The sequence below is a fragment of the Canis aureus genome, chromosome 12 (assembly GCF_053574225.1).
Source record: "Canis aureus isolate CA01 chromosome 12, VMU_Caureus_v.1.0, whole genome shotgun sequence".
Taxonomy (NCBI): Eukaryota; Metazoa; Chordata; class Mammalia; order Carnivora; family Canidae; genus Canis; species Canis aureus.
This window is the reverse complement of record NC_135622.1, coordinates 34,811,520-34,883,608: the sequence shown is the minus strand read 5'-3', so window position 1 is coordinate 34,883,608 and position 72,089 is coordinate 34,811,520. Positions and strand designations below refer to the sequence as shown.

The window sequence follows — 72,089 nt, the reverse complement described above, 5'->3', positions numbered from 1 at the left end:
AGATTCTTGAATGAATGGTTTCATCCTGAAAGAGGGCTCTGCGGTCAAGTTTGAAATGTGCTGGATTCTTATGAAGAAAGGAAATGCCATGATTAGAGGATTCATCTTTAAGATCTTTTCTTGTTTTTGGATTTGGGAAGATTCCGAATAGAAACTAATAGTTGTTTAAACAACCCCCCTGGGCCCTCTCTTTTTCCCTCCAATCTAATCAGCAGGAAGTGAGCAGCAAAACTCTGACACTGCCAGCAAAGTCTGAACTACCTCTTTCTGCTACAAATGTTGCTTGAGTACAGAAAAGATATAGATTACCATTCTTTAAAAAAAAAAAAAAAAAAAGGAAAATCTGAGAGACCTAAAATACAGCTTATGTGGAAGACTTGTTGGCAGTTTGAATTTAACAGCCTCCAAAATAAAGTTCTTTGATGGAAAACATTTAATTTTCACCAGTGAACTCCTGGAACTCACATTACAAGGAAGTAAGACCATTTTATTTTCAGAAACAAATGCTGTGATGACCCTTGTCTCGCGTTTCTCGTGAGGTGCACCATTGCTGTTAGGCTAAGGAAAAAGGTAGCATCAAGCTTTGAAAGAAACAGCTTTGTTTTTTGCTTTGAGGAAGCAATTTTGTAATTCTACAGAGGATATGCTAGCGCTAAGGAATTAACCACTTTCTGTTAGCCCTCTGCTAGTTGGCCAGGATGCATGCCAACATTGGAGTATCCTAGCGTGAACAAGAATGCTATTTTGGTCTGTTGTAAAGAACTGTGGAATGCAGATTTTGGACTGTTTCATCACATTCGTCAGCAACCACAAAACAAATGTTATTTCAGAATGAGGACTATGGGTGCAGAAATACTAAAAATTAAAGAAAATGAAGATTATAGAGACATTTTTACAGTTTAATGATATGCCCACTACCCAAACTTTGCTTTTTTTTTTTTTTTTTTAACCAAATGCTTCCACAGTGTTGGGTGTTTGCAAAGTTTGATGAGGGCCAGGTGTAGAGGAGGAATTGAAGAATTGCCCTGCTTCTCCCTCCAAACCATGTGGGAATAAAAAACAGCCCATGTTGAGTAATTCCAAACACGCTTTCTTAAAATGAAATAAAGACTCCGTCTACCCAGAAGAAGTTACCTATAGAATGCAATAATTTTGCAATAATTAGATTCTGTCCTTAAGAGTTTCTCTGGAGAATATGGCCATTTTTCAAATAAACAATCATAAGTGCTTTTAACAGTAACAACGCAGTCCTCAGAGAGGCAGGGATTTTACAAAGTGACCATAGTGGGCACCTTGATGCTGCCACTCTGATTCAAGCTGTCCTGAATATGTATAGGTACACTTCATTTTTGTGTCTTTTTCTGGACTCTAAGTAGAACATTTTTGTCAAGAATCTCTAGGGCTAGAATTTTCCCTTCGTGAAATTAAATGCTTGAAAGATTCAATGATTTATGGTAGCCATTAAGTGCTACCTCCATTTCACAGAACTATTAGTTTTAATGAATTAACAACTTAGCCTTCCTTAAATAAACAAATAGAAACATTTAATGGTAAAGAGTATTAGACTAAACTCCCCTGTTACAGGCATACCTGCATCTAGTACCCACTGCCTGAAATTTCATGATGAGAGGTTCATTCTTTTAAATATTGTCCTATTTCCTTTAAATTTTAGATCTCTTTGTGAAGAGAATCACATTAAATCCCAAAGTGAACTAGTTTAATCCTTGAAACAATTAGAAAGTCTGAAAATACCAAGAGTTTGTGAGAATGTAGAGCAATAGCAACTCCTATACAATGCAGTTATGAGTATAGATTGCTATAACTACTTTCTAATACACTTTGGGAATTTACTTCTGGCCAAGATGGAGCAATAGGGATTGAAATGAATGGCCTGCCTGAAAAAAAATGAAAACAACAACCAAAAAACCACCCTAAAATATATCTGGTAAATCCAATGAAAGAATGTTTTTCAAGATGCTAAACATCAGACAGTGAAGGACAGTGACCCATAAGAGATGGGAAACAAATAAGGTGAGCCTTACACTTGTCTTTGTGATCACACTTTGTGGGTGTTTCTGAGCCACATCCCAGGGAGGGGACCCTGGGAGGAGCCCAAAGGACTCCCTGAGTTAAGGGGACAGAGTTGAGAGGCTGGGAGACTTAAGGGCAGAGGGCAGAGAACTGGAGAGAAGAAAGCTGTCTACAGAGAGAATCACAGATATCCATAGAGGATCCCTCTCCACTCAGGAGGGCACTGGTTAGTATGTGTGGTGGAGAAATTACCCAAAGCTAGGGAAAGAACCATCTGAAATATTAAAAGGAACCATCTGCACACTCACAAGGGCCAGATGTAGTGCCCATTTCTACCAGCCAGGTTGAAAGACTTAATAATTCATTCACAGTATATTGGGTTAAGCGCTCGGAAGGGTCCTACCTCAATAGTGGGGAATAATGATCTCTATACTAAATGCTGCTCTGGTCCTGCCTAAAAAATTTTCAAAGCAAGAAATGAAAAGATCAAACTGTTTTCAAACAATTCAACTGTGTCCCAAAACACAGTCCAAGAATGCTTATAGGAATACAAGAATAGCCAGCACCCAATGAGATAAGCTCACAATGTCTGGCACCCAGGAAAGTTTATGAGCAATGTAGAGAAGCAGGAAAATAGAGTGGGGACATAGACACCACCTCCTGAGGTAGTTAAAGACCACCTAAATCAGGGCCCTATTCTCAGGAGTTCATCACCCTTCTCTCCAACCACAGCAGCTTCCCAGTTGTTTTAAAATGTACCTGGGACTTTAATTTTATTCAGGTATACTGAGGAAACAGGTCAGATGATTGCCATTAAAAAGGTATTTTGTTTACCAATATTTTCCACAGAGTTAGAATAAACAATCCTAAAATACATATGGAACCATAAAAGACGCTGAATAGCCAAAGCAACTTTGAAAAAGAAATACAAAGCTGCAGGCATCACAGTTTCAGACCTCAAGTTATATTACAAAGCTGTAGTCATCAAAATAGTATGGCACTGGCACAAGAAATAGACACATAGATCAATAGAACAGAATAGAAAACCCAGAAGTGAACCCACAATTTTAAGGCCAATTAATCTTTGACAAAGCAGAGAAGAATATCCAATGGGAAAAAGACGGTATCTTCAGAGGATGGTGCTAGGAATATTGGACAGCCACATGCAAAAGAATGAAACTGGACCACTTTCTTACGCCATACACAAAAATAAATTAAAAATGGATTAAAGATCTAAATGTAGGACCTGAAACCATAAAAATCCTGAGAAGAGAGAACACAGGTAGTAATTTCTTTGACATCAGCTGTAGCAACTTTTTTCTAGATATGTCTCCCAAGGCAAAGGAAACAAAAGCAAAAATAAACTGTTGGGAATTCATCAAAATAAATAGCTTCTGCATAGAGAACAAAACAATCAACAAAACAAAAAGGCAGCCTATGGAATAGGATATATATATATATTCTGCAATGGAATGTTACTCAGCCATAAAAAAGAATGAAATCTTGCAATTTGCGACAATGTAGGTGGAGCTAGAGAGTATAATGCTAAGTGAAATAAGTCAGTAAGACAAATACCATGTGATTTCATTCATACATGGAATTTAAGAAATAAACAAGCAAAGGAGGAAAAGAAAGAGAGAGAGGCAAATCAAGAAACAGACTCTTAATTATAGAGAACAAACTCATGATCACCAGAGGGGAGGTGGGAGGGGGGGTAAAACAGGTGATGGGGAGTAAGGAAGGCACTTGTTGTGAAGAGCACCGGATGTTGTATAGAAGTGTTGAATCACTATATTGTACACCTGAAACCAATATTACACCATGTGTTAACTGAAATTAAAAAAAAAACTTTTTAAAAAGATATGTTTTTACTTATAGTTCCTAGGAGGAACTATACCATGCAGGGCCATGTAGGGAAGCCGCAGGGTTGGTCAGGAGCCAGAAAGAGCAAGGAAAAAGCATGAGCAAAAGCCTTTACTGTGGTTTTCAAAGGAAGGAATAGACAGAGCAAGGTAAGCTGCTGGACAGGTTTAGGATTGGATAGTTTGAATAATTTCAAGGGGGCTCTGGACTATAGGATGGCCCCTAGTTGGTACCTGGTTCTGGGATGATTAAGGTATAGGATTATGGCCCTCTGTAGTGTAAGAGTCAGAGGGAGGGGGCAACTGAGAGTATGGACTTGGGATAGGTTGGTTTGCTTGTCAAGGGCATGCTCCCAGGCAAATTGTTTACTATCTCTAGGAATTAGCTAATCATGAGAGGGCAATCTCTCTCTGGTCAGTAAAGCCATAGATGTCAGTGTACAAAGAATACAGAATAAAAGAATATAGTTAAATATAGCTAATACAGTAGCGTGAGCCTCAGTGGCTGCGTGGGTACATCCAGTGGTTTGGAGGGGCCAGTGGCCCAGGGCTGTCTCCACTGGAGAGGGAAAGGATCTCCTTAGAAGAAAAAGGTCTAATGGTAAAAGAGCTGTGGTGTCCCAGTTTGGTTCAAGAACAGTAGGGGTATGCAAGAAGAGAATAGTCATTTGAAATAAAGCCTTAAGCCAACCTGGCCTCTAGCCTGAGCCCTGGGGTGACCAGGAATGCTGCTTCTGTACAAGCTCCCATGGGGTACAGAGAAGCCAAAGCGTCAGCAGCTCTAGGAACAGCAACTGCATATACACCTTCACATCCCAACATCTTGGCACCCTTGGTTCTGCCTCCTGCACTTTGGCCCTGAGTTTGGCACTGATGTCGCAATAATGATAGACAAAGGACAGTGGGACACTTGCTTAGCAGAAATAGCTGGGGTGGTTGGTCTTCATGAACATCAAGGGATAGAAATATGCTTTTCTCCCTTAGCAATGACCGGAAGTGTTGTCACAGCAAATGGTAGGGGGACGGGGTTGGTGGTGGTAGTGGTGGTGGTGATGGTGCTGGTGGTGGCTGACACCACATGGTGGCTATGAGAACCAGTTTTCAGAGCTCATGAGAGACATCCAGGAACACTCAGAATTATTTTCAAGGAATTTGAGGGGGGCTAGAATCTCCTAGGACAGGTGGCAGGGGGGCCAGAGCAGCATTGTTCCCTGGCTATCATTGTTATCCTGTTCTTACATCCAAGCTGGAGCACCTCAAGAAGCATAAGCACCCCTCTGATTCTCAGACTAGAGTCCGCAGATGTGTTCTTGAAGATTTCTGTATTCTGCTCAGGAATTTATCTTGGGAGTTATTATTTTGATGATAATTAAAAAAAAAAGAGATCTCTTAATCATCTGGATGACCACTGTCTTTGTCCAGTAGGGCTACTATACCCAAATACCATAGAGTGGGTATCCTAAACAATAGGATTTACTTCTCACAATTCTGGAGGCTGGGAAGTCTGAGGTCAAGGTGTTAGCCAATGCAGTTACAGCTGAGGGCTCTCCTACTGGCTTGCAGACGGCCGCTTCTCTCTGCGTCTTTGTTTGGACAGAGAACAAGTGAGCAAGCTCTGGCCTCTCCTCTTCTGGTGAGAACTCTAATCCCATCATGGAGGCCTCACTCTCATGATCTCATCTAAAGCTAATTAACCCCCAGAGTCTTTATCTCTGAATACCATCACAGGGGAGGTTAGAGGTTAAAGTTATGAATTTAGGGGAGGACACAAACATTTCATCCATAGCCACCACATAATAATGAAATATTGGTACATTCAGAACTCGCATTTGGGATTTTGCTTTCTGTTTGTATTTGCATCACACAGAGGACAATGACATGACACGTTGTTTGAATGGAGGTTTTGCAGTGGGGAAAAAAGAGATGGGGTAGGGGAATTACACTGGTACATGCCCGGGAGGGTAGAGGCTCCGCCCCAGAGCGAGCCAAGAGCAGCACATTCACGTAGGTAGTGAGCAGATCTATTACCAGCGGCCTCTTTGTTCATACCAGCTTACAGTCATTCAGGAGGAAACGCACAATGGAAAATGTTCTGTTTCTGATTCACACCATAGTTGTATTACATTCCCATGAAATGCAGGTTTCAAAAATGCCACAAACGTAGCCTAATCTTTGAGCATATAAGGCAGTTTTATATGGCTATCAAGTGGTAGATCATCGAAATTGGCATTTGAGGATTGCACACAGGCAGAATTTTTATTATTATTATTATTATTATTATTCAATTTGATTCTACTTCTCCTCAACTAGAAAATAAGGCTTTGGAATTTTGCAATTTTTTTTTTTAAGTTTACTTACCCTAATAAGTTCTCTCTCTGCATTAGCTTACCACAGACAAAATGTGGAAGTGGAAACAAAGCCTCTTCTTTCTACTCTTAAACCATTTTGGTCAGTTTCACCAATACAATATCATCAGTTACTTTAAATTTCTATTGTTAATAAAAGTGCGCTTTTGTAAATTGGTTTATATTAACTTTGGTTGACTAAGAACTATAACAATAAAGGTTTTAAACTTAGTTTTATATTTTTATATATTTATGTAATACTATAATAAAAATAACGGTGAGAATCCATAAGAATTTTGTTTCTTTATAAATGTGTTTTTTTTCAGTTTCACAAGCACCTGATTAGCAAAATGAAGCATCACATCTTCTACTGTGTATCAAGCTGGTTTTTCTGCTATTGTTCAGAGTGCAAATTATTTCAATATAACCTAGATTTATTCTCAGACTTCTTTAAACTGTGACTAAATGACCTTTAATATGCAAACTCCCAAAGCCCAAGCTTCATTCTCTCTCAAATGGGTTATCCTTTCTCCTCCTGGGTGCCTCTCCTGCTGTAAGTTCTGGAACTCCAAGAGGCCTGCTGACATGTCCATGCATTGCCCCCTAGCCCTCCCCGCACAGCCACGTGTTTTTCCAGAGCACTGGCAGCCAAATCTGGCTCCTATTGTGAGCACTGGTCTGTTTTTCAAATGCCCAAAGCGCAGTTAAGACCAGGTCCCAGAGTTTGACTGAAAACCCCGGGATGGTCCAAGAATAACAGAGTAGCATAGTTAATTCCACATAGGGTGGCAAAGTCTCCAACATCTGACCTCCTGCTTCCCCACCCCCAAATCCCTGCCTTGTCCCCAGAAGTTCAGACCCCATCAAGCATCTCCAGGCTTCTCCCCTGGTCTCCCGCTCCCTTCTTTGTACTGAATGACTGACAGTGAAAACATCCATTTCCTTCAGAGGAAACTCCTACTTCTATCCAGAGAATGAGCTCTGCCTTCCAAATTCTACATTATCCAGTCTTTAACAACACTGGGCTATTCCAACCATGCAGTTCCTGTCCATATTAAGAAACCCCCAAAGTTTTCTAATTCTGTAAGGATACAGTTGCCCTAAAACTACATTCCACTTAACAGGATGGAAGGTAGCATCTATATCCGGGTTTACACTAACTTCACTTTTCTCCAATAAAAATAGGAGCACATGTTTTATATCTGTGTAACTAAAGAGCCTTTTCTGGTTATTTCCCTCCAAATATAGAAAGTTTGCTCAGAAGGTGGATTGGTATCATATCTAAAATTGCTAAAAGAATAACAATAATAGTAATAGTCTTAGCTCTACTGTGCATTACAGATAATAAATAAAATTTTTTTAATTATGCAAAAATAAAATCAGCTTTCAAAACCAAGTTGTATTTTATAAAGGGCAGTATGATGTAGCAGTAGAACCAATGACTCTTGCATCAGACTATCTGGGATTTGGGGTCCTGGCTGCCCTACTTACCAGCTGGATCAATGACCTGAGCTTTGTGTGAACCTCTCCTCATCTGCGAAATAGGGATGGCAGTATGGACTTGTTATGAGGATTTAAATGTACAAGATCTAAAATATTGTGTAGCATATAATAAGTACTTGGCAAATGTGAACCAAGATGATGATACTGATGGTGGTGGTGGTGGTGATGATGAGGGTGACAGTGGTAGTGATGATGGTGGCAGTGGTGGTGATGGTAATGATGGTGAAGATGGCGGTAGTGGAGGTGGTAGAGATGATGGTGATGATGATAATGGGGTGATGATGATGGTCGTTGTGGTGATGATGGTGGTAGTAGTGACAGTGGTGGTGGTGATGGTAGTGGTGGTAAAGGTGATGACTATAGTGATGGTGATGGTTATGGTATGATGATAATGATGGTTGTTATGGTGATGATAGTGAGATGATGATGGTGGTAGTAAAGGTGATGATGGTGGTGATGACAATGGTGGTGGTGGTAGTAGAGGTGGTGTAGGTGATGATGGTAATGATGGTGGTGGTGGGGGTGATGATGATGGTGGTGGTGATAGTGATAGTTAGCATTTGGGTATTCTACAAGAGTTAAAAAGCAGAAGGGGTCCTCACCATCATCATTGATAATGAACATTGAAAAGTGGGCCCTGTTTCCTCTTCACCCCCCCGCCCCATGCAGAATGTGGCCATGCCATGTAGAACACTGAAAGGGACTCAGAAGAAGCTGTTGTTGAGCCAATCTACTCTTCCTGACCTCACTGTTCTCTGTAGCTATTGTCATGGGTTGCCAGGAGCCTGGGTGGGCATAATTCTTTGTGCAGGATTAGCAGGGTGGAGTTGACATAATTAACTTCTCAGCCCCCACCTGTCTGAAGCATCAAGAAACAGAAAGCGTCATTTCCTTCCAGCCCTCTGCAGAACCCCGGAAGCTGCCATGGTGTTCACGGGATACCTCCCTCCACTCCAGGGCTGCTCATGGGGTGAAGGAATCCCTCTACCCTGGCCAGTCCTCCATGTTTTCCCCAGGCTCAGCAGATCCCAATTCATCTCATGGATACCCTTGCTCATACACTTTATTAAAAAGAAAAGAGAATGTGGGATTGGCCTCATCATTGGCCTTCCTTTTCCTCTCCCTGCCCCACCTTCTGAGCCCTAATTGGATTAAGCTTTGTGTAATTGTGAAACTATATTCATAAGAAAAATATTGAAATCCTGCAGAAATAATCCAAGAAAAACTGGAAGCTGCTTACAGATATTCTTTTCTTTCTCTACTTTCTGGAACTAGGGGCTGATTGTTTTGAGATGCATAATGTAGTTGAAACCAATTGATGAAGGAGCCAGTTCTTATTTTAGGAAGCTGCCTTCAAGCTCAATTAGAAATCATGAGACACAGTTTGAAATTCCCATTTTTGCATAATATAATATAAAACGTTGTCTGTTTTTTAAAACAAACTCATGCAAGGTTATTAAATCTATTCAACTCAGGGTTTTCTTTCTCTCTCTCTCTCTCTAATTTCAAACCAAAGATATTTTAATTCCCATAGAAAAGACCTAAAGTAGTGACAACTATGCTCATATGACTAGCCTTTAATATGTAACAAAATGTCTTCCTGTGACTTTTCCTCATTTGGTCCTGTGCCCACTCTTTGAGGTCGCGTCCATTCTCATTTGGCTCTCGAGGAACCTGACCTTCAAAGGCGAAGTACACTGACCCACATCACGTGCCTTTTAAGCAGTGGATCTGGGCTGGAGCTCATCTTCTGACCGTGACGAATTACTCTTAATTTGCAAAGTCATATTTGCAATAATGACAGACTGGCTTCACATACAAAGTTAGTCAAGTCTCAGAAATCCAAACAAAGGTGGGAGCCCACCTTCTGAAGTAGGTGGAAATGGGCTAAGACCTCTGAAATTAAGTGATTGTTCACAAATGCAGATGCACGATTCTCTCTTCTCTGGCAGTGTTTCCTGCTCCTGCTGGCATGTACCGGGATATGACTGACTGAGCCTCCCTCCTATACTTTACTTTTTTTACCTATGTGTGAGTCTCAGGGAGCAAAAGGTGCTTCTGGTCAAGAGCTGGGCTAGGTTTTTGCCAGGCAAACAATAAAGATAACTTACATCCTGGCTCTGCTACTATTTGTGGTTGCAATCTGGGGCAACTCAGTTTTCTTTGCCAATCCTCAGTTTCCTCACCTGTATAATGGGTAGATGGATTCCCACTCTATTGAATTTTAGTGACTCCTAAATGAGATTTTAATGTCAACTAATACCAATAAACACAGATGCTTTATCAGTGCAAATGCGTCTGCCTGTACTTCACACATCTGCATCTTGAATTTCTGTTTGCCTCAGATTTGACAATAAAACCAGGATGATTTGAGCTATAAAAGATGAATTTGTTGTTGTTACCTCTTGGAATGTTGAGGCCCGTTATGTTTCAACTACCTGAGCAGAGGGGACATGCAGCCTTTCCTTCCCCTCACAGGCTGCCTCACCAGCTATGCCTGTCCACACCCAATGCCATCTCCTCCTTTTCCAGGGTGCACGGAGCTGATGATTAGCACACCTTCAGAGATGGTTATTGAATAAATGAACAAGATAGGCCTGAATGTTAATTCATGTCCCAGGAGGGCTCTGGGACAAGAGGGCTCTGTAACATGACACGATTTTATATCATTATCTAGCTAATCACACTAGGGCAAACATGAAAAATATGCATGTTACATTCTAGTAATCAAACTAAGAGCACCCCATTTCCCATGCATTCTCAGTTGCAGGTTCAGAGGCCACTTTATGTGGCAGCACAAAAACAATGTCACTGTGAGGCTTGGGGAAATGCTGAAAAGGGAAGTAGAGTCAGGAAGGTTATCTTCTTTAAACTCTAGGTACTGCTTCTCAGAGGCAGGAAAGAATGGCCCAGCTAAGAGACAAGGATGGCCACTGTTAATACTTCCACAGCTTCCCCAATTTTTCAATGTGCTCCAATGGCTGGTACTGTCAAGGCTGTGCCAGTTTTCATTCAATAACCCATTGAATGGTGGTGGTGGTGATGATGGTGATGATGATGGTAGTGGTGATGATGGTGGTGGTAGTGGTGGTAGTGATGGTCAGCATTTGGGTACTCTACAAGAGTTAAAAATCAGAATGGGTCCCAGTTTGTGCTCCTCACCATCATCACTGATAATGAACACTGAAAAGAGGACCCTGTCTCCTCCTTTTCCTCACTTCCCTCCATGCCGAATGTGGCCATGCCATGTAGAACACTGCAAGGGACTCAGAAGAAGGTGTTGTTCTTTCAACAAGTAACTACTGAGCACTTTTTACGTACCGGGTACTATGCTGTGTTGCATATACAGTGCCCCACACTTAAAGAAAGGCACTTCAGTGTCTTCCGATCCAATTATTGCCTTTATTAATACATTTTTCAGTCTCCAAAAATTAATGGAGAACCACTACAAACCTGCTGAAGACAAGGCAGCTCTTTCTTCTCTTGGCTGCTCTGAAGTAAGAAGGTCTTTCTTGTATTGAGCCTACATATGTCTCTGGTCCTAGTTCCACCCCTCTGGGGCCATAGGGAATAAGTTTAATCCGTCTCCATATGCAATCAATTCAAAACTGTGAAGTCAGCTCGCATCTCCTGAGGCTTTGAGAACTGTTCCTCAAATCCTTATGCTGCACCACACGTGGCATGGCCCCCTCTCCACCCTTGTCTCAGTCTCCCAACCCCTGAGGTTGGTGGACAAAGAGAATAGAATGGGTGCCTGCTCTGAAAACCAGCATGAAGACAATACTCTGAAATTTCTGTCAACCACATGAAGGGGAATGGGCACGTGGAGAATCTGCAGATATCTAACATGTATCCAATGCAGAATTTGGAGCAAATGACTTAGCCGGATATTAACTGCAAGGAGATGGAATAAAAATAGTGCCATTTAGACAGATCTTCAGGAAAATTTCCCAACCATGAGCCCAGACTGTGCCAAACCCCAAACATTTGGAAAATAGCTTGAGATGTTCAGCACATCCCAAACTTGAGCATTTGGGGATGGTTTGTGTTGTCTTAATCGTCCCTGTTTTCACTAGAGTAAGTTGACAAGACACTCGCTGAATCTCCTCCAGAGAAAGAATGGTTTCTGATTCAACACAATGAGAGCCTCTCCTCTCCTCTCCTCTCCTCTCCTCTCCTCTCCTCTCCTCTCCTCTCCTTTCTTTTATTTCTTCTTCTTCTTTTTCTTTATTTGGTCTCTTTTTTCTCTTCTCTTCACTATTGGACAAGGTTCTTCCCCAGAGACCGTGATTCCCCTCACTGAAGACTCTTTCCAGTATCAGGTATGATGGGCATATTGAGAAGGGTGATTTATACGCAGTTTGAAGTTTCTCTTTAAGAGGAAAAAAATGACCATCCCTCCTCTTAAGTAGCTGGCACGTGTGCTGCAAATGTATTAAACACTTCCAGATTAGATTCCAGCAGAGTACAGTCTATCTTTGTGCTGGGCTAATGGGCTACAGCTTCTAGACAGGCCTCTGCTTTCTGCCGGGGAATTTCCCTCCTCAGTTCAGGTAGAGGGGTCCCCCAGTGCACAGGAAAGAAAGGCTTCAGCATCCCAGAGATACACGCTGGGGACTGCTGGCTTGCACACCTGGGTCACTCAGACTGCACTAGAGACTCTGATGAGGAGACTGTGCCATAGCTAAATCTGGTATTGCTTACCTTCCAAGAATCAAGGCACTTTGTTAGATAAAAGAGCCAAAATTCAATCTGGCTAAGCCTACTTCTCAGGATATTTGGTGTGAGCATACTGGTGGCAAAAATCCCAAGCCTGATGGCAATGCTTCTATATGACGCAATCACTTGAAAAGAGAAAAGTTCTGGGACTGAGGGATGCTCTTGGGAGATGACTGGGAGGTCAATGACGGGAGGCTGGTTTTTCCTTTTCACAAATGAAAGATTCTTTATAAGTAGGAATAGGACAGCCCCAGGTTTTCCAGCATTTTGCTCACTCATGAAGAATGGAGATCCAAGTAAATTAGAAAATATCTTGTCCTTCAGCCTACTCAGGTTCATATGCTAAGGCAAACAGAGGATGGCCTATCAGACACTGTTGGTTGTCTACCCAATATCCATTCTTGCTGTTGCCCAATCAGAGAACCCTGATTTTGTTGAGGCCTTAACCAACTCCACTGTAAAACTACATTTCCCAGCATCCCTAGCAACAAGGGCTGGCCTTGGGACAGAAGCCTGGCCAAGGAGGAATAAGCAGAAGTTTGGGGATTTCAAGTTTTCTTTTTTCAGATAAGGGTCACTACTTTCTTCCATGTTGCTTCTTTTTTAATCTTCCTGTGCACGTGGATATGGGACTGGCGGTATAGCAGCCATCTTGAGACCAGGAGAATGCCATCCAGGCACTAGATGGCAAAGCAGGAAGATGGAAGGAGCCCGAGGTGTGATGACATTCTGGATCTGCAGCACAAGACTGGACTTGTGTAACTTTTGTAACTCTTCCCCCACACTAGTACACACACACACACACACACACTCACACACAAATAACACACACTTGCACTTCCTTATCTCAGGAAATGGAGTCACCATCCTCCCAAAGGCTTTAGGAGTCATCATTGACTCTTCCTGTTCCCTTACAGCCCCCTCCACTCTTCCAGATCCAGTTTATTATCATGTCTGTTGATTCTACCAGCAGAGCACATCTCAAATTGACCTACTTTGCATTTACGCTGCCACCTCTGTAGTGAGCTCATTACCATCTGGAATATTACAAGGGTCTCTTACTGGGTCTCTCCACAAGTGCTCTGCTCCTTGTAATACATCTCCACACAGCAATAGTGCTTTTTACAAAGAGATCAGGTCACCCCACTTAAAGCTCTTCATGACTCCCCACTGCATTGAGCATGAAATCGGAACTACTCACAACAACCTCCAAGGCCCCACATGGGCTGGACATACTCCACCTCAACCTCACCTCTCACTGTTCTTCTCACCTCCTTCAGTTGATCAACATCAACCATTCCCTATCTCAGATGCTCTTGCCTTCAACTCAGCTCTATCTCTTCCTTTAGGTCTTAGCTTATGTGTCAGGAAGAGTTTCCTGTCTACCACATCTAGAGAAAATCTCCTTGCTGTTGCCTTCCATTCCACGTTAGCACTGCCACAATCGACAGTGATTGAATTGGTTGGCATACTTGGATTTATTTGTTTTGAGACTGTAAGCTCAAGGACAGGGTTCATGTCTTTCTTGTCATCTTTTTTTTTTTTCTTTTCATCTTTTACCACTCCCCACCCCCAGGCTAGTCTACTGCATAGAACATAGAGCTCAGTAAATATTTGTGGAAGAAATGAATGAAGGAATTTATTATTTACACTTTTCAGAATTTGTAATACTGAACACTGTATTTTAAGAGAGGAAATCTAACACAGCAATATAGCTCATGGACTCCAGAGATGTGAGGTACTTACCAATGGCATGATCTTGGGCAAAGAACTTCATCTTGGTTATTTCATCTGTAAAATAGGGGTAAAAATTTATCTATCTCACTAGGTTGCTATGCAGATTAATTGAGTTAATTCATACGAAGCCCATAGAATATCCTCTTCCTCTTTTTCTTCTTCCAGGGAGACTGAGATTGTGTTTTATTTTATGTCTCTTTTTTATTTTATGTCTTATTTATATGTTTGCTTCTCCAGTTCCAGCACAAAGTGCAGTACAAAGTGAATTTACTACAGCGTTTATTGAAAGGATGAAAGAAAGTAGGAGTGAACAAATTAACAAACAGATCCATTCCAGACCTAAGTTGATATTTAATGACTTACAATGACATAAATCTAAAAATAATCAATAACACAGTCCTCCAGAAATATCCAAGTAATTTGTTCTCTATCAATAGAAGGTGCACTGTGTAACTAAGAGAACCACAAGGTCACCTGAATGTCTTTAGGGACCCTGGGCTGGCCTTGCAGAAAGAATTGTGAACCCCTGATCAGTAAGCCACCATTTCTGTTCAGCATCAGTAGTATCCTCTGAAGCTTCCACACACCCCTCTTAGGAAAGAAGCAGGTGGGGTTGTTTTATTCATCTTAAAAACAAAATGACTAGAACTGGCATAACGCAATACAAATGCTCCTAAAATGAAATCAGTGACATATATACAGCCATCTGCAATCCATTTGAGAATCCAGAACCCAGGAAGAATCTAGTTTCAGGAAGGAAAAAACCCAAAAAGATACAGCAGGCAGCACAAGGAAATAACCTTCAGAAATGTTACAGTTTACAGAGGTCAGAACATCCAACAGGACAGAGCCCAGCTATAGGGATTATTCTCAGGATCTGGCAAATTTACCACATCTCCTGATGATTGCTGATTTGTCTGAAGTGCAACACTGTGGATTCATACAGACTATGCCTTAGTCTTTTCTACCTCTGCCTTTAAGCTCTGTACACAGATCCACTTAAGGACCTTGACATGCGGTACAATGACTGGCATTGTAGGAGCTCAAGAAGTATCTGTTGAGAAAATGGATGAGTGATTAATTCATCATAACAGCATAGAGCTCTCACCTTGCTCTGCTTGATGTTTAGAGATGAAGAAGTTTTGGGAATTGAGACTGGTAAAAAAAAAAAAAGTAAGCAGATAACTTGTAGATTTGATAGGCCCTTCTCTAAGCCACCTGTGTATCTTCTTTGGAGAAAAACTTACTAAAATCTTTTGCCTATTTTTATATTGGGTTGTTTTTGCATTATTGAGTTGTAAATGTTCTTTATATATTCTAGATACAAGTCCTTTGTCAAGTATGTGGGACATTTACACTTGCAAAGTATTTTCTCCTGTTCCATGGATTGTCTTTCCCACTTTCTTGGTGGTGTCCTTTGGAGCATGCTGAGATCAAGACCTGAGCTGAGATCAAGAGTCAGATACTTAACTGACTGAGCCACCCACGTACCCCCTACAGTCTATCGAGTTTAAGTTGACTAAGATATTACCTTTGATAATGTGGGTGAGGCTCATCCAATCCATTGAAGAGCTTAAGAGCAAAATGGGAGTTTCCTGGAGAAGAAAGAATTCTGCCTTGAGACATCACAGAGAAGTCTTGCCTGTGTTTTCAGCCTTCTGGCCTGCCCCACAGATTTCAGACTTAAGACCACAACATCAATTTGTCTGAGTTCCCAGCCTGCTAGCATGCCCTACAAATTTTAGACTTGCCAGCTCCCACATTACATGAGTCAGTTCCTCAAAAATAAATCTCTTAATTCACATATACATATATCCTATTGGTTCTGTTTTTCTGAAGAAACCTGACAGAAACACTTGTTGAAACCCAATAGACCATAAATGTATGGATTTATTTCTAGGATCTCTATTCTATTCCATTGATCTATATGTCTACCCTTATGCCAGCACTGCACTGTCTTGGTTACTGTAGCTGTATAAAGTAATTTCGAAAGCAAGAACTGTATTTTCACTAACTTTATTCTTTTGTCAAGATTGTTTTGTTTACTCTGGGTTCTCTGCATTTCTGTATGTATATTAGGATCAATTTATTAATTTCTGCAGAAGGAAAAAGAGGCATCTCGGATTTTGATAGGGATTAAAGACCCTATGCAGACCAATTTTGGAATTATTTCTGTTTATTGATATTGAGTCTTCCAATTCATGAACATGGAATGTCTTTCCATTCATTTAGGTCTTCTTTAGTTTCTTTCAGCAATGTTTTGTAGTTTTCAGTATATGGGTCTTGCACTATTTTTATTAAATGTATGCCTAAGTATTCTTTTCCTTTAAGCTATTTTAAATGGAATTGTTTGCTTAATTTAATTTATGAATTATTCATTGCTGGTGTAGAGAAATATAATTGACTTTTTGTTATTGATTTTGTAACCTGAAACTTCGCTAAATTCGTTTATTACTTCTACTAGGTTTTTTGCTTGTATGGATTCCTTAGGACTGTCCATATACAAGATTATGACATCTGTGAATAGAGGGAATTTTACTTTATCTTTTCCAGTTTTGATGCCATTGATTGATTGATTGCCTAATTGCCCTTGCTAGAACTTTCAGTACAAGACTGAAAACTAGTGGCAAGAGTAGACATCTTTGTCTTGTGTTTAATCTTAGGGGAAAACTTTTGATCTTTCACCATTACTGTGATATTAGCTGTGAGCTGGTTTGTTTGTTTTGTAGGTTCCCTTTATCAGGCTGAGAAATTTCCATTCTATTCCTAATTTGTTCAGTTTTTTTTTTTTTTATCATGAAAGAATATTAGATTTTGTCAAATACTTTTTCTGTATCTGTTGGGATAAACATGTGGTTTTTGTCCTTTATTATATTGATACAGCATATAACATAAATTAATTTTTGTATGTTGACTCACCCTCATATTCCTGGGATAAATTCCACTTGGTCATGGTATATAATCCTTTACATATATTGCTGTACACACACACACACATACTCAATCTAAAAACCACTATATTAAATGCATTCCATGAGAAAGCAAAATAAAATAAATAGAACAACCAACCAAACCAAAAAGAAAGCAAAAATAAAATCCCTCCAGACAACTTTGAAGTTGAAGATATGTTTGTAACTTGAAGGAATTATCTCTGGAACATCATCCGGCATAATTCATTGGAGTTGACCAAAACCCCAAGCAGTTTATTCATATGAATCAAACCTTATTAGAAAAGCAGAATTCAATATGGTCCATAGGACATTTCTGGACTCCTGCCACATTTCCCAAATATCACATACTTTTCTTCCTCTTTATCTGCACTTCCATTTGCTGCTTCCCGAGCTCTGTGGAGTGTGATGGTGCAGGCTTGGGGAGCAAGGCAGACCCTTGGGATTACCCTCACATGTTGGGGATGGTGCTGGCCAGCAAGTAGAGACAGGAGTGACCCAGGCATTATGAATGCCTGGCTAATTAGCCAGTGAGCCTGGGCTTGAGGCTTACGGGATCAGAGAACCTTCAATTGTTCAGTTGCTCGGCCCTGAGCTGTGCTACTGCAGTGTAGGACTAGATGATTATTTCCATTTTGACGTAACAGCTGCTGATTCATTTTCACATTGTCTCAGAGGTACATTTGCATTCTTAGATCTATTTTGTAAAGAGTCCCGTTCATTTAGAGTGGAATAGCTAACTAAGTGTACAGAGAAATGGGGGTTATGATGAAATCTCTGTCAAGGGCACAGGACCTCGAGGTGTGCGTAAAATTCATGGAATCTGTGCTCTCTAAATGTGTGTCTGAGGAGACAGCCTCACAGCACTCTTGCCTCTCCTCATTATCCCCTTAATCTCATTACAGTCCCACTGCCAGGAAGAAAGTCTTCCTTACCTCTCTGACCAGCCTTTCCTCTTGTACTAGTATCACTGGAGATGGAGAACAGCTGCTCTATTTTATGGTCTCACAGTTAATTTAATTTATATCTACTGTAAACATGATTTTTTAAACCTCAGTAGAACATTTCAGTTTGGCCTATAGAAAGAGCTTTCTGGCTTGCCCCAGTCATTCCTAATAGATGTGTTTTATTGTGTTAATTGATGTTTTGGTCTGTTGTTGGTGCTCCTTGTTTTTTCCCCCAATAGTGTGATTTTATTTTTATGACCATATTCTTCCGAGGAATTTTCTGGGAAATGTGACATTCCAAAATCTTACCAACGTAATGATTCATCCCACTGATGAGTAGATGATCTCAATAAGACAACAGAATGAGAGTTGAGAGAATGCTGCATGATCTCAAGGTGAGCAAAGACCCTAGTATTGTTATTCCAGCTCCTCAAAGATGGAGTGGATGGAGCTCATGGCCAAAGGGTGTGTGACCCACTTCATTTGTGCCTCTAGCATCACTGCTGAGATTTTACACAAGTGAGAAATATCTGAGGGAAAACTTGGAATAAAATGAAGTGTCCTTTCCATTTTGACATCTTTCTTCCTTGGCCAAAGGAAGGAGAAGTCTTTTGCAAGGACTGCCTGGTATCTTCCACCCACTGGTGGCTGACCTGTAGCCCAGAGGGCAAGCCTGAGGAATTTAGAAATAGGCATATGATTGCTCCAGAGAAAATTGCATAAGGTTCAATCCATGTGGCTAGAGTTTGCCCAGCCCTATAAACTTATAGCCTCATGTGTGGATGAGACAAGGCAACAAGATATTCAGCATCTGACTGAAGTCGTGGTAGTTCCTCGCCAAAGCTTCTTGAAGTTCTCTTCAAAGCAAGTCATCAGGTAGAGGGAGCTCCTTGTGAGAATAGGTATAATGCCTCATTTGGCTCAGTACTGAGGCAAATAGGTGGTCTGCATGACCAGTTTAGAAACTAGTGGACTATGGTTGCATTGATCAGTTGGAAATGAGAAAGACAAGAGACCATACATACATATAAGAAGGCACCCTATAGCATTTCTTGAGTGTATTCATTACATCTTTATTGGGTATCATCTAAATGGTAAACTCTACATACTGAAGAGTATGTAGGATATAAGCTACATACTGAACCTTATATCCTATTAGAGATTATTCTCTCCAGTAATGCTATCTGCCATTCTTCAGAAAAACTGAGCATGGTAAGGAGCTGGAAACAGAGTGTGGGTGCATATATGACAGGAAGGAGAGGAAAACATCTCTGAGGAAGTGATTTGCGTAGAATTCTAAAGGATAAGAAAGAGCTGGCAATACACAGATTTGGGAAAAAACATGCCCCTGAAATATCCTGAGCAGAAAGAACTGGGCATGTCTGTTATGTGACAAGAAGGACCTCCATGTTTCAAGTGTCCTCAAGTAAGTTGTTTGTTTTCTCTGAGCCTCACTTTTCTTATGCACATAAAACCTAGATGTCATAAAACCCTGTGGCCTCTCTCTTAAGACAGAGGAAAAACTAGCCTGATGCATCCTCCTATCCTCCTACCTTTACCACCACAAACACCATAATCTTGTGGCTAAAAAGAAGTCCAAACCCACCAGCTCAAAGATTTTCCCTTTCCTGAAGGATTCTCTGCAATCCAGCCCCTACACATCCAGGATGTGTAGTTTTGACTCCTGAGGCATCGATCAAGGAGGCCTTTCTGTAAGAGGTGTAGAAAAGCCACCTGGTCCTGGCAATTGTGTGCACAGCAGCCAGAAGATGTGGGGATGAGAAGAGACCCAAGAGGAGCCCAGCCCACTTGTACAGGAGTAGCATTCTAACACCTCAAAGAGAACAGGCCCAGGAGTTTACTGGTTCTTTTCTCACAACTGGCTTCTAACTTCCTGGCTCCCTCTCCTCTCCTTTCTTTCTTCTTTTCTTTCCAATAGTAAAGCAACAGTTTCTCCTTTCCAACCTCTGCCACAGCCCCTCTTCTGTCATCGTGAGCTCAACCACCCCAAGAATATCTTCCCAAGTATTTTCTTGAAAAAACACAGTGGCATCTCTGAGTATAATCCTGGAACCGGTTTTAGGGGGAAAAAATCCCGTTCACAACTTTATGTTTAAATTACAGGTTATCCTATTTACTTTGTGGGGTCATTGAGAGGATTACCTGGAATAATCCTTGCAGGAGCTCTGGCAGCATTACCAGAATAAAGGAAATGCAGACGAGCAGAGGCAGTAATTAGTGCGGGTGGTGGTTGTTATCAATTCATTACTTGTTTGAGGTGAGGCAGCTCTGGGGCTCACGTTAGAGAAGGTAGGGAGATGAAGGGATGGGGAAGCTCTGGCTACAAATATGACAAAGAAAATCACCATCAAAGGAGGAAAGAAGGATATGGAGCTGTACTGGGAGGCAAAAATAAATAAAGAAATAAATAAAGAAATAAATAACCAAAAACCTCTAGAGATTTGGAGGCGTAGTAAAGCAGAGCAAAAAGATTGGAGAAGAAAAATGATGGGAGCAAAGTTGTGCCATGAAAGCTTAGATAAACTTGGTGAGAATTCAGACCTGAGTTCTAAGCCTGGTAGGTGAATGGCACTCGGGGCCTCTCCTGGCCCACATCACACAAATTTACTGAATGCAATCGAAAGAGTATAGAATGAGTTTTGGTTAAAGATCATGGTGTACAGACATTAAATATCCTCCTCCCCGTCCTCAAAAATCTAAAAAAAGAACAGAAAATGGAGATATATTTTGGTTGCCAATAAAATAAGGATATGACTACATTCTTGAACCATAAACGATGTAGCTAACCTGCCAAATGCTGTGAAATCTGGACCAAAATGAGGAAGAACACTGAGAACTAACAACATATTCTCAGACCTTGGGCAGGATGGACATCTCTCCCGAGGCAAGAGGTTACCCTGAAATCCTATGAAAGGACTCTCCAAGCCATGTAAGATCCAGGGCACAGAGGCCACTGCCAGAGAAGACTCTTTCCACAGAGACCCAGTTCGACACCTCAGCTCCCGGCAGATGGAGATGAAGGAGAAACCAGGGCGAAAGCCAGTTTTTATCCACTACTTAACTTTTTGAGCTGTGGGCACAACCAGAGGTGAGGCAAGATGAAGAAACTGGAAGAAGACAGCATTTTTCAAACTACCGACCCAGGTCCCCTCCCTGTCCTTTTTCTTTCAAGAATATAAGGTCTTCTTTAGGGGATCCCTGGGTGGCTCAGCGGTTTGGCGCCTGCCTTTGGCCCAGGGCGCATCCTGGAGTCCTGGGATCAAGTCCCGCGTCAGGCTCCCGGCATGGAGCCTGCTTCTCGCTCTGCCTGTGTCTCTGCCTCTCTCTCTCTTTCTCTGTCTATCATAAATAAATAAATAAAATCTTTAAAAAAAAAAAAAGGTCTTCTTTAGTTTGAGTTACCAGGAGAGGTTTCTAACCATGTGACATTTTTATCTGAAACCTGGGCTAATAGATATCCTAGGTGTATATAATAATAGTAAACAAAGACTATAAGGAACAGGATAGACATGAGTGGCAGTCAAAGAGTATCCAAAAATACACAATTGGTGTTTGCAAAAAGAAACAAACAGATAAAACAGAAAATATGATTTAAAAAATACAATAGGAAAAACAATCCCACAATAAATGCTTAAATCTGCTGAAGGCTTAAATTTGAAAGAATAATGCTATCATAAATACTTGATATTTGAATGATAGACATCAGGACATAAGAATAATATGGATAGGCAACGCTAAATCTGGGCTGGTCCCGTGGCTTGCTTTGACCAATAGCATATTGTATTAGCTCTAAACCTGCTCCAAGAGGCTTTGTGTCCTTCCAGTCTCTCTCTTGCAACTCTGCTACCATTATGTGAACAGGCCTGGGCTATTGTGCTGGAGGATGAGAGATCACATAACCAGGTCACCATCTACTTTGCCCCTGCTGAGAGATGACCAACTCTTACCACACATGTGATGAAGCAATCCTGGGGCAGCCGGCCTCCAGACCAACGTCCTGTTTGTAGACCCTTAGTAATTCACCCAAGAGCAGCCAACCCAGACCAGCAGAACTGCCCCCACGGACTGGGACCCACAGACCTGTGTGCTATGAGAAGTGGTGTTTATTTTCAGCCACAAAGCTTTAGAGTAGTTCATGAGACAACAAAATCTAACTGATAAATATCTAAATGTTCTTCATAATCTTTTTCTTGCCTTTGGAGAGATAATTTAGGACATGCATTTATTTTATAAGGAAATGTCTACCTGAAATTCAGTCCATCTATATTTTAGCTTCTTCTTCTTCTGTTAAATTCATGTGGAATTTAATGCTTTTTATAAAAATAGCTTTATTAGTTGTTATTAATACTTTAATTAAAAATAATGCCTTTCCATCAAAATTCTGTCAATTTAACCATCTACCCTCTTAACCATATATATGCAGAAAGGTATGCCAGGAACAGTGCTTACCAAATGTTCATAGCTGTTTTTTCTTTGAATGTGCTTGTAGTAAAATTTCCTATCGTTTTTACATTGTTCTTTGTAGTTTTCTGTTGAATCTGTTGTGATGCATGAATATCAACTTTATAAAAACCAGTCTTTTAAAAAGAGCTTGACACATAATAAGGAAGTGCTCACAAAAGGACAGGGACATGCTGGAAGGCTACACGGGCAATGTGGAATCCTGAATTGGCTCCTGGGCCAGAAAATGGACATTAGTGGGAACAGAGCTGAAATGTGAGTAGGGTTTATAGAGTAATTATTTGTGTTGTATCAATGTTAATCCTTTGGTTGGTTCATTGTGCTGTGGTTGTGTAAGATGCTACAACAGAGGAAGTTGGATGAAGGGTCAAGGGAACTTTCTGTACTATGTCTGCACTGCCTCTAAAAGTATTTCAAAATGTAGCTAGAAAAGAGGACAAAGATATATTAAATCATGTCAAGAGAAAGTTGGATTTTGATCTTACTTTTGAAATGTAAAACTTTTCCTCTGTGAAATAAATGAAGAGTTAAAAATGACTAATAACTAATGCATCTAGTAAATAAATATTAGGTGTACACTCATTCTGATTCATAGTTTTAGATCTCGGGGATATTCAGAGAAAGAAACCTATTGATGTAAATGTTTAATGTCTGCAATGTTTAATGTCTCTGTTGTCATTTATATGTTGATAATGGTTGGTCTGCTGGGACCAAATCAATTCTACCTTCTGTACAAACAGCCATGTGTATATTTACATACTTCTAAAGTAATTATTAATATATTTCCAGCTTAATTTTAAAGATTACATTTACTTTAATCAGAGAAATAAAGGAAATTGAACACTAGATTTCATCTCCTGTGTAGCAAAACATGGCAAATACAAAATAGATATCAGAAAGGATGTCATCTGCTATTCATGACTCATGGAGGGAACACCATTTGGTCCAAGGTGAAACAGCACTTTCTTTAGAAGAGAAGCACTGTATATATACATATGTACATTCACATATACTTATACATATATATTATACACACATATGCATAGATGTATGTGTGTGTATGTATAGAGAGTGTATATTTCTACCATCCTTTACATCCATTTTGGTGCCATGACAAAATGTTATCATATCACACACCATATGCCAAAACTCTCTTTACATGTATGAATAAGTTGACTCCAATATGTTCCAATTGTCTCACAAAGGCAGCTATTTTTAAAAAGAGCTGAATAATACCATACCAGGTTCATTGTAGAGGAATTCCCTGGTGGGCTCTGAAGCAAAGAGGAAACAGCAGAAATCTTAGAAACTTGTAACTGACAAATTAAACCATATTTTGGAAACAGTACTGACTCAGCAATAACTCACATCAAGAAGATACTATGTGTTTACAAAAGTTGTGTGTTGTGGCCTCTCTAACGCTACTGTCAAGTCAGATGTCAAGAATGTTAATGAGTAAAAGGAAAGGGTGGCAGTGGGTGAAGTTGGTCAACAGAGTGCTCGCTGTGACCTGAGTCCCACGGCAGCTACTGGAGGCGTTCTTTGAAGGAGGGAGACAGTATGTGATAAAGCGTGTAGTAAAGAAGATGTGAAAAGTTATTGTTCAGGGGATCCCTGGGTAGCTCAGTGGTTTAGCGCCTGCCTTCAGTCCAGGGTGTGATCCTGGACACTCGGGATCGAGTCCCACGTCAGGCTCCCTGCATGGAGTCTGCTTCTCCCTCTGCCTATGTCTCTGCCTCTCTCTGTGTGTCTCTCATGAATAAATAAATAAAATCTTAAAAAAAAAGTTATTGTTCAAAAGCCATTTATCGGGACACCTGGGTGGCTCAGCTGTTTAGCGCCTGCCTTCAGCCCAGGGTGTGATCCTGGGGTCCCGGGATTGAGTTTCACATCGGGCTCCCCACATGGAGCCTGATTCTCTCTCTGCCTGTGTCTCTGCCTCTCTCTCTCGCTCTCTGTGTCTCTCATGAATAAATACATAAAATCTTAAAAAAAAAAAAAAGCCATTTATCCAACAAAGGTATTCTTATTGTAAATTACCAGAAACTGGTTCCAGGTCATTCAGCTCACCGGTGTGTGGGTATCCGCTCTGAGGTTTATTTTGGCTCTTTGTGCTGTGTGCGTTCCTTCTTGATTGGTGCATGCCCTCTGTTAGAAGGCCTCTCCAAAGTAGATTACACAACTCAGAGATATCTTTAGCATCCATTGATACTTTTCCAATTCTGGATATTCTACTATTTTGCCAACAGCCTGTTAGCCCAGGTATAAAACAAGGAAGAAAAAGATTCCCTCATTAAAACCAACATGTTTTCTCAATGCTCCTATGTCTTGCCCTATTGTGGTATCACAGCACATGCAAATGGCTGTGGATTGGTGTGACAATTTTTTTTTTAACTACTTTTAGCCCTAGAATCTAATCTAAACTATTTCTTTTGTGCAGCATCACTTGGAAGTCAACCAAGTGGGACCTGGTAGACAAGTATGGGTAACAGACCCTACATGTCTCGTGTCCATCAACATCAGGACTGGCTTGGAAGCTGGCAAAGCGTTTTGCAGCATCCTAAATTGCTTCTCAGTCCATTTAAAATTAACTCCAGTTAAGAGAAAAAAATGACATAAACTGAACAGATTTTTTGAATATTAATTTTGTAGGCACACTGTTGGAATGATAAATGAGTTTTGCCCAAGGAGGAAAATGAAACACATCAAAATGCTTTATCTTTAGGACAAATGTCCACAAATGACTACATATGTTACTATGTATTTTTGTTAACCCTCTAATGTCAAAATAACCAAGAGGGGATAAATCCCCCCGCCCCAATGCAATTATCCATATATTCATTAAGCAAATAGTCAAGCTCCAAGCCCAGAGTCTGGGGCACAACCATGAGTCAGGCCCTTCTCTGCTCCTTTCCTCCTTGTCTCTAGACTTTTCTCCCACCACCTAAATACTCACATAGGTTACGAAATCGTTTCAATAGCTCAGCCAGGCAAGCAGTAACGTCCAGGCCAAACTCTAATGTATTTTAGACATTTGCTGATAAAGATGTATTGGTGTTGTTTTATTTTTTGTTTTATTGTTCTCTATGTGGGATGTTCCACCTGTCCTGGGAAAGAAGGAAAACTGGACCAGTGGGGCCCTGCCCCAGCCAGCAGGGTCATCATCCACTCTGCAGATGTTGATGGAGTCTTGGGGAGCATGAGGACTCGAGACGGGAAAGAGACGCAGTGGACTAGTTTGCTTTCTAATCTAAAGCCAAGTGTCTTATTTGTAAGCCCAAGATTTTTTAAAAAATCTCATTGTCATTGTGTGTCCTGCAGCTGGGTGCCAAGCTCAGGACTTGCCCCGAGGGATGAGCAGCCCTGTGGCCTCTGAGACCACTGTACCACCTGTGTGTTCAGATGTCCTCCCTTCTCTCTGGAGAGCCAGGCCAACTGCCAGACCAGCTGCAGAACCAGTTCTTTGTATGCAATATTTGACATGGACATAGACTGGGTACCTTTGGTGACAGGCAGGATGTCCATGTAATTTATCATCCAAACTAGACATTTTTGACAGAGGGCACTATTAATAATCACACCAGGTCAACGGATATGAATGGAGGCTCTCCCAGGCAAATGGGGACACATGGCTATGCTAGCCAGAGGAGATCTATTCAGGATGCCTGCATTTTCTCTTTAGGAGGTTTGCAATTAAGACACTTAGAGCTTCCCTGAGGCCTCACCTCCAGAGTTATACTGCCTGGAAATAATTTTGAGAAGGTATTTTGGGGCAAAACAGGTTTGTTGAAGAAAATGTCCTCATAAATGTGTAACAATAACTGCAGAAGTCCTCTTCCCACTCTGCCTTCCCAGTGTGGTTGGAGGAGGTTCTAGAATTAGAAACAAAACCAAAAAATGAAAGACCTGATCTAAGGGCTTAATTTTGCCCTTGAGGAAACAAACACACAGAGTGGCCAGTGGGTTCTTTAAAAATGTTCCCCATCCATTTTCCACCTTCTGTTCATTTGGTCGGCCTCTGACTGACTTTCATTTCTTTTGGATTTTTGAAAAAAGTTATTGAATCTACAGCCTAGAAACTTCGATGTACTTTGTCACTATCAAGGAAGTCCATCATGTGGGGATTCCGCATCATCTCTGGCAGACCATGGTGGGCTGTTCAGTGGATGTCATTTTATGAAAACATAAAAGCGTTCTTCTTTCTTTCTTTGAAATACGTTTGAGGTACCATCTCCAACAAAAATGCAGTTGTTCAGCAAGGAGAGAGGCAGAGGACCGTGAGCTGGCCAGGAAGAGGGCCGGGTCTGGGGCTGGAGAGTGGGGAGGAGTGTAAATAAAGTAAAGGCCTGAGCAGAGCTGCAAGAAATATTTGGCATTCCTGGCTTCCCACAAAGGGTAGGTCAAGGAGAGGGAACAAGCAGTTGGGATGGAGTGTACACCACAACTATTCCTTCTCAGGCCAAATCCAGTCCACTGTATCACAGAAACGTCCCCGGTGGGAAGACCCTGAGTTTACTAGGCAGTGTGGCAAATGCTCCGGGTAATTACACGCGATGCCTGTCTATCTGCAGGACGGGGGCAACATCTCTGGCAAAGACAGCTGCTGGCTTTGAGGCTGTGTGTTAAATCCACTTTGGCTAACAACTGCCAAAGTGTTTAAGGGTCAGAGCACTTTAAGTCCCTTTGTCAGGCCCTGGTCAAAATAAAGTCCTCTTCGTGGTGAGCCTACAGGCGGTCTGTTTCAAAGTCCTGCTGTCAGCTTCTTGGTTGGGGATTTTGGAAGAAGAACCACACTGGCTGTTTCCTGGGTAGTGAATGAAAGATGTGCCTCTCTTGTCTCTGAAACTTTGGGAAAGAAAAACAACACACCATCAAGACAAAAATAGCCATTGAGTTTTAAAAGAGATTTGATCATTGACAGGTTTTCTTTCTGCCCACCTCTCTGGTCAGGGTGATTTGGCTCCTGCAGCCAGATCTATAAAATACTGGATTGAGATGAGTTCACTAGGTCCCCAGAAGTGGGAATTTCCAACTACTGGAAATACCCAAGGCCAGTGTAAGCTCATGTGTTTTTCTTAATTTGAGTGTCAGGTCATAGACTACATAGCAGATGTCTCATGTCCTCAAGTGCTTCTGAGACAAACACCACAGAACAGAATACAAATGGGAGTGTGCACAGAAGATGGGACACTGTGACCCAGTGTCAGCAGGTGGACAGACTGCATATAAACCTTCTCCTTGGAGTCATAGAAATGAAGAGTTTCCAGGTGATGAATCTGAGAAGGTGCCTCTCATCATGGGGCCCAGAACAGGAGAATGGCCTTCCTGTTCTCTTGTAGGCTCTGTCTCATGGCCCAAAGTGAAATGGTAGTTTGGAAGTCATGTTGAGACCTGATATGTGGCATGAGTTGCTTTGGAGTGTTTTTATTTTTGTTTCACCCTCATCAACAAGGAGTCCTAAGACAGTTGCCACATGTCCTGCATTTCCTGAGACAGTCTTAACTTCTAATATTTTTGTGTGTTCATCCTATACAAGTGCACTAGAATCATTTGCTCTTGATTTTAGGCTGAGAAAGCACAGTTGCAAAAATCTTGGGGCATCTGCACATTTTAAAGGACAAGCAGAGGAGGAGAGTAGGGACAGAGTAGACGTGGATCATCCAGTTTATGACAGGTAACGCACCAGAAATCTGCACAGTTGATATGTTTAGTTAGCTTCCATAGGGATGGGACTTATTGTTCTGATTTTAGAAATGAGGAAACTAGCTCAGAGAAGCACAGCAACCCGCCCGAGGTTGGCTCTGAAACCAAGCTTCGAATCCAGATCTGTCGGACTCTAACACCCATGGCTTTTCTACCGTTGTGCAAGTCACTTATTCTGTTCTTAGGAAGCTGAGTCATTCTTAAGGAGGTAAGATTTAGGGATCCCTGGGTGGCACAGTGGTTTGGTGCCTGCCTTTGGCCCAGGGCGCGATCCTGGAGACCCGGGATCGAATCCCACATCGGGCTCCCGGTGCATGGAGCCTGCGTCTCCCTCTGCCTGTGTCTCTGCCTCTCTCTCTCTCTGTGACTATCGTAAATAAATAAAAAAAATTTAAAAAAAAAAAAAAGGAGGTAAGATTTATAAACATGAAAACTCTAGATAATAGAGATGGGAAATAACGTATTACATTATGACAAGTGGTCAGTCCAATGAATCAGATAAGTTAACACATCTGTTGCAAAATGTGATCCATGTATATACCCAGGCTTTATTCTCAGTGGGATAAATTTCCATTTCTTTTTCATTATTTCTTGAGGGGGATTCCAAACTCAATGGAGACTAGAGTGTCTTTCAATGCCACGTGGTCCTGGAGCTCAAAGGAATCCAAACCCCCAATCAAGATGCTGGCTTTGTTCAGGAGCCACCCCCCCCCCCACATGCTCGATATTGTGCCACGTGCTTGATGATGGCACAATGCTGCAGAGATGGAGGTGGTGCCCGGGGTTGCCAACCAACAGGTAACCGGGACCATGATGCTTTTCAAGTACTGTCAGCAAGGAAAATACCTTCGATTCCATAAGTGTTCACTGGGTGCCTGCTACATAGAAAGCACAATGTTGAAACATGCAGGGGCCAGGGGCTCACAGTAGAAGGAGACAGAAAACACAACCGTGTAAGAAAAATGCCAGCTGGTAGGTACACATGATATACTCTGCTCGTTCCAAATGGGAGTGATATCGCCGCATCTTATGGAGAGGTCAGGGGAGGAGGCCTGAGACACAGGCCTTGACGTATGTGTAGGAGTCCAACAGACAGGGAGGGGAAAGGAACAACAGAAGCTAATGCTCAGGGAGGAGAACAGAATCTGTGTAAACAGCAGTGAGTCATCCAGCTTGTCTGGATTGCAGGAGGTATGTGAGGGAGCAGTAATAAGACTCATTTTCTGGGCTTGCTCTTCACCTTGAACTTCAGTCTATGAAAGATTCATCACTTCTGGTTTATCCTGAGGAGACCAGACTCCCTCTGTCAGCAGGCGGGGCACCTGCCCCGGGGGCAGGGGGCCGTGCTGCTCGTGTGTGTGTGTGTGTGTGTGTGTGTGTGTGTGTGTGTGTGGACAGGGATACACACCAGCTGCCATGGTTTCCTCGCTGAGGAACTTGGCCTGGCCTGTGAGAACCAGCGTCCCTGGCCTGGGGAGCTGACCTGGCCCTCCTCCTGGCCCCTGCTTGCTCTGCCCTGAAGCTCTGAGCCCCTGACAGAAGGCTGGGTCGGCTCTGCTTGTAGCCAGGGCCACTGAGAAGGCCACATCCCAGGGGGCTGTCTCCTCGCGGGTCCCAGAGCTCCTGGGGTGGGCAGCCAGCATCCCTTGCCGTCTGGCTCCAGGCGATGGCTACCTACCAATTAAGCCGGAAGATGTTTGCCCTTAGGATACGGTCTGAGCGTCAGTCTGAGGTTTGAAACAAAACAAAACAAATTCTGCTTCGCTGCCTTTTAGATTGTTGATTTCTGGTGAAGTGGCTTCTAAAAACCACACCAGGCTCAATTAGCCTTCCTGTGAACAGAAGTGAGCAATTTAAAAACTTGCTTTAGCTCTTTCCTCGTTTTCTTGCCCTGTGAAAGCGTCTGGCTCTAAATTGGGCCCCAAATGATCAGTATGACGCCTGCTACCCGTCACAGCTGGCTGGGGAGTTGTTGGGAAATGCAGATGCTGGGCTCGCTGGCTCACCCCAGGTCTGGTGAACCACAACCCCTGGGCCGAGAGAGAGGTCTGTGAGTTTTATTTTATTTTTTTTAATAATAAATTTATTTTTTATTGGTGTTCAATTTGCCAACATACAGAATAACACCCAGCGCTCATCCCAAGTGCCCCCCTCAGTGCCTGTCACCTATTCACCCCCACCCCCCGCCATCCTCCTCTTCCACCACCCCTAGTTCGTTTCCCAGAGTTAGGAGTCTTTATGTTCTGTCTCCCTTTCTGATATTTCTACCCATTTCTTCTCCCTTCCCTTCTATTCCCTTTCACTATTATTTATGTTCCCCAAATGAATGAGACCATATAATGTTTGTCCTTCTCCGACTGACTTACTTCACTCAGCATAATACCCTCCAGTTCCATCCACGTTGAAGCAAATGGTATTTGTCATTTCTAATGGCTGAGGAATATTCCATTGTATACATAAACCACAGCTTCTTTATCCATTCATCACCTGCACCCCGATGTTTCTAGCAGCAATGTCCACAATAGCTAAACTGTGGAAGGAGCCTCGGTGTCCATCGAAAGATGAATGTGAGTTTTATTTTTCATGCATCTCCCCCAAGTGATTGCTATGCACAGCTAGGGTGGAAACCAGGGCCCCAGGCAAATGCCTTATAACTTTTGGTACATACATTGCCTAGTCCTTGCATCCTAGAATTTCCAGCTGGGAAGGATCCTGGAACTCAGCTCCTTTAGCACTTTCTAAGTTCATGGGAGCAGGGCTGGGAGTCTAGGGACTGGGGCTGTAGCAGGCAGTGTGTCCTCAGTGGGTCTGACTGGAAAGCAACTTCTTGGAGCACAGAAGGGTGTCTCACTGCCTAAAGAACACAGGAGAGTGCTGGTCTAGTTCAAATTCCTCTTGGTGCATTTGAAGAAAGAGAACTGAGGACAGTGCTCAGAGCTCCTAGACCCACAGACTCGCTTCCCCTGCCCCGGCTGCTTTGGGCTGGCCTCTTCCATCTCCTGGCTTGGGGTGAGGATGGCATGTGTGAACAGATGAGGCACTTGTGGGGAAACCATGTGCTCGGAGCATGTGAGGTAATGTACAGTGTTTTGACTTGGATTTTTTCTGAGCCTTGCTTTAAGATCATGGCAACTATTGAAACCATAAAGCATCTTAGAATCATTGAAGAAAGGAGGGACCTTTTTCTCCCCTATAAGGAATTCCAAATTTTGGGGCTGGGTAAGGACAAATTCTCTACTTCCACCCCATTTTGAGCACAGCCTCCTTGTTGGATTCTAGTGCCTAGAACACAGGAGTCAGCTTCTGTCCCCAGGGGCTGTCTAGGCTGCCAGGGGTCACCAGGGATAGTGTAGGAGAAGGGAGGATGAGAAGCAGGGGCACAGGAGGCCCCAGTGGGAGGCAAGAGGAAGCTGGTTGAGTGGGTAAACAGAATGAGGGCTGTTTCCGTGGCTCACCAGCTCAGATTTCTGGCTGCACGTGCTCACCTGGCACCTGACACTCCACATGCCGTCAGTGAAGCAGATCCTTCATTGAATGATGCAAGAACTATGAAGTTATCTGCTTTACACCATCAGGAAGTCTAAGCATCGTGCCTTGTTCCTACAAACTGTTTGGTGATTATATGAATAATGATGGGATAATGATGTATCAAGAGTGACACAGCAGGGAACCTTCCCATCTTCAGAGGAAAACTGCTCTTATACACGCTCTCCCAGGGAAACCTCCCTCTTCCAGAAGCCTAGCCTCTCTGGTTATCCGGGGCTGCCTGTTGACCCCCATTCCTCTTCAGCTCATTAGTCAGAGGCAGAGTTGTTCCTGGATAACACCCTTACACACACACACACACACACACACACACACACACACACACTTAATCTGTTTACTTTCGGATCTTTGCCCAGAAGCCTCCAGAAGCCCAGACCAGGTCTTGGGTCCCAGGTCCAAAATTTCTATAGCAAGAATAGCCATTCTAATCTGAAACTTTTAATAGCATATAAATAAAGTGATCCAGGCTCCAAATGGCCTAGGCAAGGCCACCCTATACAGGGTTGTGAATATCACAATAGGTGATTGTTTTAAAGTGTTTTAATGAGTCTCAAAACATCCTACATAATATCAGCCTCCACTTTAGTCCTCCTGACAGGCTCCAGTAAATAACATGAGTTGACAGGAATAAAACAGCTTGCTCAGGAGTAATTGAGTGGAATTAGAATGAACAGACAAGAAAGAAAAATTGGTGCTTGGGTCACAAGGAACTTTTTGTTAGGAACGCCCTGGGGGATTTGGTGGGATGTGGTCTCGCTGACTAATCACCAGTATAGAAAGTTTACAGTCTCTCCACCATGCCAACGTCTTTAATAACTTGAAAAGCACAAGAGGTGGCTGTTAATTTCAAAGACAGTTATATGAAGCTTTTATTGAGTGTGGCGCAGAGTATATAGTTAGCAGCCTGTGAGATAATGAACCCTTTAAATAGGGTTTTCAAAAAAAAAAAACAACCCTGGTTTATTTTTGCTTGAGCCAAAAGAACAGCAATTTTCTCCTGTTATTTGAAAGTAGAAAAATGTCTACAAAGTAGGATTTCTCCATTGGACATGAGAAGGGCAGCTTTCTCCATCGAGGGCATCTGCAGTGCGGTAGAGCCACGCGCGCATAGACGGAGCTGACATCGTCGTGCCATCGTCCTGCCTCTGCCAGGAAGAGCGCAGGTCGGGAAGGGAGGGGTCACGGGTACCATCCTAGTTGCCCGGTGAGCACTGGCTCCTGGGCCTCTCCCCTCACCCATCACAGGCCCCCAGATGTCACAAGGTGGGTAAACCAGAGACCAAACCAGTGGCTTCTTGAGTCTAAAGAGAAAAAGAGAGGCCCCTGGGTGGCTCAGTGGTTCAGTGCCTGCTTTTGGCTCAGGTCGTGATCCTGGGGTCCTAGGATGGAGTCCTGCATGGGACTCTCCACGGGGAGCCTGCTTCTCCCTCTGCCTGTGTCTCTGCCTCTCTTCTATGTGTCTCTCATGAATAAATAAATAAAATCTTGAAAAAAAAAAAAAAGAGAGAGAGAAAGAACCCACCCATGAAAGAAGCAGGACTTTGCATGCTTCCCCAGGGGCACTCTGGGGGCCAGAGACCACAGGGGAGGAGCAAGTTGGGCAGACATTGCCTTTCCAGACTTAGAACCATTTACGATGGCCTGCTTTGAACTCTGCAAGCTGTAGGTGTAGAATGGATGAAGTGAAGAGAGCAGCTGATGGGCTTCGCATCTCTGAGATGCGATGATGGGACCCTCCTTTACCCCCTGGCAACATCTCTGATTTGATGCTTTGCTCATTGTCCCTCCCTCCCTCCCTCCCTCCCTCCCTCTGTTTTTCCCCTTCCCTCCCTCCTCCCTCACCCCATCCTGCTGGGTAAAGAGACTGAGATAGAGAAATGTGTCCAGCCCACTTTGGAAATCATCTGCTGTTCCCTCACGCTGCCAATCTTGTATTCAGTATTCATTAACCCCTTGCCAAGAACAGGGCTTACTAACGTGAAAAAGGCAGGTGTGGCTCCCCGTCCCCCCACCCCCCACCCCCCACCACAACACAGGGGTCCTCCACACCTCCACACCCTGCAGCTGACAGCAGTCAGGGACAGTGCTGGGGAGCAGGGCAGGCGCTGGCCCACCTGCAGGACCAGATCTGCAGCTGGCCTTGCTGTCTTCCCCCTTCATTCCCCTCTGGGTGGGTCATGCCAGCAATGGCTTTAACCATAGGGCTCCCCGGGGCTGAGGAGCAGTGGGACCAAGTCCTACTGACCAAGGACTAAAAAACGAAGCAAAACAAAACAAAGAAACAGGCCTTCTCTAAGCCAGGCCTGTGGAGCAAAGGAAATAATGTAAACAGAGAGATTAGTTAAAGGAAAATGAATTATTTCCTGCCTCAGCATTGGTAACCAGCAGAATCTAAGACCTTAATTCAGTCTTGTTGTTAGCAACATACGCTTTGGCTTCACTCTAATTTTTTTTTTTTTCTTTTTAAGACACACGTCTGTCCCTCACATGATCTGGAGGGTTTCTCCATTTCCAGGAATTTATTCTGCAATATGCATTGAGTCTGACCTCTTCCTGAGCTGTAAGTGTTTGTTAGCCCGGGAACACCCCTTCCAGAAGCTTCTGGGATCCAGTGAGCCCCCAAGGAAAACTCATAGCCTCACTCATTTCTAGAGTTTGGGAACGTGCTGGGAGCTGTGTCCGTGGGTGTCTGGAATGCTCAGGAAGGTGGTTTGTTGGCCACATTGTATTGGAGCCACTGGCAGATTCCTGCGGGCCTAGGATGTATAAAGAAGCCAGAGAACAGCCTTGTTTTAGGAAAAGAGAGAACTGCTTCTTCTAAAGCTGTCAGGAAGCAAAACAGTTTCTGGGGGTCGAACTTACTTTTCCACAGTTTCTTAACAGAGGCAGGGATGTTTGAATGCACTTTTAAAGTGTTTATGCTCTATTTGTTAGTGATAACCAGTCCTTCCAGGGTTCTAGAAGCACCTGAGAATGAGTCTGAATGTGCATTGCTGTTCCCCATGTCCCGCCTCCAGGAAACGTCTTGTGTGGGACCTAGGAATCCGGATTTTTAATCCTGGGTGATCTTCATGCAACCGGTGCAGCACCACCACCCAGGAAGTGATGGTGAGTGCGGTCACCCAGGGGCTGCCCACAAGGCAGGGAAGCAGAAGGAGCTAAGGTTGAGATGTTCTAGGGAAGCTCTTTCTCAGGAAAGGTGATCTTGGGGTTTTGGTGAGGCAGGGGTGAGGGAAGGCTGAGTCCCGGGGGGTCCTAAGTCCAAGCCGAACATCTCCTCGTTAAGGATGCCCGTTAGCTGACTGGCCACCCTGGGTAGCTTACTGTGCTCCTGGTGGCCCCTGAGATGCGGTCAGAGGGAGGACGAGTGCTGGCAATGCCAGCGTGTGGCAAATACCATTGCTCGAGAACACCAGTGGGAGTCCCTGAAGATGTCCTGTGGGTCACACTGAGTCCTAGGCCAGGCTCAAGCGCTGGGTGTTTCTGGTCAGCCCGAGGTTCCACAAAAGCATCTCCTTGTGCCTTCAGTTCAGACCCTCCCCACCTGGCACCGTGGCCTCTGCGGGTGTCCACGTGCTTGCTGCGCAAGGATCCCCGAGCTGCCCGGGGCCCACACCAGCCAGGCTGCTACGAGCCTGCTCCAGGCCGTTCCTTCGGATTGGAATGAACCCCTGCAAGAGGCTGAAAGGCCGGAGGCATTCCTGGCCTTGGGGGGAATCTGATCTTCCCTAGAAGCGTCTGACTGCGAACCTTCTGGGCCAGGAAGGAGCTTACTCCCTGACGTAGAGCCCACTTTTCCACAAGGAAAGCAGCACCTCTCAGCTAGTATCCAGGGTTTGCTCTTTTCAATGCTAAAACATAGTTAAGTGACCATTCAGAGCTTCTCTTCTGGCTAACACGGGGCGTGGGTGTCTAAAGTGGAGAGGCCACCTGTGCCTTTCGACCTGAGTGGGTCAGAGCCACGGCTGGGATCCTCCTTGGCCTCTGCGAAGATGGCTCTGTACCACCAGGTACCCGGGAAGCTGGGGACAACGCAGTCCCAGTCCATCAACAACTATTTACTGAGCCACTGTCATTGCCAGACATTCTTCTGGAATCCTTGTCTTATGAATTAACTTTTAGAAAAGTCAGGGACTTTTTGAATTCTAAAAGTTATGAATTAACTTTTAGAAAAGTCAGGCTGTATTGCAGACTTTATTTATTTATTTTTGAGAAAGAGAGCAAGTGCGGGGGAGTGGCAGATGGAGAGGGAGAAAGAGAGAGGGGCAGATTCCCCCGCTGAATGAGGAGCATGCCGACGATGGAGAGGGAGAAAGAGAGAGGGGCAGATTCCCCCGCTGAATGAGGAGCATGCCGACGCTTGGCTCGATCCCACAATCAATCCTGAGATCATGACCTGAGCCAAAATCAAGAGTTGGACGCTTTACCGATGAGCCACTCAGGCGCCCCTGTAATTGCAGTTTTATAACTGACTGTGACGCCATGCGACCCCCCCTTTCCATCTCTGGCACTTATTAGACTCAGCATGGTGAGTCTGGCTATAACATTTTCTGGAAGATTCCAAAGACACCTGGCTTAACACATCCCACCTCCACACCCAGCTTTCATGAAGTTCTGTCTTTAAGGTGGACTCATCACCAGGAGTCTGGGGCACTAGCAACCCTATCTAGTGATGTTGTGAGTGTGACAGGTTAGTTCCCTGGATGGAGTCTGGGTGTGTGGAAACTCCTCTTCTTTAGAACCTAACAGCTATAAGGTTCGTGTAGTCAGGGAGATTGTGCCATCCCAGACAACCAATGAGGGAGCTCTGAGAGTCAGAGAGGCACTCATCACATGTGTTCTTTGTATCCTCAAAACCATCCAGACTCCAGAAGAGAAATGCTGAGATTGTTTGAACTTAGCCAGGGCTTTGGAGATGCTTCTTCCGCCCTCATCCTGACAAGAGAGCTTTGCCCTGGCCTATGGCTGCAGCACTGGGAAAGACATCCCGACCAAGGAGCCTCCTCATGCTCCCTTGGTTCTAAGTCTCTCTTCACAGCCTTCAGACTGGAGTGGGTGGTAGGCAGCTCCAATCACTCCCTTCACCCTCCATTCATCCATCCATCCACCAAATACTGATTGAACTGCTACTAGGGGCCTTTGGAACCCTCCTGGTGGCCTGCTACTCCAAGTGCTAAAGACACACTATGGGGAAGAAACTATCAAGAGGAGGCCAGGCCCAGGCCGGCTAGGTCAGGCCCTGGGAGATCATGCAGCAGGGCATGGGTGAGGCAGGCAGTGCTCAGCACCAGAGTTTGGGTGGTATCCAGGAAACCCTCAGGCGGTGGTGCGGTATGGAGAGGAAGCTGATACCATGGAGCTGCTGGGGGGTGGGGTCACAGTGACCGGGAGAGCTGGTCTGCAACCCTCCTCTGCTGAGCAGCTGCCCCACATGCTCGGCTCCGCCCTCGTGCCCAGTTCACAGTGGTGCAGTTCATTCTCTGAAGATGTTAGGGAGATCATAGGAGCCTGGCTTTTGGGCCTTGCCCTAGAGATTCCTCTATCTGGGGCATCCCACAGGTATCTCCCATAACTAGGAGGGTGGGGCCAGGGCCAGGGCTCATGCCCCAGAGCCACCCCTTTTGAGAGCTGGTGCCAGAGGATCCCAGTCATTCCACAGTGTGGGGCTCCATTTGACCCGGATGGGCCCAGCGCTTCCTCCTCAATGCATGCTTGTCTATCCCTAGGACTAAGTGGAGGCCTTTTGGATTTCCCAAGTATCCTCTCCTTCTGTTTCATAGATTCACATGGAGAAGGCTTTTTTTTTTTTCATAAGGTTGTTTACAAGGCAGATTAAGGCTAGACTCAAACCGGAAAATCACTGAATACATTGGTACCAGAGAGCTGAAGTAAAAAGCCCTCGAGCTGATCCTGACATTCTGGTGCTACGTCACTCTGATCAGGAAAGGAGGCCGGCAAAGCAGTGGAGAGCCTGTCTCCATGGCCTGGCGGCTTTGATCTCTGGGGAAGTGGTGATTAGTGCAGACAGGGTGTCATAGGTCTTGATTCGTCCATTCAAGCTGGTGACTGCAATTTCCCCATAGATACAAGCACAGAAAATTCAGTGAGTGTTGGGCTGAGCTTTATACAGCTGTCTCCTCCGAGCAAATCCAGCTGTGAAGGAAGATTGCTGGACGGGCCTCAAGACAAATGTCTATATACTCTGTGCTCTCAAGTCCAGGGGGAAAGCTTGTCAAGGTATCAGCCGGTAACCCATGACTGGTCTTAGGTAAGGTCCCGTCAATGGGCAGCAACTCCTCAGGTCAAATAAGGATAAACGCAACCTGGTCTGAGAGGGTTTCCTTCATCTGCCCCCCAAATACCACTAACCGGACTGCAGACAGCTCTCTCTTAACCTGGGACCTCTGGCTTCTCTGGTGGTTGAGTTGATGTGGTGGAAGTTCAAACCTCTACACCAATCCTTCCTTCACATCCCTGGATAATTGCCTTACATTTCTAGGCAGACAGTTGAAATTCGGTCATGGTTTTATTTTGTAGCTTTTGGCCAGCAAATGTAAAGGCGGCACCAGTAAAGCACGGAGTCCACAGAGTTTGTGGCAGGATTAGTGGGACACAGACACAGTGGGATGGGGAACGAGAGTGGCCACAGGTTCCAGCGACAGTCCAGTTCTCCTGAGACAGTCCCGGCTTACACCTACTGTCCCATTCAGTTTCCGCTTGCTTCTCTCCAGCCTTCCCTGTTTTGGTGATGAATTATAGAGCCCCTGGAGGGGAGGTCACTTCCCAGGCCCAGGCTTTGTTTGAAGGAATTGATGTTCACAGGCCCCTTTGATTTGGGTGGAGGAAGCCTCTGTGCTTAGGTGGGTGAGGTTGAGTCTAGGAGCCCAGTCTTGAGTCTTCTCTACCTTCAGGCACCACAGCCTGAGCCCTAGACTGGGTGAGTCAGGCTGAGGGGCTCCATTGGTGAGGCATTTTATGAAATTTGGGGTAGAAGATTGGGTTACCAATCTTCACACTTGCGTACTGACTCAGGGGCAGCGCCTGACAGGCTGCAAGAGGTGCAGCAGCCCAGTGGCAGAGAAGCAGGTTTTGTCATGGGGCTCCAGCTCTCTCCCTCCCAGGGAGTCAGCACGAGGCTCTTAGTAATCCCCAGGGGAGGCTCTGACAGCAATTATGCAGGCAAGGGCCAAGAGGCGCTGAAATGTAGGTGTTCGTGTTAACATGCCTCACTGATGACATCCAACCGGGGAGGCCTGAGAGCACTGACTCACTAGGGAAATAGGTCCTTTGGTAAGACCTGACACAAATGTTCTGGTGCATTTCACTTCTGGACAGCTAGTACTTTGTGATGGGCCCTCCCTTTTTGGAACCTCCCTTGGGGGTACTCCTCTCTCCTATCAGACAGCAAGCTCTCTCAGGGCAGGAAATTCATCTTTGTCTCCCTTACAGAACCTAACCCCACTCTGTTTCAGGGGTGCTCAAGCAATATTGGTTGAACCAATGAATGAAAGGCCCTGAAATGTGTGGACTAATTCTCCAGCTTGGCAATAGCTAGTGAAACTCGAAGCCTGAACTTATCAAAGAAATTCATAAAACTAATTCATGAACCACCCTGGCCCTTTAGGCTCCCCTTTAGCCAGGAAATACTGATGATCTTGATGTGCCCTTTCTGTGCACTGTTAATTGACTGGATTCTAACAAAGAAAATCCCCTCCTGGGATGCCTGGGTGGCTCAGCAGTTGAGCGTCTGCCTTTGGCTCAGGGCATGATCCCAGGATCTGGGATTGAGTCCCACATCAGGCTCCCTTCGAGGAGCCTGCTTCTCCCTCTGCCTATGCCTCTGCCTCTCTCTTTCTGTGTCTCTCATGAACAAATAAATAAATCTTAAAAAAAAAAGAAAAGAAAAGAAAATCCCCTCCTAACCATGATTTTTTTCTGAGGTAGGATCATGTTATTATGTAATGAAGGTGTGAGAAGGCAAGAGGCCCGAGAGAGTATTTACCTTACTCGAAAAGCTTTAGACTCATGTTGAGGGTTTGGTTTAGAGACCCAAGTCGACATCCTCCTTCTGGGAACCCACTGGGCTAGAGAGCAAGGAGTGCAGGTCTTCAGCTGCCATGTTGGGTCTGTATGGCTTCCAGGGGAATTGGATACTTTTTAATGACACATATTTCCCTTATTTAACCACACATTCCCTGCACAGATGGTATTTATGCTCAGGAGGTGACTCACACTCTTTGTCAACATACCTTTCTATATTAAATACCCCCATAAGTTTATACTCACTGGGCTTCAGAGTAGACTGGGCGATATTAAAAGATCCTCTTCTTTTTCTCTAGGAGGTGTGTGGCTTTTGAAATTTACCCCCAAGTGCCCCTTTCTGTAGATTATGACTTTGTGGGACTTCTCTATTTCACATCTGAGTTTAAAGCCTAACTCTACCACCTAACTAGCTATGTGATCTTGAGATTCTTATTTTCTGTGCTTCCATTTAATTACTTATAAAATGAGAACAATATTACTGATTCCCTAATGTTGCTCGGGAAATTAAATGGAGTTGTGGCACAGGAAAGAGATTGAAGAAAATATTTTTTGAATGAATGACAAAAGCAATAATAGAAATATAGAAAATTATCAACCAACCCCATCGTATATGACCACTGTTTATGTATCAGAAACAGTTCTATCTTGAACACATACTATCTTAGGGTAAGTGAAGGGATGGGGATGCAAACCTCCATCTTGTGGGCATCAAGATCACGCTTTAAACTTCTACCTGAATTGCCTCTTCTATACTTGTAGTAAACTCCTTTGTCACTAGAGACTCCTTGGGGAAAGAATGGAGAGATACTTTAACTGTGGCTCCTTTTAATATAACTGGGATTCTTACACTTTTATAATTTACTGAGTTTAAGAGGAAGACATTCCTATGACATGCATTGGCATGAACAAAGATCTTGTTGTCTACATTAAGGAATCAATACCAAATATTGGAATCAAATACCTAGCATCTGTTACCTGTTACTCTGAGCAAAGAATGCATCAGGCTTATGCTCCAGAAATAACTTTACTGGGGGTGGTGGTGGCAGGAACCAGTTATTCTATTGCCTACTTTCTGGTTGGTGAAAACTGAAGGACATAATGACAACTCTACATTTTGTGCAAATAGTAGTCTTCCTCTTCTCGTTGTTGGAAAGCATTTCACTATTCTTGGGCACAAGAATAGTGTTCTGGTGGCTTTCAATGATTTTGGGTTCTGGTAGCTTTCAATGATTTTGAATTCATCCAGTGTCACTATAAAAGAGTGTACAAATGTTTGCTTAGAACTATGCCAGATCCTGTGTGGTTGCTTCACACAATAGTGGTCCTGGCCTTTGTTGTAGAATCAACATAGGAACTATGGTTTATTATTAGATTACTATGTTCTACGGGCTATTCTAGAATAGCTTAGGTATATTATTAAAGTCAGGGTAGGCTAGTTTATACGGCAACAACAAAGACCATTGAAGTCTTAGTAACTAATAATAAGTTTACTTCTTGTTCTCATTAAACGTCTACTGCAGGTTGGCTAGGGGGCTCCGCTGCACATTTCTTCATATGTCAAGCCAGAATAAAAGAGCTTCCACCTATTCTATCTATTGCATTGCTAGCTGCCATTATAAGCTGCACTGCTAGCTTACAACAGTGTCTTATACTGGCTATTAAGTCCTTCCAACACAGAATCCTTCTACTCTCATTTCACTGGCTAAAGCAAATCATGCAAATGTTTCAAACTTCAAGGGGCTAAGGGAAAGCATCTTACCATGAGCCTAAAAGAAGGAAGGTAAGGGGGCAACTTGGTGGCTCAGTGGTTGAGCGTCTGCCTTTGGCTCAGGTCGTGGTCCTGGGGTCCTGGGATTGAGTCCCACTTCGGGTTCCCCGTGGGAAGCCTCCTTATCCCTCTGCCTATATCTCTGCCTCTCCTTCTCTGTCTCTCATGAGTAAATAACTAAAATCTTGATAAAAAAAAAAAAGGAGGAAGTTAAGATTTTCTACTGAGCTGCACAAATAACCAACATACTTACACTCTTTATCTTAAACCTCATCACAGTTCAAGGAGGCAGGTCTCTTATCTTCTCCATGTTATGGATGGGGAAACTGAGAGTGGTTAAGTAATTTTCCAAAGGTCAGACAGCTAATGAGTGGAAGGACAGGATTTGAACAGAATGACCCGTAGCACAAAAACAGCCTTCTGCAGGGCTCCAGAACATATGGGGCAGTATCCTCATGGACTCATTTTTCTCTACCCCAATGAGCTTCTCTACTTTTGGGTTTTCCTTCTGTATTATCTTAGTCCTAAGACATAGCTGAAATGTACAGCCCCCAGACATCTTTATAGCATCCGTACTTGTATGATCCATGCAGGCTTCACAATGCCTTGTGCTCAGTTCAGCTCTGGTGAAACAAGTCCATGAACGGAATCTAAGAAGAGTGGCTCCTTGTGCCAGAAGTAACCTTAGAAGGTGATCTTGAGATACCTCACTTTATAAGTAAGAAGAGTCTTGCTTTTTATCCAAAATCCATGACCTGACTTGCAATTCAGAGTGCTTTGATTGGTGGGACTTTGCCCTCCTATTTCTATGCATGATATCATATTTTAAAAAGAAGAAAAAGGCATGGAGTATAGCCCTTGTGGGCAGGCTATGATGTGCTTGAACTTGAATGCAGCTATACCTGGGGATTAGGCCAGAGTGGAGGTTTTAGTAACCTCAGAGTCTGAAATTTCAGAATCCCACCTCTAGAATTCTTACAGACATTATCAGAAAATCTCCCTGAACTTTCCTAACTTTGCCATCCTGAGACCTTAAAGAAGGTATACATACAAAAATTGTATGTTTTGAGATCCAGAAAAGGAAAGGGGGGGGGGTGAGGGACATTGAAATTGGCCACTTTAGCCCTGGCTAAGACTCTTCTGGCATAGGCCCCAGGGATGAGCTTGCCTCTGTGGATTCCCAGCCGGGAAGTACCACCCTGGTTTATTTTCAGAGGTGGAAATTCAAGCAACAATTATCTCCTGTCACAGCAAATTAAAAACCCAGGCTCACCCATCCCAGGAGCAGGGTGAGCACAGCCCGTGGCCAGCAAAGGGCCATAATGACAGGCCAAGGCTGGTGCATTTCCTTTAAAGGCATAAGCCACTCATGAAACCCACAAAATAAACAGAGACATAAAAGTCCATAGCAAAGGCCCACAAGTGAGAGCAAGAGTCTCTGCCAAGATCAGAGAATGTATTTTGATTCTGTGGGGGATCAAGGATTGTGGCAATAAGAAGTGCTTGGTGGAGGATGAGTTTTGGTCTGTGTTTGAGATAATGGAGGAAGCTATTGTGTATGATACTGCAGAGGCCCTGCCTGTCACACATACACACACACTCACACACATGCTTGTACACATGCATGTATGCTCACACACATGAATGCATGTTCTCACACATGCATGCTCACACACTCACACTCTCATGCACACATACTCACTGCTATGGCTTCAAGCATGCTTCCACTCACTTCTGTTAGAATCTTCCTCCCTGCTTGGACTCCTGCCTCCCTTCCCCTAGATAGGGCAGCCTGGCCCTGCTGGCCCAAAGTTTCTGCTTAGAATCCTCCTCTTCTCTTATGTTCTGTGCCCCACCATATTGCCAGGAACCTAAGCAAAACTCGCCTCTTTGAAGTCACCTCAAGGACTGGTGCTTCTGACCTTCATCACCCTCCCCTTGCAACTCCTTTCTGTAACTGTGTCTGCTGCTTTATGTCAGTGCGGACTTGTTATGTCAGGTTGTTGGAAATTACTTTGGGCTTTGTTATGGTATAAGGTCTACAGGAGTAGAGATTTTTTATTTTTCCTTATATTTGTGCCTGATATGTTTAACTTTCAAAAAGTGTTTTCATATCCATCATCTAATTTTGCCTTCAGTATCGCCTGGTGAGGTAAATGGGTGGGGAAAATCATTCCAGTCACCAATGGGAGCTTATATGGTGAGGTGGCTAAGAACTTTGGCTTTGGCTGGGCAGGTTGCTGATCTCTGTAAGCCCCAGCTCTCTCATCTCTAAAACAGGGATAAAAATAGTTTCTACCCATAGGTTATTTTAAGGATTAAATGAGCTAACACGGGGAACATGCTTACCTCACGCAGAGAAAATGCCCAGGAAAATTGTCATTATTTCAATGATGATGGAACTTCAGCTCAGAGAGGTTAATATCCAAGGGGTGGCCAAGCATGGTGGGAGAAGCAGAGGGGTTGGAAGTAGTGAATTCCTGTTCTATTTGCCCTGTGTCTTTGGGCAAATCACTTTGCTTCTCTGATCCTCAGCTTCTTCATCTCTTAAATAGGAATCATGTGATACATCATGTATCACACGTGTCACATCATTAATCAAAAGTACATTTGAAAGCCTATTGTAAAGTGTGCCAAAAATGTTCATTTATTAATCCACCTAAATTCCTGCAGTAGGTCAGGGCTGGAACCAGATTTCCTTACCCCTGGTGTCCTTTCTAGTGGTCTGTTCTTTCCTCTGGAGCACCCTCAGAGCCTCCATAAATGCTCCTGACTGCCTGTGGGCTGGACAAGTGGGCTGCATACCACAGCTCTAGGCACCCAGCGTTGAGCGACTGAGGTCCCCAGCCTGCCACCCCTCCCTGTCTCCTGCCTGGTCTTTATGGGTGTAGGAGTGTGTAGAGAAAGCGGAACTCAGAACCAGTCATTTCAGCTGTCCCTGACTCCTTTGCCTTACTTCTGCTGTTGACGAATGGAACAAGAAAGAGGAAGAGAGAGAGTGAGTGAAGTAGATCCTAGGACATTACTGACAATGTCACCAGGACTCAGCCTAGGAAGGGGAGGGAGGAACCTTAGAATCTACACAGCCACTTGCACCCCAGATTGCAAAGTAGGCTTCACAGGTGGCTTGTGACTCACATTATCTATCTCACTTTACTTACATATGAGCTAATGAGCAGGTGAATGTTTTACTAGCGTTATTCCCATGGCCTGCAGATTAATTTCTATGAAGCCAACTTCTTTTTCAGATTGCAGGGAGGATGTGGTCTATTCTCTACTGCATGAATCACTTCAGTCTTCCCCCTTGTCCTTAGGCAAATTCGGGCCAGGAACTGCCAGGTTACCTGAAAAGAACACCACGGCTCCTCTTGCTTGGAGAACAGCTTGCTCTGGATATTTTGCTTTGATTGTCAAGTTGTTCAGGAATCCTCTCAAACCCTTCAAACCAAAGTTCCTTTGAAACGTTCAAGTTGATCCAGGCAGGGTCAGGGCTGGAGTCATCAGTCCAGCCTTTCCTGAAATACCTTGTTTTCATCCTCCCTGTGTCTGCTCTCCTTTTCTAAGCCTTATTTGCTCCAGAATGACTGAGGGGTCTCTGAGATGCTGATTGGAGGAGGAAGAGGCAAGCATGCTCTTGCCATGTGGCCAAAGGGACTGGTGGGGGTTGAGGATGCAGAGATTTGGTCCCAGTCTTTACTGCCGACTCCCAACTTGACATTGGGAATATTCTCAAGACCCTCTATCAGGCATATATGGTCTCGTCCTTTATTGGTTAGAAAAATGAGGTGGTAACCAATGAGACTCTGAACCTGAGTCCAGGATATAAGATCACACGACATTCATTTGTCCAAAGAATTACGTGTCTTGGAATAGGTCTTCATGAATTCATCAGATTTGTAGTTCCCTCTTTAGTCAAAAAGACCAAAGATGGTGAAGGATAAAACATAATTTAAAGGAGAAAGATGATGTCAAGAGTACCTTTTGTACCTGTTTCAGCATCTATGCAATTTTACTGACACTTTACTGCTAGGAATCAGTCATCTATTTCTGCATAAGAACCTACCCCTAAATTTAGTAGCCTAAAATGAAGATCATATATTTGCTCAGGAGTCTGTTCTTGGGCCAGGCTCAAAGGGGCAGTTTCTCTATTGATCTCACCGGGTGAATTGCTGCAGTGAATTGGCAAGTGAAGGGTTGGGGAGCAAAAGAAATGACAACTAAGGGGCTGCCTGGTTGAGCTGGTCCAGTCCCATGTCTGGTGCCTCTGTGGTGATAGCTTGAACTCCAGGGGTGACTGGAGTTCTCTCTCCATGTGATTGCTTATCCTCAAGGAGACCAGCCTGGGCGGTATACATGGGGCTCTCCAAGCACCAAGAAGGTGAGATCAGGCACTTGAGGTCTAATGCCACTTCTGCAACATGCTATTGATCAAAGCAAGTCACATGGCCAGCCCAGATTCAAGAGGAGGAGAAATAGGGTCAATCTTTTATTGGAAGGGAGGAGAAGTTCACACTGCAAAGAAGCATGCATGTAGGGATGGAAGAAATTGCTGAGGCCATCCTTTGAATCTGTCACAGTTGCTGAGGCTGTATTTTATAAATATAAATAATTTATATAAATTATAAATATAAATTAATTTATATAAATTATAAATTATTTTATAATAATTTATAAAATTATTCCTCCTACCCTTTAGGAATGGCCTGCCCCACCATGGCAAGGATGGATGGAAACCCCAATTCTGACTTTCTCTGGTTGAGTGAACTAGGGTAAATCATTTAAGTGGGAATACAGAACGAGCATTTCTGGGATGCCAGCTCTGTGCAGGCACTATACATACATCATCCTATTTAGCACTCAAAACAACTTTTCTGTAAGTCTTATTCCCATTCTCTTACTAGAAAGCTAGTGTTAAAGAGATCTAATGACTTAGTGTCACTTGTTTATATGTGATGGAGCTGGAAGTTCCTTCATCTGTACAATGGGAATCATGAAACTTGCCACCAGCAGTTGGGAGGATAAAATGAGACCCTGTATGTGGAAGTGCCTGTGAAATCCCAAAGCACTGCACACGTCAGTTGTAGTTTTCATCGAGCCAGGCAGACTTCTTTGGAGGAAAAGGGGTGGTCTAGGAAGGCGCCAGAGCCATCTGAGCCAGACGCCAACTGTTATGTGTCTCTCAGCTGCTATTTACTTTGGCTTCAGACCAAATCTTCTATCCAGTGCCTTTAGCAGTGATGGACAAGAAAGAACCCTGTGGGCCAGGTGGCGAGCCAGGGCATGCCACAGGTGAGGACACAGGCTTTCCCCACAGCTTACTCTCCCATTGGAAGAAGGGAGAGACAGAAGCAAGGCTCCAGTTGCCTTGGTGTTGTCCTCAACTGTTAGGGTCAGGAGTAAAGAACTGCGTGTTTTTAATCAACTCAAGGTCACACATACCCTTGAATTGTTCTAAGCTTACTTTACCCCAGCTCTGCCTTTCACAACTCTCTTCTCAATTTCTTTTCACTTCACTTTATTTGAACCTTATTCCCTTTTAATGAACTCTTCCACATCTTCAACCCACTGGTTCCTCCGCCTCATCTTATCCGACACATGAATTTTTGTGACCTAATCCTGTGGCCAGGAGGCAGGGTCAGTTTCTCTAGGCTTCTCACGGCATGGGTACCACTCACCCATAGGCAAGATCTCCTGCTTAGAGCTTCCTGCTGCTCAGGTGCACCACGTCCTCGCTGCCCTCCTTGCTGCTGTGATCTGCCCACCTCTTGTCAGTTACTACCATCATTCTTGGAAGATTCTGGGAACTCACTCACACCTCCCTGCCATGACCAAGGACAACTTCAGCACATGTCTTACCTTCAGAGTTCCTTAACTTTTATAACCCCACTGCCCTTCACCTATTCTCCATGATAGCTGGATACAAATAGTGAAAGGCCTTGCATGGGGAAGAAAAATTAAAACCTCCCTGTAGCCAAAGATGGCAGAACTAGAATCTGTGGGAAGATATAAAAGAGACAGGTTTCAGCTCTTAATCAGAAGGAACTTCCTACCACAGCTATCCCCTGGTGAGAGAGGGTGCTTTGCATGTTTACTACAGAAAGTGTTTGCCAAAAGACTCTGGTGCAGGTAATAAAATAAAAGTCAGATTTGGACCAAGAAATCTGGTTTTGAGTCTTGTCTCAGCTCCTTACCAACTAATGGAACCTGGTGAAGACTCAACCTTTCTCAGCCTCAGTTTTCTCATATTTAAAAATGAGGACTAATAGCTATGATACTGGGTCACAGTAAAAACTAAATAAGTTCGAGAGTGCGAAACATAACTAGAAACTAGAGGATACTCAACAAATATCACTATAATCCCTGGAAGACAAAGCACATGAGACTATGACTTAAATCCATTTTTTTGTTGTTGTTGCTAAGCCAAAAATGAAAAGAGAGCACAATAGTGGATTTTATTTATTTATTTATTTATTTATTTATTTATTTATTTATTTATATGTATGATAGTCACACACACAGAGAGAGAGAGGCAGAGACATAGGCAGAGGGAGAAGCAGGCTCCATGCACCGGGAGCCCGATGTGGGACTCGATCCCTGGTCTCCAGGATCGCACCCCGGGCCAAAGGCAGGTGCCAAACCGCTGCGCCCCCCAGGGATCCCCACAATAGTGGATTCTGATAGACTAAGATGATCCATTGAACCTATACATCTATTTTCACTCTCTCTCAAGATCTTAAATTTTTTTTAAAGGCATAAACCAACAAGAGTGGAAAAATGGGAAGATCGACAGTGGTAGCAACATTGTGGAAGCAATAGCAGTAAATCCGAGAAAGCTGAATCCTTAGGCAGCTGTGAGAAAGTGGAAAGGGAACCCAATGTATCCCACCAAATTTCTGAAGCAATTAGTGTCCTGGCAGCCAGATCTTCACTCTCCAGGCAAAAGAATAGACATGACTTCCCTGGAAAACCTGTCCAGCCCAAGAGGAAACCTCCCAAGATACTGACATTAGGGTTCCAAGGAAGCTACAAGGAAGCTAACATTCAGCCAGGGCCACTGATGTTTTAAAGCTTCCAATCAGATTTTTAGAGCCTTAAACATGTAAAGATAACTAAAGACCATCACACAGATGAGGAAAGAGAAAGCATATGAAAGAGAAAGCAAAACAAGTTTAAAAAAATAAAGCAATTTAGAGGAAGAGGAGACCTTGTAAGGAAGAAAAGAATGTGTGAATGTGTGTGTGTGTATCTTCTAACTCAATGTCAGTATCTTTAGGGAGATAAGATACTGCAATCACGAAATAGGTTAAAAAAGAAACATTCCTAGAGAAAAAATGATTTCTTAGAAATTACAAATATGATGCAAAAATGAAAAACTTGGCAGAAGTGTTAAAAGATAAAGTTGAAGGACCTTCCAGTAAATAGAGCAAAATATAGGAAATAGGTGAGAAAATTTAAGAAAAGTAGAAAAGGACTCTAAGAAGTTTAATATGCAAACTATAAGAATCCCAGAAAATGAGAGGAGGAAATCAAGAAAAAAAAATAATTTTTCCCCAAATTGAATGATAGCTAGACAAATATCTACACACATATATACATACTTTCCAGGACTGAAAGATATGAGGGTCCATGTTGAAAGGACACAAGTGCCCAACCCAGTGAATAAAAATAGACCCATACCAATGCAAGTCATTGTGAAATTTCAGAGCACTTGGGATAAAGTTAAAATCCTACAACATGCTTTCAGAGAGAAAACATGCTTACGAAGAAATAGGAATCAGAATGACATCATCCTTTTCAGTGGCAATGTTGGAAGTTAGAACTGTGGAGCCAATGCCTTCATAATTCAGAAAGCAAAGGATTTGCAACCTAAAATTTTACACGCAGACAAATCATCAATCAAGGCTAGGACAAAAGGAGGACATTTTCAGATAATCTTGGATATAAAAAAAATGTATTTCCTCCTCATCCTTTCTCAGAGAGTTATTGTAGGATATACTCTACCCTAATGGAGGACTAAACCAAAGAAGAGGAAGGCATGGGGTACAGAAAAGAGGAGATCCAACATAAGAAAGAGGCCATGGTATTTCCAGGATGATATGGAAGCATGACCCAGGACAACTGCTGTGATTCAGCCATGAAGGGTAACCAGACACCATAAATGGGTTAGAGGGCTCCAGGACATTTCTCCAAGCTAACACTGACCACGTGATGTGTTTAAGCAGACTGCCAGGAGATTTGGATGACTGGTAGAGAGTTTGAGATTGCATTAGAATAGTACATAGAAAAATAAGCAAATAAAAGGCAAAAAAAATACACACACACATACATATATCTGAGATAATTATTAGCTCCATGGAAAATAAAAAGTTGTTCATGAAAGAAAACTGAAGAAGCTTCAAATGGCTCAGCTGTGACTATTTACATAGTAAAAAGTTGTTCATGAAAGGAAACTAAAGAAGTTTCTAAATGGCTCAGCTGTGACTACTATTTACATAGTCATAAAAATATAAACACTGAATATTGATCTCACTGAAACTATAATAAAACTGCAATGGGAGGATGGGGGAACTGGAAAGGTATGTGTTGCGGGGGAAGGGAATGAAAAAGAACTAAATTCTCTATCTCCTATGGCAGGAAGTCAACCAGTAAAGCCCCAAAAAATGAGAAACCAAAAAGTAGCAATACACTTGTGCTATTTAGAGTTATATGGAGAGTCAGTCATCGAGTGGAAAATAATTGCCTCTAAGGAAGGAAATGTGAAAGTGGGGGACTGATAATTTTTGTAACCAATCTGGTAGAACAGTTTGATTCAATAAAATACTACATTTGATTAGAAACAAATTAAAAATGATTAAGTGGTATAAATGATTCTCCCTGCCATCCCATTTATAAGGTTGTTTGTGCCTGGGGATAAGAGTGAGACCAGAGACATGGATCTACCAACTTCCCCACTTCCCACATGCCTGTCATATTAGAACTTTCAAAGGTGATGTTACCAATACCTAATTTCACCCTACTTTGGAACCTAATGCCTGCTTAGGATATGTCTACTCTTTATGAGAAGGGCTTCCTGGCTTCAGTTAGAGGTTGTTCTATATGACTTCTCCAGTTCCTTCCAACTCTCAGACAGGGCACAAAAATATATAAAACCAACCAAAGTTACACAAGGAGTAGGAGTTGATGAAGCATTGAAGTGGCTGGAGCCAAGGAGAGGTCAGGAAAGGCTCCTTGGAGGAGGCATTCTGCTCCTTGAAACTGTATACCAGCCCATCTTATTGCTGCATTAAATTAAAGAATGTCTGATTTGATTCTCTTTAATGTTTTCCTTTTCTCCATGTAACTGAGCACCCAACATCACAGAGCTGAAGGAACTGATATTTTCAGTACTCAGCATTGAGGCATTATATAACGGGAGAAGTATGTGTCCACTATCTAGCTGGTATACCTCATGATAAGGAGAAGGGTTCCAATAGAGTCAGTAAGAATGCCAGATGGTAAGCAGCAAGTGCATAAACAATAGGACTCAGGTTGTTTGATTTTCTTGGCTATATCTTTCACTCAACTTCCACCTGCCTCTGTTGGCTACCAGTGGGACTACCAGAAGCCACACGAGAGCAATCTCCCTGGCAAGGCAGATGCAAACAAGAGATGAGGAGACACAGGACTTGAAGTTGGTTCTTTGGCAAAACAAATAGCTTGTGAGAACCTCATTCCAAGCGTTAACATATCTTGTGCCAAAAATGCAAAATGCCAAGTGAAAGAAAAGCACTAGACTTCTCAAGGGCCCCACTGGAAAGCCCTCATAAACCTCATTCAAACATGATTGCTCTCATTATCACCTCCCCACATGTTCAGGACCCCTCCCCACCCTCAGAGGAGCACTCAGGTTTCTTTTGGGCTGTGATCCAAGCTCAAGAAGGCTTGCAGAACAGCTAGTATGTGGAGCACTGATTTAGGATGCCCCATTCTCTAGTTGAGCCACCCCCAGGAGATGGCATTTATGTATGAACATGAGGCCCCAAAACACAATTTGGAATAGGCTTTGTTGTCACGATAAACAGTTTTCTTTGGGACTCATTTCCACAAAGCTGCAGCTGTGGTGGGGAGACACTACACAGTCAAGTTAACAAAATCTCTCCATCCTATTTAAGGAAGAAAACAAATCTAATGAGGTATTGCATAGGCGGGTCCGTTTAGATCCTCTGGGAAGCGGACTCTGAGATAAGAGACAGCAAGTAAGGGATTTCCTGGGAGGTAAGCCTATGAAAAATGATGGGCATCTTTCCCTGCGTTGGGTAGGGAAAATCTTCAGAAGGTGATACAGATCTGATACCTGAAATGAAAGGGGGAGAGGAAGTAAAATTGGGTGAGGAAAACCTCAGGTGAACCCAATGGAAACTGCAGAACAAAGATTGTCCATTAGAAGAGTCCCACATTGGACAGAAATGGCTATGCCCTAGTGCATCCCCTCCCAAAGGCTCACTCATAGCCAGGGGGGTGGGGGAAAGGGGGGCAGCAGCAGAGCATGACTTCAGCTCCAAAGTTGTGGGTGGAACCCAAAGGCACTGAGATGGAGGTTGCCTGCTAACTGTACTTCACACAGCTGAATGTCAAATTCTTTCTCGAAGGAAGTATAAAAGCAGCTTGGCTGTCACAGTAAGGATGACCATAAAATAATAAAATGCCAAGACATTCTGAATTTACACATTAGGCCAAGATTTAACTATGTGGAAAGAGTATTGCAAAACACTATCTAGAAGAGAGTATACTGAGCTGATTGAGGTTGGAATGATTTAGCTTTCTATTCAGCTTTGTATGATCATCTCATTGATTTACTATTTTTTGATTTAACATCAGCAACTGTTTACAGATATTCTGTTATGTACCAAGCACTACACTTTGTCTCTATCCACCAAGAGTTCACATTAATGCAATCAAATGATTAAAACAACACATGATAAGGACTAATGGAAATGTGTGTGAATTTTTGAGGAAGCTCAGGGAAAAGAAAGGTAAAATTACACAATAACTTAGGCACTTTTTTTGCCCTTGCACAGGAGTCCTGCCATTCTACTTTAGTTTGTGTGTGTTGCTTGGGTGTGCTTCCGAAATGCATTGGAGTAGATTGGGCAAGTAAGTGTTAACCAACTCTAGAGCAGAGAGTTCTCTGTTGAAAAAGAGGTCAAGATTTCAGCTACTAAATTAAGACCATACCAGTCTAGTTGTAGAAACTGAAACACCTACTCCATCCCAATCAAACTGGACCTTAACCCAGGTGGAAAAAGCCATGCTGATTTCAACCATGGAAATAGAAAGATTTAGGGGCTCTTGGGTGGCTCAGTCAGTTAAGCATCTGACTTTGGCTCAAATCATGATCTCAGGGTCCTGGGATCAAGCCCCAAATAGAACGCAGAGTCTGCTTCTTTCTCTGCCCCTCCCCTTGCTTGTACTCTCTCAAATAAATAAAATCTTGAAAGAAAGAAAAGAAAAGAAAGGAAAGGAAAGGAAAGGAAAGGAAAGGAAAGGAAAGGAAAGGAAAGGAAAGGAAAGGAAAGGAAAGGAAAGAAAGAAAGAAAGAAAGAAAGAAAAAAAGAAAGAAAGAAAGAAAGAAAGAAAGAAAAAGAAAGAAAGAATCATGGGCTCAGAGACAATTTTGTCACCTGAAAAGGCTATGAGACCACATTTTCTCATTGGGATTTCTTTTCTTTTTGGTCACTTGACCCGATGCTCAGGGGTATAAATATTGACCAAAGAGTTCACATATTCAACCACCCCTTGATGTGCATTGTTCCAGAGTGGGGATCTCAATATGGTAGGCACTGGGGGGATGGAATGGGGTATAACACACGGCTCCTGCTCTTAAGGGGTACATAGTACCAGGTCCTAAAAAAATCCACCAATTCTTATGAAGCTTTCCTTGTTTCCTGTAGGACCCTTTCTGGGATTCTCTGATAGCTCTGATCACATGACCTCAGACTATCTGAATCTATTTCCTCCTGGACGGAGGCTATCACCCTGAGCTTTACAGCCTCCACAATGCCTAATCATTCAGTCCGTAGTTTTGCTACTGGTATTTTGCACGGACTTCACACTGTGGGGCCTTAATACTGCCTGAAGCCCTTACACCTACCTGACAAGTGAGCTGGACCTCCCATTATCCAGACGGGCACAGATTGGGATCAAAGCTAATCTTGCTGCAATCCATATTAATGTGCACTTATCTGCAGGGGCTCAGCCAGCAATCGGTGGCATTCTCTGAAGAACTGTCACGCATTTCTTGAGATGTTGTTATAACAACAGGGAAAAATAGATCCACTGTATGTGCACTGATAGAAAACTGACTTGCAAGTGCGGAGCAACTTGTGTCTTAATGCAGAAAAAATATGCAAAAATGTATCATATTCTATTCCTCAAGCTCACTCTGTGTTTCCTTGCTCTGGAGGGGGAGAACTGGAATTCTGTTGTGCTTTCTTTATTCTTTTTCTTTTTAGCACATGGCCTTTATATTTTAGCCACAAATCACCCCATCTGTAATAGAGGCTCTATCATGACCCACACACTTCGTCAAAAGTAAACCTCACATTCTTCTTCTAATTGATGCTTCCCGACAGGTCAAGGAAAATGGTGTTGTTTTCATAGTGAAGTCGCAGTCATAAATCTCCTGGGATTAAGACTCTCGAAGCAATCCAGCATGCTCATATCATCAGGAGGACTCCTCCAGGGTCACTCACTGGGACAGAGACAGAGAAGGAAAGATTGAGAGAGAAATTCCTTTTAGAAAATGCAAATGCTGGAGGAAGGCAGCACATTCACCAGCCTCTGCTCGATGTTGACTAGTCTGCTGGAATCACATAAGGCAGGTCCAAATCTAATTTTGCATCTAAACAGCAAGACACACCTCTCAGATTTCTTTTTTTTTTAACTCGCCTTATGATCCCCATCCTGGTGCTTTCTCCCCCTCTGCTCCATTTGTTCATTTTTAACCTAGACTCCACAGTAATGGGGGAGACAGAGCGCTGGGCTGGAACGAGAGAGAACCAGGCTCAAATCCGTCCTTGGCTGCTTTCTGGCCACGTGACCTGCGAGGGCTCTCAGCCTGTTACCACAGCTGGAACTGAGAAATAATAACTTCACAGGGTTATTGGGGGAACCAAATGGCAGAACATATATAAAAACGTCTGGCACCGAGGCCCTTAATACCGTCCATCAGTCTCCACACCCCTGATGAAATGTTCTTCTGAAAAGGGTTCACTCCAGGGGTTCCGCTCCCTCAGGATGGGATAGCTAATTTGTGGACCAGTTGGCTGCGATGGCCAGCTAGTAAGGTCCAAGCTTGGGTGGAAGCCACTCAGCTCCACTGCAGTACTGACTGCCATCTACCTCCCCATGGAACCCATGCTAGACGGTTCCACAGAAGTAAAAGGACTCATTTACTCTCCTCTTTTCACTTTTCCTCTATTTAGAGGGCCTGACATTGTCCAAAGGGAATCAAAATAGATAAACTTGCTTACATAACTGAGTAAATTTGTCAAAGTATTTTTCTTTAGTCTTAGAAATATTGTCTATTGAGCCACCTCACCCTCTCAACTACCTCTTCCTATTCTCTCTCCCTCCGCCCCCATGCCTCCTTACTTCCTGCCAACATCACTGTTGCCCAAAACAATCACTTTAAAAATGGCCTCAAGAGGGATCCCTGGGTGGCGCAGTGGTTTGGCGCCTGCCTTTGGCCCAGGGCGCGATCCTGGAGACCCGGGATCGAATCCCACGTCGGGCTCCTGGTGCATGGAGCCTGCTTCTCCCTCTGCCTGTGTCTCTGCCTCTCTCTCTCTCTCTGTGACTATTATAAATAAATAAAAATTAAAAAAAAAAACTTAACATAAACTGAGACTAGAGCACTCAAGAACTCCCTCTCATGATGAATCACTGGAAAAGTCCTCAGTCTGAATTTCAGCAGCTTCCCCATTTGGTCCCATCTGGCTTTCCATCCTCAGCTCTTGCCAGGTACCAGTATGAACCTGTCGGTCTTCCCTACTCTCCATCTGTGTCCTTACTCCTCTGTGCTAGCCTCAGTAAGGGAGAGACAAAGGAGAGGTTCTGATCCCCTCAATGGAGAAAAGGTGAGGAGGCTTCCACTCTGTACTGAGACTACTCCTTCCAAATTTCTGAAACTAAACACATCTCACTGTGGGCATTCAGTTCTCTGTAGATACTCTCAACTGGGCTCCGTTACAGGCCTTTAGTGACCTAATGTGACTCGTTTATGAGAACCTAGAGCCCTAACTTTATCTGCCATTATAAAGTTTTCCTATATTAGGTAAATATAGAGGTGCCATTGTATGTATGTATGTATGTATGTATGTATGTATTTTAAGGATCTTATTTATTCATAAAAGACACAGAGAGGCAGAGACATAGGCAGAAGCAGAAGCAGGTTCCCCGCGGGGAGCCTGATGTGGAACTCGATCCCAGGGATTTGATATGAGCCAAAGGCAGATGCTCAACTGCTGAGCCACCCGGGTGCCTCTAGAGGTGCCATTTTTAAATTGCTTCTCCCTAAGCATCTGCTTGTTTTTGTTTTCCACAACTGCAAAAAAAAAAAAAAAAAAAAAGCCTCAGTTTACTCTGCTAGGGTTACAACCTTTGCAAACCTCACTACTACATCATACATCATCATTTGGAAGTTAAGCTTCAGAACTGACAGAAAAGAGCATGGAAGTAAATTTATACAAACCAAACAAAGCAGAATTTCTCATTAGGGGAGAGGAAAGGATATTGCTGATGTAATATTCTCTGATTTTATTTATTTAATGAAGAAAACATTATTACATTGGGCTGTTGAATGTAAGGCTGTCCTGTCACTAATGATTCTATGTAAGTTTTCCTTTTACTAGTAGGTGACAAAGTCCTTATGAGCAGAGACTGTGTTTTATTCTTTCTTTCTTTCTTTCTTTCTTTTTTTCTTTCTTTCTTTCTTTCCTTTGGTCACTTTTCCTCAAAAGCATTTGTTGACAAGTTGATTCTGAGCTCCACATGAGTGCCAATCCATGGCCACCTGGTGCACAGCAACATACCTAGACATTGTTAATTTTAGTAACATACCTCTGCTACTTGGACCACAGCTGCTTGAACCAGGAATCAGCACCTGGCCCACAGCCAGCTATCTATAGCTTGGCCAATGTCATAGAAGTTGTATTTAATGAGACATCTTTGTCCTCAAAGAGATTCTACATTGAGTGGTAATGGAGCAAAAGATCAGCTTCCCTTTTTTAGTGCAAAGGATACAGACTTTAGCAGGTGATTGGTAGCAACAGGGGAAAGAAGTTGTGTCACTAAAATGAACTCTCATTTCTGAAGGAATAATCATTAATGTTGGTGTTGAAGTATTGACTTGCTGCTCTCCAATGACCAAAACTGAATACTGCTAATGGATGTTCCAGTGACTGGAAGCTTCGGGCAGCTTAAACAATTTTGCCAATTTTATTTGTTCTCAAGTATCATTGTGAATATTCTTTATTAAAGTTCATTGGAATATGCCTCTGTTTCTTGTATCCTGGAAGATCCTAGCAATGTGCTTAGTACTGGGAGATAAAGATGAACTTGGGTCCTCTAGTCAGGGAGATGGACTTAGAAGCAGAAATGTTCATAAGTGAAGGTTTAGTTCTGCTATAGCAAATGGCTTAAAAACCATGACAGATTTATTGTCTTTTAGTTCAGGTAGCCAGAAACCTCAAATCAGTCTCACTGGGCTAAATAAAGTCAAGGTGTCAACAGGGCACCTTGGATTTTTCTGGAGGCTCTAGGGGAGAATCCACTTCCTTGCCTCTCATAGCTTCGGGAGACTTCCTGTGTTCCTTGTTCATGACTTCAACCTTATGTCCATTATCATATCTCTTACTTCTGTATCTTTCTTATAAAGGACCCCTGTTATAACTGGGCCCACCAGGATTACCCAGGATAATCTCCCCATCTCAAGACCCTTATCTTGATCATGTCTGCGAAGTCCCTTTTGGCATATCAGGTAACAGTCACAAGTTCTGGGGATTAGGATATGGATATCTTGGGGACAGAGGCATTGTCCAGCTGACTGTGTGGAGCCAGTACTATGATTTATATAAGCACAAGGGGCTATGGGACCTGTACAAGGGGGCAATTGGACCAGCGGGGAGGAGCCTCTCAGTAATTTTCTTCAGGGCACCTGGTGGCTTAGTCAATTAAACATCTGCCTTCAGATCAGGTCATGATCTCAGGGTCCTGGATTCGAGCCCCTATTGGGCTCCCTGCTCAATGGGGAGTCTGCTTCTCCTTCTATCTCTGCCCTCTCCCTTCTTGTGCTCTCTTTCAAATTCAATAAATAAATAAATAAATAAATAAATAAATAAATAAATAAATAGTTTACCATTTCAGGATTCCAGGAGAGATGTGAGTGTGAGATCCTGTCAAATGTGTTATACAGGATGCTGCTATGCTTCTTATCCCCATTCCAGTAAAAGTCATCCACTTTGCCTGTTTCCCAAAATAGAACCTGGAAATGGCCTCACTATGCCACTTTTCCTAAATGAAGGAGTACAACAATATACACTGAGAGTCATAAATGGGAGCAAGATCGCTTTGCTCACAGATGATGGGGTTGGGATGGGCAGAGGCTCAGAGTGGTGTTTCTTTGGCAAACACCCCAGTTTGAGGTTCCTGACCTTGAGTAAAGGACTGTGTTCTGAGTTATAGCTAGTGTGCATTAAAGAAAGACAGTATGGCATTTATCACCTAGATTTAGGGGAGGGATTTTAGAAAGAACAGCTAGATAGTGATTACAAATTATTCACGAAACAAACAAAAAATTGCTGTGGGTGGTTCTGTTAGGAAGGGAGGCTTTGTTTACTGGCGGGTAGGGAGGTTAATTAAGAAGTAAGGATGTTTATAAGTAGGATGCTTAGTGAAAGTGGTGATATCATTAAATGTTTCTCTGGTATAAAAATACTTTATTGGCACTTACAGAGAAGGTTGATTTTTTTATTATTAGGCATTTACTTATTCGTTGCAAAATAAAACTTGTGTGTGTTTGTGCTCCCAACCAAAAGTCAGAAGCAGAGCCTATATTACCTAGTACGTAGGGATTCAAAGCCTGGTGGATAGATGGACAGAAGAATAGATGGAACTGGATAAATTGTCATGGCTGGAACATCTAAATACAGAAAGTAGAAGGAAAGGATTCACAAGAGTTGGAGGAGTATCATTAAAAACTTTTGCAAGAAACATTTGCAGCCATTTTTGGTTTATCCTGCTGGTTGTATTTGTTTCCTCATGAATCCCGTGGGGGCAGGGACCATCTGAGACTTCCACTTGGAGCGCTGGAAGGTGGCTTTCCCTTCCGTTTCACATAGTAACTGAGTAATCATATTTCCCTCCTGCTTTCTTCTCTGCCTTTCTACATTGATTTTAAGCTTATCTGGATACTTACTGTAAACGCTCATGTAGACCAATTCCATACATTGCTTCTCAAAAGAGTTTCTGGATTCCATTTTCTAGAATAATTTAGCAGCCTTGAATATGAATCAAAAGAAGCCAATCCCTGAATGAGGTTTGGCAACCTTTTAGTTTGATAGCAATTTCTGTATGTCATAGCAGAGGTGTCCTGCGCAATCAGGCTCTGTTTGATTTCCTCTGGCCCAGGCTACCTGTCCAGCTTCACTTCTTGCCTCACCCACTCTTCAGCCAACACTGAAGCCAAATCAAACTACTCACAGCTGCCCTTGTGCTCAGGCTGTTGAAAGTATCCTGTGACTTTGTTCATATGACTCACTCTGCCTGAAGAGTCCTTCCCTCTCTTCCACTTTTCCCCTCTCCCCACTTCCCTTCTCCTTTCTCATCAGTCCTTGAAGGCTCATTTCCGGAAGATTCTAAGAACCTTTCATCAGTTCTCCTTCCTTTCTCCACCTATAACCACGTAGCCCCTCCTATGCATGCTGCATTGCAACAACAATGACATTATAGTTTCCTATTTATCAGCATGTCTGTCTCTCTCCTCCAGACCTTAGGCCTCCTAGAGACAGGATTTTGTCTTCCCCTAACCCAGTGCATAGCACAGCGCCCAGAAACTCAGTTCCTGTTTGTTGAGTGATGAATTACCTGCTAATTCTTTGCTGCTCCTCCTTCCTCCTCCAGCCATCTTTGCCTATCAATCCCTCTGTCTTCACATTCTTTATTTACATTTATTCTTTACTCACATATTCTTGATACACCTACAGCTCCTTATACCCAGAGAGCACCTCCCTGCATTGGGCATGGGTAGGGAAGTGTTTAGATTAGAAAATGGGCTGAGAAATTCTCATGCGATTTTGAACTGAATTGAGAGAATTCCAGCCCCCCTCGGTCACTCTTTCTTCTTCCTTCTCCTTAATTCAGCTGAGCCAGTCAAGGTAGAATGGCCATTAATGGCAAGCTGACAAGAAGGCCCATCAACTCGTCTTTCATAGTTTGGATTAAGGAAACTTCAATGAATAGAACATAGTCTCTTTTTAAGCAGCCTTATTTTTCTTTTTAAAGATTGAGAGCTTCTTTCTCAGGCTTAAGTGCATGGAAGATACAGAATAATTAACCCCTAAGTCCATAATCCGTCACTAAAACTTCAAATAAATTCATAGGGGGAGAAAAGTAAATGCCCCAAGCCACAATTAACAAGTGACTAGAGTCTGAGTAAGGTCAGAGTGATGAAGAGTAAAAAGTCCTGTAATGCAAGAGGGTCAGATAGGGATTAAGGGATAACATTATAAAAAGTCAAAATATGTAACCAGAGAAGACTCTGTTAAATCTTACAGAGACAATTTTCAAAGTTAAATGCTTTTTATTTATTTTTTTCATCATGATAAGTGTACCCTTTAATTCCCATCCCCGATTTTTACCATCCTACCCCCATCCCTCTGATGACCATCAGCTTGTTCTCTATAATTAAGAGTCTGTTTCTCTCTCTCGCTCTTTTTTCCCTATTGCTCATTTGTTCTGTTTCTTATATTCCACATAAGTTAGATCATATGGTATTTGTTTTTCTCTGACTGACTTATTTCACTCAGCATTATACTCTCTAGCTCTATTCATGTTTTTGCAAATGGCAAGATTTCATTCTTTGTATGCCTGAATAGTATTCTATTGTGTATATATACATATATACACACATATATATGTACATGTATTGTTATATGTATATATATGTACATAAGTGTGTGTGTGTGTGTGTGTGTGTGTATACCACCTCTTCTTTATCCATTCATCTATGGACAGACACTTGGGCTGCTTCCATAGTTTGGTTATTGTAAATAATGCTGCTATAAACATAGTGCTGCATGTATCCCTCTGAATTAGTGTTCTTATATTTGGGGGTAAATATCCAGTATTGTGATTCTTGGATCATAGGATAGCTTTAGTTTTAACTTTTTGAGGAACCTCCATACTGTTTTCCTGAGCGGCTGCACCAGTTTGCATTCCCACCAACAGTGCAAGTGGATTCCTCTTTCTCCGTATCCTCACCAACACCTGTTGTTTCATATATTATTGATTTTAGCCATTTTGACAGGTGTGAGGTGGTATCTCATTGTAGTTTTGATTTGTATTTCCCTGATGAGTGATGATGAACATCTTTTCGTGTGTCTGTTGACCATCTGTATGTCTTCTTTGGAGAAATGTCTGTTCATGTCTTCTGCCCATTTTTAAATTAGATCATTTGTTTTTGGGGTATTGAGTTGTATTTGCTCTTTGTGTATTTTGGATAATAACCCTTTATCAGAAATATCATTTGCAAATGTCTTCTCCCATTCCGTAGGTTCCCTTTTCATTTTGTTGATTATTTCCTTTGGTGGGTGGAAACTTTTTGTTTTGATGTAGTCCCAATAGCTTGTTTTTGCTTTTATTTCTTTTGCCTCAGGAGACATATCTAGAAAAATGTTGCTATAGCTGATGTCAGAGAAATTACTGCTTGTGCTTTCTTCAAGGATTTTTATGATTTCAGGTCTCACATGAGGTCTTTAATCCATTTTGAGTTTATTTTTGTGTATGGTGAAAGAAAGCGGTCAAGTTTCATTCTTTTGCAAGTAGCTGTCCAATTTTCCCAAGACCATTTGTTGAAGAGACTGTCTTTTTCCATTGGATATTCATTCCTCCTTTGTCAAAGATTAATTGACCATATAATTGTGGAGCTAAGTTAAACACTTTTGAAAAACTCTCAGCTGGGAAATAAAAATATTCCCAGGTTGAAAAAAAACTGTATCCCTAAGGTAATTATCCTCATATATAAGGATTCTCGGGGAAATGCTTGGAGCTTTGGTCAGGAAAGGGGCACTCACAAGGGCAGCCACATTTACTGGAGATATTAGAGGGATGACAGCAGTCACAGCCATGTCACCCTTATTCCCAAAGACTTCAGAAGGACATCGGCATCATGGAGAAAGAGTGGCAATGTCAGCGCTCCTACTGGGCATGTCATCAATTGAGACTGAGGCTGCAGAGGGAGAATATTTCATCCTTGGAGACCAGGAATATTTCTTGGCTTGTTCTTAATTTCTCAACTGAGGGTAGTGCTAAGATCCAGTAATAGAAGTTCTTCATTTGTGGCCACGTAACATCCCTGAATCCTCTCCTTATTTTTTTAACAGGGTTAATTGAGATCTAGTTCACAAATCATAAAATTCACTCATTCAAAGTATACAACTCTATGGCTTCTAGAATCTTCGATGAGTTTTGCAACCATTGCCACAATCAATTGGAGAACATTTTCATCATCCTGAAAAGAAACCTGGCACCCCTCAGAACCATCATCCCCCAAATCTCCCACCGCTCTCCAGCCCCAAGAAGCCATTAATCTATTCATTTCCTGTCTCTATAATAGATTTGCCTATTCTGAATTGTCATGTCTCCTCCAGATTCAGATGTTGAAGTCCGAACTGCTAGTACCCCAGAATGTGAATGTACTCGGAGATAGTCTTTTAAAAGGTAATTCAGTTAAAATGAGGTCACTAGAGAGGGCTCTATTCCAATATGATGGGTGTCTTCAAAACATTAGGACACAGGCACAAAGGGAAGATCATGTGAATTCAGGGAGAAGACGGTCTTCTACAAGCCAATGAGGGAGGCCTCAGGATGAAATCAACCCTGCTCACACCTTGATCTTGGACTTTTAGCTTCTAGAACTGTAAGAGAAATCAAATTTCTGCTGGTGACACCACCAATCTGGGACTAGCTCAAGGACATTTCATATTAATGGAGTCAGACAATATAAGGTCCCTTCTTATGCCTGGATTCCTTCACCTAACACAATGTTGTCAAGGTTCATCTATGTTTTTTTGTTTAAGATTTTATTTACTTATTCATGAAAGACACACAGAGAGAGGCAGAGACATAGGTAGAGGGAGAAGCAGGCTCCTTGTGGGGTGTCTAATGCGGAACTCAATCCCAGGCTGATGCTGGACTCAACCCCAGGATCATGACCTGAGCCAAAGGCAGACGCTCAACTACTGAGCCATCCAGGTGTCCCAAGGTTTATTTATGTTATAGCACGTATCAGTGCTTTATCCATTTTTATGGCCAAAAAATAGCTATTGGTATACCACACTTTTTAATCCATTAGCTGATGGGCATTTGGATTGTTTCTGCTTTTTGGCTATATTGAAAAATGCTGCCATGAACACCCATGTAAAGGGTTTTGTGTGTACTTATGTTTTTAATTCTCTTGAGCGTATACCTACGAGTAAAATTCCTGAGCCATATGGTAACTCTATGCTTAGCTTTTTGCAGAACTGCCAGATTGTTTTCCAAGGTGGGTGCAACATGTTACATTTCCAACAGCAATGTGTGAGGGTTCCTTTTTCTCCACATCCTCATCAACACTTGCTACCATCTGACTTTTTTATTATAGTTACCCTACTGGGTACATAGTAGTATCTCTGTGGTTTTGATTTTCATTTCCTTGATGGCTAATGATACAGAGGACATAGTATTTGCATATGGGCCACTTGTATACTCTCTTTGGAGAAATGTCTATTCTGATCCTTCTCCCATTTTTGTCTGATAGATGATTTGCAAAACTTTTCTTCCATTCTGCGGGTTGTCTTTTCACTGTCTTGGTGTCGTTTTTGGAAGTGCAAAAGGTTTTAATTTTGATGATATTCTTTTTCCCTTTGGTAATATCTGACATTATAAATTGCATCTTCCCAAGTTAGAAGCTAGAAATCTTTTGTGCCCAGTGCCCCCTGTGGCTAGGGTGACCTGGATTTCATGGGTCATCTCCACACACCAGAGCCTGGTATCTGGAGGGACTGTCTGTGCAGAGGGAAATTGACGTGATAATAGAGACATCTAGATTCAGGATCAGCAGCGCAATGCTGCTGGTAGCTATCTCAAGTTTGCCACTGGGCAAAGCAGTGATGACAAAGGCAGCTTTGCTCCACAAGGTCCAGGCATTGTTCTCGGGGGTGGCAGAGGCTACTCTCTGGCTCTCCTAAGGTTCCTGTGATATTCCACAATAAACCGCTTTTCTGCTGAAGCTAACCAGAGTGGATTTTGTTGTTGGCAGCTCAGAACCCTGACCAATAGACACCAGTTTTATCAGAATCAGGATTCTAGGATTTCAGGAACTGAAGGCCTTGCAACTTCAGCAAAAGTAAACTGCTTTTTGTCTTAAAAAAAAAAAAAAAAAGAAACAAAATGACCTAACTCTAAGAGGCTATCAGATAGTCCTTTTTTTTTTCCCTTCACAATTCTTAATATCAATTTGAAATAGCCTGGTAAAGACTTTTAAACCTTTTAGGTTTTTTTCTCTAACAGCAGGTTTACAGAAGTAGAATGAATTTGCTCAATTTATCCACACATTTAGCTCACCTCTCACCATCAGTGGTCTGAGTCTGCAGTGTGGTTGCCGGGACAAGCCCAGGTGCGGGGAGAGAACACAGGTGCTGGCCACATGGAGATCGGCAAGGAACACTGGGCTTACTGGTTTGATGCTTCAAATGCTGCACAATAATCAGGAAATTAGACCTCCCTTTTCTCTAAAGAAGGATAAACAATGGATTGGGGGGGGAAAAGAAAGATTCCAGTGGTTCTTTAAGAAATTGCTGGGATGCCTGGGTGACTCAGTGGTTAAGCGTCTGCCTTGGACTCAGGCAGTGATCCTGGAGTTCCAGGATCGAGTCCCACATCTGGCTCTCCAAGGAGTGCCTGCTTCTGCCTCTGCCTGTGTCTCTGCCTTCTCTCTCTGTCTCTCATGAGTAAATAAATAAGATATTTAAAAAAAAGAAAAGAAAAGAAAAGAAAGAAAAGAAGAAAAGAAAAGAAACTGCTGGACTAGGGACACCTGGGTCGCTCAGTGGTTGAGCATCTGCCTTCAGCTTGTGGCCCTGGGGTCCCGGGATTGAGTCCCGCTTCGGGCTCCTGGCATGAAACCTGCTTCTCCCTCTGCCTATGTCTCTGCCTCTCTCTAGGTGTCTCTTATGAATAAATTTTAAAAATATTAAAAAAATAAAAAGAGATTGCTGGGCTAATATCAATGAAAATTAAGGAGGAGAGTCTCCCTCTGCTTCAGGGCCCCATCGAGATTCCCAAGCCAGGGCTCCGAGATTAATGCTAAGCAGAGGTCTAAGAGTCATATATAGTGAATTCATCACTTCTCAAAAGCTTATTTCAGCCTAGCCACACTTTTTTTTAATTCACCAGATAATTGCCCAACACTGTTTTGAATTGATTAATTGAATCTTACATAAGGGAAGCCACAGTACCAAGCAATGGCAAGTTCAAAAGAGGAAGATATTAAGGAAATTAAGAAGGTTTTGGTTTTTTTTTTTTTTTTTTAACTCAAGGCCACCAAAGCTTATTCCAAACTTTAAATATATAAAGATCAAAAGTCCTGCTAGCGGATAAAGCATACCAAAGCCATAGAGAAACGTTAGTTTTGGCAAGATGAGCAAAGAGAAGTGGGAAGAAAGGAAGCAAACAAAATACAGAGAGGAAATTCTACCTTGACTCTCCTCACAGAAGTTTCACTAAAAAACAACAAACAATCAGCCAGCCGTCTTTTTATATCATTGAAAAAATAATTAGAAGAAAAATATTTAAAATGAGCGACCTCTGCAGGCTCTGCTCTTTTCAACACGTAAGATTCTGAGGTTAGCAAGTTTTGTGGAATATAATCTCTTTGGAAATTAATCGGAAGGTCCAAGTGTGCACAGCCTCATGGGTTGGCCTGGCTGGTTCCCTCCTTCTTGGTGAGAAATACACTCATTCTTCATAAATATGGAGGTGCCATCAGGTGAAACCCCATTGCTGAATGATTCACTACCGTGAGTTTTAGTCAGGATCCCAAGTCTAACACTCCAACAAGAGAGTTAAGAAGTCATTCAGTAGTGTTGGCCTAACAGAAACAGCAGAAATGCGGGGGTGCCTGGGTGGCTCAGTGGTTGAGCATTTGCCTTTGGCTCAAGGTGTGATCCCGGGGTCTTGGGATCAAGTCCCGCATCAGGTTCCCCGTGGGAGGCCTACTTCTCACTCTGCTTACGTCTCTGCGTGTGTCTCTCATGAATAAATAAATAAATCTTTTTTTACAAAAAAGAAAAGAAAAGAAACAGCAGAAATGCATCTCAAATCCCTCCTAAAAGTTACTGATTTGGAACATTGAGTTTGGAACATGAAACCATGTTGAGTACACAACAATAAATATCACCTGCAAAGTTGACTAAGGACATTTCTCTTTTCCCTAACACAGATAGGCCCAGTGATGTGAAACCCACAGGGGTAGGGTAAAAAACCATTCCCTTTCCATATGTCCTCCCACCTCCAAGTTACCTGAGCTCAAGGAAATATCCCAGGTAAGCTGAGTTGTACACATTCTGCAGCGGTAGCTCCTTTTGTTAGTAGAACTCACATGAGTAGGACGAATAATGGAAATTATATTTCCTAGCACAACCTCCAAGAATCTGCCCTGGACAACGAATTTAAGCCCAATGGCAGCACTTGGCCTGCGCTCAAAGAAAGAACTAAATCTAACTGTCACCTCTGTTTGGGTACACCTGAATTTATGGCTCATTTCTCTGCTTGCTCCGTGCTCCATGGGACAAATCTGAGTATGTTTCATTTCACCGAGAGCAGGCTACAAAGATCAATAGGAGCCCTGTATTCAGTTTGGCTGCGAAGCTAGAAAACAAGGTGAGAAATGGTCCCTAAGTTAATAAAAGGAAACAGAGTACACGAACACACACTCACCTACATACCGGAGACTGAATTTGCTTCCAGACCGGATGCCCAAGGAAGCTTATTGTAAACCAAGCTGGCAAAGCACAGAAAGTGACTAATTGTCATGGGCATAATAAAGATGAATCCCTCCCACCAAAAAAGATGGTGAGCAAAGACCAACAGAATTAATACGAACGAGATCTGAGAGCATCGTTGAGGTTAGCAATTTCCATTTGCGGCTGAGATTTGAGGGACTCAGTAAGTCATTCCAAGATACAGTCATAGAGATAGCTTATAGCATTTCAGGGAGAGGGTAAGGAGGATGCATAGAAAAGTGAGCTTGTATTAAGTGAAGGGAGCATTCCTGCCCTAAAGTCTCAGATCTGGGTCTTTTCTCTAGAGAGTATCTCAATTATTGCCTAGCAGGCTCAGGTGGTGTGTGTGTGTGTGTGTGTGTGTGTGTGTGTGTGCAAGCACATGTGAAACAAGGTTATGGATGTCTAGTATTAATATCTTGGGGAGTTATTGCTGCAGTGGAGGAATGTTTTGCCCTCAGAAGCAAAGTACACAGTACAAAGAGTACAAATACAAACTCCTTTATATATGACTGGCCTTGTAGATTCTCAGTTAGTAATCTCTACTCACACGGGCAAAGAAAGATGTTGCTCTGGGTGCAGGATGAATATTCTCATAAAGAAAATTTCTAGAAGCCAGACTAACGCTTCATATGTGCCCCACAGGTTCAGGCAAAAAATCTTTATTCACACACAAATATCTCACCGGATATTTCTCACTTCCAGTTCTCTCCTCCTCTGAGAAAGCTCTAGGGACCCTTTGTGTGCCCTTGAAAGTTGCTGGGAGTGTCTGTTCTGTCTCAAGTGTTAAATCAGGAGGAATTGCCCATCAGAGTAAGAATCAGACCTGTTATGGCATGACGGGTCCCTGTTCAACCCTGTTCAACATCATCACATTAAATCCTCATAATAAAGTCTCAGAGAAGAACTAGTTATTTTCCGTATTTTATTGATGAGAATACAAAGATGACACCAACTTGCCCAAGGCTGTGCAGCCCAGGCTGAGCCCTTGGTCTTAAGAACAAAGTTCTCTGCATTGGGGAAGGTTCCATGGCCAACCTGGTTCTTGACAGCTCCTCAACTAGGTAACTGAAGGCTTTAGGAAAGACCAATTCCATGTAGCAAACATCCCAGCAAGAAACAGGATGTAACTTGCTTAGAACAGGCGGGGCTGTTTCTTCCATGACATATATACTTCCTTCCATATGTCCTTCTGACATATGTGTTCCCAACAAACATGTTCCTCACAATATGTTCCTGACACATGCAGTGGAGATACATATATTCTTATACTGTCACACACACACACACACACACACACACACACACCCTTAACCAGGTTTTCAATTGCCAATTTTTGTTAGCCATGGTCAAGCTTGGCCTGAGGCAGGTGATCCTCCTTCTGACTCATTATCAGAAAGTCAAGTGTAACCTAAGGCTAGGTCACATTGCCTGTATCATTCACCTCATTTCATCTCCTCATATAGGTGTTTTATCATCTTATACCATCACAAGAAGAGGAAGAGTGGGTATAATATACTAAGATGTTTTCAGAGAGAGGGACCACGTTCACATAATTATTTATTATGGTATCGTTATATGATAAATAAACTTTTATAATAGGATAGTTATAATTCTTTAATTTATCTTATTATTGTTGTTAACCTTTAATGTGTCTAATCTATAAATTAAACTTTATTATAGGTGTGTAAGTAGAGGAAAAAACAGTATATGTAGGGTTTGGTTCTATCCTCACTTTCAGGCATCTGCTAGAAGCCTTAGAACATATTCCCTGGTTGTAAAGGGGACTACTACACTTCTGACTCAGCAGAACCCTCTCTCCTGCTTTGCTGACTACTTGATACCCAAGGGTCATTTATAGAGAAATTTATTTCTGCCACTGCTATGTGGTGATAAGAACACATATTTCTAAATCAGTTATGGGCTGTTGGCATCATTATGTTGAGTTCAAGATGTAATAGGACCCGAGGGCTATCCCAGCCCTGAGACACCATAGGGAGAAGGTATGATTCTGGGTCTTGACAAGGCAATGGGTTCTCATGCAGAGCTAGTTCACCCTGAGGGGTGACTATGTGATAAACTGAAAACCACAAGCTGACCATTGTGGCTCAGGAGATTGAGGGTACAAGATCACCAAGCTGAAGATCACCTTCTCTTGAAAACCATGAATCTGTACCACCAACACCCATGGCCTCTGCCAGCAGTGGCCCTCAAATAGAGCTTTGCCTTTTGGGGCCTTCACCTTCCACAGGCATCATTCCTCCATTGGTCATGTCTATGAGGGGATGGACTTCAGAACTTTTTCTATTCCAACCTCCCTGGGCCCATGTGGTAGGGGCTGAATGGGGGAATCAGGAGAGCTTTACTAAGAAGGAACCTAGCCAGCCAGACTAAGAGCCACCTTCACTGAATGCCTAGAAGTCAGTCTGGTCCTGAAGAATTCTAAATGCTAAGTCAAGATGGTGCCCTCATGCCTAGGTTGCTGGGGAAGCAGGAAACTGGACCTCTGCCCCACTTCAGTGCCCTGGACCAGCCTGCCGTGGGTACTATCAACTCAGCTATCAGCAACACTCTGTTATGAGGAGTACTCTGAGAAAGAACTGACTGGACACTTGTAAGTAATTTGGAACCCTGGACTCTTTTTTTTTTTTAAGATTTATTTTTTATTAGAGAGAGAGAGAGAGAGAGCAAGGGAAAGGGAGAGCGAGAGAGAGAGAATCTCCAGCAGACTCTCCACTGATCATGAAGCTTGATGTGAGGCTCCACCTCATGACCCAGAGATCAAGACCTGAATCAGAATCAAAAGTTGGACACTTAAACTGACTGAGCCACCCAGGCACCCTTGGATCCCTGGACTCTTAATGAAAAGAGATCAATCTCTTCAAGGAGGTTAGACTAGACTTTTGGACTTCTGGCTATTGCCAAAAGCGATTTTCTGACTCTCCATTCTAGCAAATGTTGGAAACAAGTGACCTCAGTTATAAACCCTACCTCACACTGTGCTCTAAAACTAAAAATGATCCAAATGTTTGCCAGAAGGTGATTGGATAAACAAATTAAGCTGAAGCCATATAAACGGAATATTACTCAAAGTAAAAAATGAACTATTATCATTATATGTAATAGAATGGATGAATCTCAAAGTGATTATGCTGAGTAAAGAGGTTAGACCACTAGAAGGCCATACTGAATGATTCCAATTATATAAAATTCTAGAAAATATAAACTAATCTATAGTGACAGAAAGCAAATGAGTAGTTGGTTATCTGAGCATGAGGTTGTGGGGCAGGCAGGTGTAGAAGCAAGAGATCAGGAAACTTTTGGGATAATTGATATGTTTATTATTGATTGTGGTGATGGTTTCATGCCTGTATACATAGGTCAAAAGTTATCAAATTGTACACGTTGAATATGCATAGTCTACTGTACACTAACACGTATCAATAAATCCATTTTTTAAAATGAAATAATATATGTAAGGTGCTTAGCACTGTGCCTGGCATACAGTCTCTGCTTGGTAAATAGGAGCTAGTTTTTTAATCATTTTTATACTGAGACTTGTGCTCACCTACATTAGTGATATGGGGGCAAAGGAGAGGAAGATCCTATTTCTGTGGTGTGTTTCAAGTGGACCCTACCCGAAGGCTGAGGGAGCCTTAACTGTATAGCAGAATTAGAGACAGCATAGAAAGAGATTCAGAAATTGGTTTGGGAACCCTTTCCAATGAAGTGACACTTCCTTGAAAACAGTCTCACTGATGGGGAGAAAAATTTCTTGAATATATATTTCGGAGGGATGCCTGGTGACTCACTGGTTAAGGGTCTGCCTTTGGTGTGGAGTCCTGGGATTGAGTCCTGCATCGGGCTCCCCGCATGAAGCCTGATTCTCCTTCTGCCTATATCTCTGCCTCTATGTGTCTCTCATAAATAAATAAATAAAATATTTTTTTAAAAAAGAAAGAAATATATTTTTGATAATGTCTGTAATTCTAATGGCACATTTTGGTCTGTTTTCTTGTCTTGTTTGGACTGAAGTTTTGTTCCAGATCAGTCATTTCTGCTCTTGTCAATAAAACCAGCCCCTTGGTATTTCAGTGCCACTATACAGTGATAGACAGCTCACCCACAGTGTGCAAAGTCCTTTGGTGGGATTCCTACAGACCTTCTTATGATATCCTTGCACCTCCCAGCTTCTGGTTCCACATCAAGAGCAGATACCCCATTGCATCTCTGTTCTTTAAAGACAGTATCCATGCTCCCTCAAATCCCTGTTCCTTCACACCCTCATTCCTTATACCTTAAAACATCTATTTGCTGGGGAAACAAAATATATGGATTATATCAATTGTGTTGCCATTAAAAAAAAAAAGTTTGCTTTTAAAAGAGGAAAACAGCCCTTTATCAGAGAGTCATATCTTTCATTGCAGAATTTCTGCCACAGAGACAGAATGATGTAAAAGATATTAATAGTGACATTATTTTAATATTTAATATTTAATATTTATTATTTAATATTTCTATGGCTATGATCTCACTGAATTCCGTAACAATTATATGAAGTAGTTAATGATACATTGATAAGAATACAAAATTCAGAAAGTTCCAGTGTTCCAGTGTGACACAAGGTCACACAGCCAGGAAATAAAAGTGAAACATGGAAGCAGTTTCTCTGACTCCAAAGCTGGGGTCTTTCCATCGGACCACAAATGCTTCCCTTGGCAATTCCTTTGTCTTCAGGTCATCAGCTGGCTTGAATTAGGGATGGAGAGGGGCTCCATTGGGATAGCAATATTTATGTGATTTTCCATAACTCAAACAGGTACCCTGAGAATTACTTTTCATTTTCTTAGGTGATCTGCCAAAAGTATTTCTCCTTTTATTTTGCTCGGAAGCTAATTTAAGCTTCCTTCTAAAATTTTGAGGTGTTGGAGAGGAAGGAAATAGTGGCTTATAGAATAATGCCAATGCCCCCAAAGTCCCTGGGCACTGCTTATGAATGGGCCTGTCCTTCTCCCACCTCCCATGAACAGAGGGATCAGTCTTAGCAGTTAAGAACGTTTTCTAGTGGTCCAGCAGCATGGGAAAAATATGGCCCGGCTGGTGGCCTTGACCCACCCCTGGCAATAAAAAGGGATTTCATATCATTAGCGACTTCCC

The 72,089-nt window shown here is 42.8% G+C and overlaps 1 long non-coding RNA gene across 1 annotated transcript; it reads left to right on the top strand.

Moving 5' to 3' along the window:
- The first annotated feature begins 29,071 nt into the window (after nucleotides 1-29,071).
- LOC144324666 (uncharacterized) lies at nucleotides 29,072-55,135 on the top strand. The gene is made up of 4 exons (XR_013390093.1): nucleotides 29,072-29,249; nucleotides 34,292-34,383; nucleotides 34,841-34,931; nucleotides 54,246-55,135. It is a non-coding gene; the product is annotated as an uncharacterized LOC144324666 (long non-coding RNA).
- The last annotated feature ends 16,954 nt before the right edge of the window (nucleotides 55,136-72,089 follow it).